Genomic DNA, 72,089 nt, shown 5'->3' with positions numbered 1-72,089 from the left:
GGTGAGTGGCATGGTTAGTAGTTATTACACCTTTAACACCTATAAGGAATGATCCCAGGATGATTTTGGAAAATAATTAACTTTCTTGCACTGAAATCAAAGGGTATTCAAATGTATCTCTGAGACTAGATTGTTCCACTTTCAGTTTTTTGTTTTTAATATAGGTTCTTAAATAACCTAACCTTGCTTTCTTTCACAAATATGTCAGCTATTTGCCGAATCCAATTTCTGAATTAAATGTCAACTGGCGTTGAAGATGTATTGTATTTCTAAGAGGGGTAGTTTTCACCAGATTGTGGGTTGTTTTGAAAAGTAAAACAGGAACATTACACTTCTCAGAGGTTTGTTACACCTTTGTCTTCCTTTTTCTGTCCTGGTCCTAGTCTCCTAATCATTTTTCTCATCTTCTTAGGACCTGTTTCAGGTTGTCTCTAGTCCATCTTCTGCTCTGAAATCTGGAATAGTATACTTCCCAAAGATTTGCATGATCTTAGAAATATAGAGCTGGAAGGGACCTTGCAGATTTTCTAGTCCAACCCCCTACCCAAGGAAGGATACCTTACTGTATATACCATCCAGGTCAAGTGATTGTTTAATATTTTCTTGAAAACTTCCAGCTATGGATAACCCACAACTCTGGGAGCAAGCTGTTCCATTGATCAATCACGTTCACAGTCAGGAAATTCTTCCTTATTTCCACCCATTGCTTCTTGTTCTGCCCTCAGATGCTATGGAGAATAAAATCAACAGCCTTTAAAGTATTGGAAGACTGCTATTAGGTCTCTTCTAATCCTTCTCTTCATTAGGCCAAACATACCTACTTCTCTTAGCTATTTATCATACAATTTAGCTTCCAGATCCCTTATCATCTTTGTTGCTGTTCTCTGCATTCTTTGTAGGTCCTCAGCATCTGGAACCTGTGTGCTTTTTATAAATCCTTTGACCTGGATATTTAACAGAGTAACAGAATAACAGAGTTGAAAGCAACCTTGGAGTTCTTCTAGTCCAACCCCCACTCAAGCAGGACACTCTATACCATTTCAGACAAATGGCTATCCAATCTCTTCTTAAAAACATCCAGTGTTGAAGCCCCCACAACCTCTGGAGGCAAGTTATTCCACTGATTAATTGTTCTGTCAGAAAATTTCTCCTTAGCTCTAGGTTGGTTCTCTCCTTGATTAGTTTCCATCCATTGCTTCTTGTCCTGCCTTCAGGTGCTTTGGAAATAGCTTGACTCCCTCTTCTTTGTGGCAAACCCCTGAGATATAGGAACACTGCTATCATGTCACCCCCCTAGTCCTTCTTTTCATTTAATTAAATGTATCCAATTCCTGCAAGTGTTCTTCATATGTTTTAGCCTTCAGTCTTTGTTGCTCTTCTCTGCACTCTTTCTAGAGTCTCAACATCATTTTTATATAGTGATGACCAAACTGAATGCAATAACACACACACACACACACACACACACTGTGTAATAAGATCTGCAGATAGATAAGAAGATATACAATTAGATAGATAGATAGATAGATAGATAGATAGATAGACAGACAGACAGACAGAAAGATAGGAATATAGATGTAGAGGTGTACACACACACACACACAATTAGATAGATAGATAGATAGATAGATAGATAGATAGATAGATAGATAGACAGGCAGACAGACAGAAAGATAGGAATATAGATGTAGAGGTGTACACACACACACACACACACACACACACATTCATTTGTCCAATCTCTTCTTAAAAACCTCCAGTGTTGGAGTACCCACAACTTCTGGAAGCAAGTTATTCTACTGATTAATTATTCTAACTATCAGGAAGTTTCTCCTTAGTTCTAGGTTGCTTTTCTCTTTCATTAGTTTCTATCCATTGCTTCTTGTTCTGCCTTCAGGTGCTTTAGAGAATAGGTTGACCCCCTCTTTTTGTGGCAACCCCTGAGATAGGGAAACACTGCTGTTGTGTGACCACTAATCCTTTTTTTCATCAGACTAGACATTCCCTCCAGTTTCCTAATCATCTTTGTTGCTCTTCTCTGCACTCTTTCTAGAGTCTCAATATCATTTTTATATTGTGGTGACCAAAACCGGATGCAATATTCCAAGTGTGGTCTTACCAAGGCATTACAAAATGGTACTGACACTTCTTGATACAATATCTTGATACAATATCTCTGTTAATGCAGCCTAGGACAGCATCGGCATTTTTGGCAGCTGCATAACACTGCTGGCTCATATTCAAGTGATTGTCCCCTAAGACTCCCAAATCCTTCTCACAGTTACTACTATTGAGCCAGGTACCACCTATTCTATAGCTGTGCATTTGTTTTTTCTTGCCCAAATGTAGAACCTTATATTTCTCACCACTGAATTTCATTTTGTTAGATAGGGCCCAGTGTTCCATTCTATTGAGGTCTTTCTGTAAGCTTGAGCCTACCTTTTGGAGTGTTGGCTTGGTGTTGTCTGCAATTCTGTTGGTGTTAGTTTATCTTTCACATGCCAGGGAATAATATTTTCAGAAGGAGTAGATAATGAAGTGATTTATGGTGAGTGGTTGAAAGGCTCTGAATGAAATGATTGAGTTGACCTTTCTGCTCTCTAATTCTAAAATGGTCAGGACTTTCATGAATATAGTTATCAGGAAAAAGGTTTTGAGGCAAAGTTAGATGGCCTGAATAAGAGAGTCTAATAAGAATATTAGAATAGAATAGAGCTGGAAGGGACCTTGGAAGTCTTCTAGTCACCCCCCTGCTCAAGCAGGAGGACCTAGACCATCTCAGATAGGTGATTGTCCAGTCTTTTTAAAAAAACTTTCATCGATGGAGTGCCCACGATTTCTGGGGGTAAACTGTTCCACTGGTTGATTGTCCTCACTGTCAGGAAATTTCTCCTTAGTTTAGGTTGCTTCTCTCTTTGATCAGTTTCCACCATTATTTCTTGTCTTGCCTTCTGGTGCTCTGGTGAACAACCTGACCCTTCTGCCTTGTAGAAGCCCCTCAGATACTGGAATACTGCTATCATGTCTCCTCTATTTCTTCTTTTCTTCAGACTGGCCAAACCCAAGTCCTGCAGCCGTTCTTCATACGTTTTGGTCTCCAGGCCTTTGACCATCTTCTCTGAATTTTTTCCAGAATCTTAACATATTTTTGTGATATGGTGACCAAAATTGGCTGCAGTATTCCAGATGTGGTCTTACTAGGGCTTTATAAAGTGGTACTAGTACTTTGCGTGATCTTGATTCTATGCCTCTGTGAATAAGAGAGTCTAATAACTTCATGAACATATCTGTGTAATTTTACTTGTTTATTTGCTTTATTGTTAATTTATATTATTAATATGCCCCTCAGTTCCCCAAAAGATCTGAGTAGGTGCCAATACAGCAACATTAAATTAGAAAAAAAATGATAAGTAGAAGGGGGAAGAAAACCTAGCTACCTAACCCAATGTCAACAATTTCCTATCCATGGACACACTGAAAGAACCATCAACTCCTACACTGAGGGGACATGTCATAACAACAGGTTTTTCAGGAATAGCCATATCTTGTTCTTGACAACAAAAAGGAATTGGGTTGCCAATTGCCTTCTTCCTGTCTTTGGTTTTGAAGGTTTTTGGACCTTGGTCCAGGCAAGAGCACTGATGATCTCCTATCCAATATAATAGCATTTGTGCCCTTGAACAGCTGCATGGAAGGAATTAATTTTATTAGTTTATTGAAAATAAGGATAGAGAAAGCTCAAACAGCATTCTTCAAAATGAAAAGGGTCTTCTGCAGTCATGACATAAGCCTAAGACTGAAAATCAGGCTTGTCAGATGCTATATTTTTTCTATCCTGCTCTATAGAGTAGAGAGTTGGTCTCTGACAGAAGGCCACCTGAAGAGACTAGAAGCATTTGAAAGGTGGATTTACAGGCGGCTGTTACGTATAAGCTGGATTGACAAGATCAGAAATGAGAAGGTGATCAGCCGCCTGGGAAAGCCAAGAGAAATCATCAAAACAATTAAAAAACGAAAATTAGAATATTTCGGACATGTGATGCGACACCCAGAAAAATACAGTATACTCCATTTAACCCTCCAGGGAAAGATTGAAGGCAAACGAGGTCCAGGGAGAAGAAGAACATCGTGGCTTCAAAATCTAAGGGACTGGTTTGGACAAAACTCAGCAGCACTTTTTTGCAACTGCTGATAAAAACAGGATCGCCAACATGATCGCCAATGTCCGATAACGGATATGGCACAACAAGAAGAAATTTATTGAAATACAAAATACAAAGGAAAATGAAAATAGTAGGAAAGCAGGGGAAGAAAGGGGAAGAGGAAAAAGTGTAGGGGAAAGGGGGAAAGAAAAAGAAAAGCATTGACTTCCGACTCTTTTTAGCACACTAGAAAATGGTACTAACATACGTCAACTTTTTACGTTTATATACTAGCCATTTCTAGAACAACAAACCAATCAGCAAAACCCAAAATCAAAGTTTCATTTTTTCCCACCTCAAGGACAAAGTTCAGAAGTGGTTTTCAAGTAGAAACAAAAGTAGTTCTATTCTTTTCCTTAATTAAAGCAATTTAGCCATCTCTGCTAACTCCATCAGCTTTTGCAGCCTGCCACCCATTGTGGGAATTAAAGTGTCTTCCCATTTTTATGCATAGAGCATTCTTACTACTGTCAGCATATATAACATTGACTTTGAGAGGTGTCGTTGAACAGCAGAAATTCTCCCACTTGGTGATCCCACTTGCATAAGCATTACTGAGAATTTTGAGAACTGAAAGGAGAAGCTAGCTGAAGTTTTTCTTAATACTTCAAGCTTCTAACTATACGTCATGAAGTTTCCACTGTGGGAACTCAAATATAACAAAACATAACCATCTCTGCTTCCTCTTCAATCCTTAGGAGCCATGATGACAGAGATGGCCTTGTTTCACCTGATGAGCCATCTTTGTTGAAACCCGTAGGACTTTTTTTTTTTTTCATTTTACAGAAAAGATGCTGAGCAATTTGGGGGCATTCAAGAGTCTACTTCCCAACTTCAGAAAAGTTTGAAAAAAGTAAAAACTCTAAGCGCAGACACACATCTGTATGTTTTCCACATGATCTCAGCACAGTGATCAAGCTTAAGAAAGATTAGGATAAAGGAAAAAGAATGCACATTGAACAGGTTTTAAGGTAGCTCACGAAACTGAATTGGGATCTGGAAATGAAGTAAAAAGCAAGCATGTACCTGTAATTAACTTTACTCATTATCTTTTATTAAGTAAGCAATGTTTGCAGCTTCACTCCCATTACAGGGTGGAACTACATTCCTGAAAGTGTGAAAGCAACATTTCCCCCAGAGAATAAACGCATTTGGCATGTGCAAGTTGCCAAGTGAAAACTAAATCTTGGCTGTGAAATTACTAGGCTTGTCATCAATAAAATGTATGGCTCTCAGGTTCAGCCAATTAATTGTCTTCCACTGTCTCATAGCCCTGAGGGATTTTACTGTGTTACAAGCTTTTTTGCACATCTTTTTCATCTGTATTAGTTATACAATAGATTGCTTTTCCATTAGCTTCAGGGCTACTGACGATCTGCAAATTCCTATCAGCATCTCGGAATCCTGTTTTTGAACATAGCATTTGTGTGAGAATGTAATCAGAATGCAAGGATCAAAACAGCAGGCCAGTATCCATCACAAGTTCCAGATGGAGTTCAACAGACTGGAACATTGGGCCCTATCTATCCAAATAAACTTCAATGGAGAGAAAAGTAAGGTTCTACATTTAGGCAAGAAAAACCAAATGTAAGGTACAGATTAGGTGAAAGGTGACTCAATAGCAGGAACTGTGAGTGGAAAACTTCTTCATCTGCACCTTCAGACCAGTGCACTTTTGAGATTTGAAAGAGCAGTTAAGGAGAGTTCATTATGAAAAAAAAATCTATATATGTAGTAGCTAGGGGTCGAAAATGATTTGATGGTACATAGTTAATCAAGCAATCAATTGACTCTACACTTCAGATGTAAATCCTTCCATAGGAGCTTTGGAATTATGTCAAAAGCAACACGCAGAAAAGGCAGAAAAGAATATATAAGAGAGCTATTGGGAAGTGATCTAGGGCAGAGGTCCACAACCTTTTGGGTATCAGGGACCGGTTCTGTGGAGACAGATTTTTCCGCGGACCAGAGAGTGCGTGGTTTTTGTGTGCTGCTGGCACATGGATGGGTCTTTGCTTGTTTGTGAGGACTGGTTGCTGGCATGCCGTGGCCTGGTACTGGTCCATGGACTAGGGGTTGGGGACCCCTGATCTAGGACACTTCTGTAATCTAATCACTTCCAATAGCATCATACATGAAAATGAGACTTAATATCCATGTATCTCTTTAAGACCTATGAACAAAACAAGACAATTTCTAAGGTGGGGAATAAAACCACTCCCACCAAGTTCAAATGCTTTTTTTTTGATTACCTGAATCACCATTGGCCATTACAGTTGAAACTTATGAGAGTTGGAGGTCAACACTTTGAGAGAATTCTAGCACGAGAAAGCGTGTTGAATTCCATTGCTCCCCAGTATCTGCTCAAATTCTGTATTAATATGGACATTAGATAAAGACTGAGATGTTCTTGTCTCTGCATCCAAGTACAAGGATAGTCTTAATAACATGGAAGGCAGGTGTATCAATGCATTACATTATTCTTGTGGAAAAATAGAGTACCATCTCTCATTCATCACCTGCCCCTCAGGAAATATAGTACAAAGGACTATTTGGTCTAATAGTTAAAGGTATTAGCCTAGAAACCAGGAGGCTGTGAATCTGAACTAGAATAGAACTAGCTGGAAGGGACCTTGGAGGTCTTCTAGTCCTATTCAAGCAGGAGAACCTATACCATCTCAGACAGGTGAATGTCTAGTCTCTTCTTAAAAATCTCCAGTGATGGTGTGCCCACGATTTCTGGAGGCAAGCTGTTCCACTGGTTGATTGTCCTCACTGTCAGGAAGTTTCTCCTTAATTCCAGGTTGCTTCTCTCTTTGATCAGTTTTTTCTGGATTCACATAATGCAGTGATTCATAAACTATGAGCTGAGTCCATACAATACTCTGTCCCACAAAACATTAGCAAATGTTTGGTTAATATGTTGTGTGAATATAATCAGGTTAAATGTGTGATGCAAATACTGATTTTATGTGAGGATATGCACACTGAAATATAGTGTTTTTCCTATACACTGAAACTAAGTGTCACTGTATTCAATGGAGCATTAATGATGCTTTTTATTCAAGAACAATTGTGCAAATAAATCAGACATTAGTGATTTTTTCCCCCAGGAACTCAAGGTAGCAGACTGAAAAAATGTTCACAATTTAGAATGTTACTGGCTAAGAATCCCTCTCAGAGTTTGTTTGTTTTTTTAAAAAAAGAATATCTCTCACATGAAAAAAACCCACCTTCGAAATAAAAGACTAGTTATATAATTCAATCTGAAACTCTGACTGGATGGAAATAAAGCTTTCATTTATTGCGTATTCAAGAAGCTTAGTATTTCCCTATCAAAATCATAATACATAAATTAAACACCATGAGAAAACAATAAAATAAGGTTTATCTATCTGTTTGCTATTAAGAACAGACACATATTTTAAAAAAAACTTACAGGTGTTCATATAACAATAAAGTTGGAAAGGAGGCATTTTGAAGAGAGAGAGGGAGGGAGGGATATATATCTTGCGGTACCTTAAGATTATTATTATTCTACAGTCTGTACTTTGAGCACAGATTTTATCTTTCTCATATGCAACATACTTTAAGGGTAGTATCCTTTCCAGAGATTTCTTTATTCCTAGGTTGAAACATTTTCAATTCCTTCCATCTGTTTTCATTGGATTTTGCTTCTAGTCTGCTGATCATTCTTATTTCCTAGAACCTGTTCTCATTTGTCTGAATTCTTCTTAAATTGGGATGTTCAGGACAGGACACTATAGGACCTTGGGGTGAATTTTGACAAATGCAATAGTCAGTGGAATTATAATGTCCCATGACCTGGAGATTATACCTTTATTGCAATGGTTCTCAACCTTTTTAATGCCGCAACCCCCAACTGGTCGTAAGTCAAGGACTACCCAACTGGTCAAAAGTCGAGGACTACCCAACCGATCGTAAGTTGAGGACTACCCAACTGGTCGTAAGTCGAGGACTTTCCCTGCCTGGGAGCGCCACGCATGCGTGGTGCTGTCCCCTGAGCTGGCCGAGGCGTAGCTGGCAAGCGGCAGAGACGGCGCAGGCCGACCACTGACTGGGCCACCAGTTGGCCCAGTCCAAGGGAGGTAAGGCACCTGCCGGGCTCCACTTGCATCAGCAACCCTCCTTCCCCCCGCCAGCCTCCCAACTCCCACCCCGGCCCTCTTTTACTTACATTTTTAGTAGTTGCTCAGCAGGGAGGGGTGGAAACTTCCAGACAGCTCGCCTTCGCTGCAGACAACTTGCAGCACCGTTTGCAGAATGGGACTTTTGGCGGGCTCAGCAGGGCAGAGACAGCCTGGAGAATTCCTATTGGCTTTTGAAAGCCAATAGAATTAGACTCTATTCAAGAGAGTCTATTCTATTGGCTTTCAAAAGCCAATAGAATAAAAGGGAGTAGCACAGCTAAGGAAAAGGGGGAAAAAATGGCGGACTGCGTTGTTTGGCGACCCCCGTGAAATGGTCATTCGACCCCAAATGGAGTCCCGACCCACAGGTTGAGAACCGCTGCTTTATTGGATACCGGCTAAAATTGCATATTTTGTTTCTCTTTCCTCAGTGAAGATTTTTGGATTTGCTCCTTATTAAATCTCACACTCTATTTTTAGCAGATTTCTCCTAACCTAGCAAAAATGTTTTGCAATTTACTTCTTTCTTCTGGGATATTAACTATCCCAGTGTTTCTCAACTTTAGCGACTTTAAGACAAGTGGACTTCAACTCCCAGAATTAAAGTTGCTGGCTGGGGAATTCTGGGAGCTGAAGTACCCTTGTTTTAAAGTTGCTAAGGCTGAGAAACACTGAACTACCCTATCCAATTCTGTGCCATTTCTTGATCGTTTAAACATTTCTTCTATCTCCCTACTCATTAGTACAAATATCCAGAGTCCAAGATTTGACTTTGCACCACCCCACTGCATATCTTTCTCCAACTAGATAAGGAAATAGTGTTCTTTGAGCAAATAAAGCATGTTATGTACCATTTAATTGTTAGGTCAACTACCCTATATTTAACAAGCTTACTAAATAGCATATGGCTTCAATCTTGACTTTTTAACCACAACCTGCTGACACCCATGAAGAAGATATTCCTGGTGGTGGTGGAGGAGAAAGAGATACCCTCCCTTGTGAGTAATGAGCCTGGCAAGATTGATGTCAGGTGCAAAACCAAAAATGACCCATGGTGCTTCTTCCAAGCTGAGCTCTTTATTATTTCACACCTATAGATCAAATCTTGCCAGTCTGAGCCCTCTGCTATCTGCATCTACAATACACTATTAGGGAGGTGCTGTTTTTATCCTCCTTCTCTCGCAGATAACATCCTCTTATTCTTATTCCCCTGGAATGTACCCCTTCCCTCCTTCCCTCCCACCTCCTTACCATATTCTATCTCAGATCTGGCAAAACTTGAACGATACTCTGCAAGATTAATGCGGTCATCTTGTGCAAGTTCTTGGGAAAAAAAATACTGAAATCTTATAAGATCTCATGATCTTATGAGACTTTGATTATATTTCTTTCAGGAGGAATACAGCCAATCTTACAAAATTTGGTGGTGATGTTGTGAGCCGGAAGTCTGCAAGCACCTTGTTTATGTATAACAAATTAATATTTAATGAGGTTTATAGCTGAGGCATGTTATTAATATTATAATGGATATTTATACCTAGGAAAGTATATAGAAAGTATATAGTATATAGTTATTACATTCCCTTCATCTGTCTTGAAAGGTTTGAGGCAGGAATAGACTTGCGAGTAAAGAGGGACATAGTTTAAATATCTGTAGGTGCACTTTGTTTAATAATAATAGATTAGGATGTTGGCTTCTATCCTTATCAGATCAGAGAGATAAATTCTCTTCTATTTGTTCCTTATGCTTTTCATTTAATTTGATGAAATAGAATTCCTTTAGAAATTCTTTCAAAAGAGAAGGAAAATCTGGAGAAAGTCTCATGGGTGGAGTATGGCTGATTTTGTACTTATGTAATGGCCAAAGAACTTATATGAAACCTGAGTTTTATCTAGAGCAGGGGAGTTCCAACTTTATCAATTTTAAGACAGCTGGTTGGGCAATTCTGGGAGTTGATGTCCACAAGTCTTAACATTACCAAGGTTGGACATCCTTGTTCTAAAGAATCACCTCTCCAGAGTCCTCAAGCTCCCTGGCTTATATTTCTGTTAAAAAACAAAAGAAGGACATTCATGGGTTACTGTTCCCCCAATAACATCTGCAACAAACTATGATGATGTCAAAGGGGAGTGTCCATAGGAGGAGGTCATAGTTTGTATAGCTATTTGCCTTGGCTGATCTGAGAATACCTGTCCTGGGCAGTGGGTTGGACTAGAACAGTGTTTCTCAAGCTTGGTCACTCTAAGATGTATGGACTTCAACTCCCACATCCTAGAGTTACCAAGGTTGAGAAACATTGGACTGGAAGAACATTAAGATTTCTTCCCATCTTATGATATAAGAAGTCAAATTGTCTTTGAATAGGTCAGTGGTTCTCAACCTGTGGGTCGGGACCCCATTTGGGGTCGAATGACCATTTCACAGGGGTCGCCAAACAACGCAATCCGCCATTTTCCCCCCCTTTTCCTTAGCTGTGCTACTCCCTTTTATTCTACTGGCTTTTGAAAGCCAATAGAATAGACTCTCTTGAATAGAGTCTAATTCTATTGGCTTTCAAAGCCAATAGGAATTGTCCAGGCTGTCTCTGCCCTGCTGAGCCCGCCAAAAGTCCCATTCTGCAAACAGTGCTGCAAGTTGTCTGCAGCGAAGGCGAGCTGTCTGGAAGTTTCCACCCCTCCCTGCTGAGCAACTACTAAAAATGTAAGTAAAAGAGGGCCAGGGGTGGAAGGTGGGAGGCCGGCGGGCAGAAGGAGGGTTGCTGGCGTGCGTGGGGCCCGGTGGGTGCCTTACCTCCCTTGGGCTGGGCCAGCTGGTGGCTCAGCCGGTGGTCGGCCTGCGCCGTCTCTGCCGCTTGCCAGCTACGCCTCGGCTGGTGCAGGGGGTGGCACCACGCATGTGCGGCACTCCCAGGCAGGGAAAGTCCTTGACTTACGACCGGTTGGGTAGTCCTCGACTTACGACCAGTTGGGTAGTCCTCGACTTACGACCGGTTGGGGGTTGCGGCATTAAAAAGGTTGAGAACCACTGGAATAGATAGTCATGGACACCAACTTGAATGTCTTGACTTCTCCCAGGTGAACAGTAAAATAATGACATGTGTAAGATGAGGTCATCATACAAATGTATTTATTTATTCATTTGCTACAGCTACCCATCTCAAGCAAGTGGTTCCATATGGCCTAGCATCCGTACGACTGATACAAGCAGAAAAGTTGCAGAGTTTGCCTCAATACAGCCATGCCCTTGTCATCACCTGACCCCTGTCTTCCATCTGAGACCAAATACAAACCAGTAGTTTAGATACAATGATGGATATAACATTAAAGAAGTGTAAGTCCCGAGCTGAAATAAAATATGTTTATTTTCACTACCAGAATTCATTCAGTGATAGAATTCAGTGGCTTTCTACCATTCTTTTTAATTCTTCCAGCTTTCCTTTGTTCTTTTTTTTATGACAAATGGGTACACTTCCAAATAAAGCAATGTTTTATGACAAATGGGTACACTTCCAAATAAAGCAATGTTAAAGCATTCTTGTTTCCTAAGAATGCCCATTGTGCAAGATATGTGGTGGCAATGGTATTCCTGGATTTAGCTAGTGCAGAACCTTCATGGGGAATTTTCTATGAGATATTAAATCCAGAGGGTCAACTGTTAATTCATTGTCTTGTTTGAAGTTCTAGATTTCATCTCAAGGAATTAGGACTGCATAGAAGTTGTCAATAAAACAGTTATGCAGTTATTGTTAAATGATAGAATTGGATTGTAAATGTTGGCACATTCTTCAAATGATTCTTTGTTAGCAAGTCTTAAAGATTTAATATTAAAGTCAAAAAAAATCCAATTATTTAATGAGAAAAGATTGTGTTTATGAGATCAGCCTTGATCTCCCCCCTTCTGTATTCACTGAGCATCTTAACATTTGTTCTCAATAATCCCACAGCACAGAATTTGGGATGAAAGGAGAGGCACACAAAGGATGTTTAAAAAGGAAGAACAAAATTTGAGTCCCATCACACACTTGAACATGTAATATTATTGAATAGACAGGTTTAGATATATTAAAGTGTATTGTAAAAGTTTTTGGACAGGTTCAGCATGACTTGTGTATCTCTGTGGAAAGATGTACTGTACTTTGGTTGATAACAGTATAGAACTGCTTTACACTGTCTTCTTCTGGGACCTCTTTTGACTTTCCACTCTAGGCTTCTGCCTTGGAATTCCCTCTTGGCCTTTCAACTAAGTTCTCACTAAGCCTGATCCTGCTTAGCTACTGGACCTAAACTGTTGCTACTGAAACATGCCTTTTCCATGCCAAGATGGGAAATCTACACATAACCCTTTGATCATCTTAGTTGCTCTTCTCTGAATTTTTTCCAAACTCTCAATATCTTTTTTGTGATATGGTGACCAAAACTGGCTGCAGTATTCCAAGTGTGGTCTTATTAGGGTTTTATAAAGTGGTACTAATACTTCGCATGATCTTGATTCTATGCCTCTGTTTATACCAGTGGTTCTCAACCTGTGGGTCGGGACCCCATTTGAGGTCGAACGACCATTTCATGGGGGTCGCCAAACAACGCAGTCCGCCATTTTTTCCCCTTTTCCTTAGCTGTGCTACTCCCTTTTATTCTATTGGCTTTTGAAAGCCAATAGAATAGACTCTCTGTCTCTGCCCTGCTGAGCCAGCCAAAAACCCCAGTCTGCAAACAGTGCTGCAAGTTGTCTGCAGCGAAGGCGAGCTGTCTGGAAGTTTCCACCCTTCCCTGCTGAGCAACTACTAAAAATGTAAATAAAAGAGGGCCAGGGGTGGGAGGTGGGAGGCCGGTGGGAGCAAGGAGGGTTGCTGGTGCAACCCTTGGGCTGGGCCAGCTGGTGGCGCAGCCAGTGGTTGCCCTGCGCCGTCTCTGCCGCTTGCCAGCTACGCCTCGGCCGGTGCAGGGGGCGGCACCACGCATGCACGGCACTCCCAGGCAGGGAAAGTCCTCAACTTACGACCGGTTGGGTAGTCCTCGACTTACGACCGGTTGGGGGTCGCGGCATTAAAAAGGTTGAGAACCACTGGTTTATACAACCCAGGATTGTATTAGCTTTTTTGGCTGCTGCTGCACACTGCTGGCTCATGGTCAAGTGATCGTCCACTAGGACTCCAAGGTCCCTCTCATAGTTGCTGTTTTTAAGCCAGGTCTTGCCCAATCTTTATTTGTGCCTTTGTTTTTTCCTGCCTAAATGTAAGACTTTGCTTTTCTCCACATTGAAATTCATTTTGTTGGATAGAATCCATGGTTCAAGTTTGTCAAGATCTTCTTGGATCCTGAGTTTGATATCATCATGATTGGTGGAGAGACATTACCTGCAGAAGATTTTTCTATCTCAAGTACATTTGGCTGCTCTGGATTCCCCAGGTTGATAATCTCTTGGCAGCAACGATGGGGGTTTCCTAAAACATATTTTACTCTATTAGGTTTTGTAATCCAAAGAACACTAAGGCTTAGCTAATTTTTTGTGGCTCACTTAGGAGTACACCTCTGTATTTTTTTGATCTCTACCATGACAGCTGTGTGATAGGACGCTTGCCTTGGGGTTTATCTCCTGCTTTATTTGGCAGCTTCCTTGAAGTTGAAGGTACATAAGCCTCTCCCGTTCCTTCTGAGAGCAGAATAAAATCTATTTTACTCCAAATGTTGTGATCTCCCTCTTGAAACCCAGACAAGACAGCAGTGCAAGTGGCTATGGCACACTGTCAGGGCAGGGAGATATTTTAGCCACCTTAGAATGGTTGTTGTCATCCAAGACACACTAAACCTTCAACTCACATTAACAAAACACCATTGGTGTGCTTGCCTCAATTGCTGTACCCAAACAAATAAACCGTGTCATTGGGTAATGGATGATGGCCTGATTCAAACAACATAGACAGTCACTGGCTTTAAATATTTACTGATCAAATGCTCGTATCTGGTGACCTGTAGCATAGTGGGAATTGAGCTCTCCCACAAAATGCAACATGCAGCATTTTTAACTGTCTATTTCCATTTTAGCCTAGTCTAGTGTTTTATTAACTTAAACCACATCAGTGTGAGGGTCCTTCTCTGAGGACACCTACAGTAATGTGTCTTAGATATCATGGTACACTGCTGTTTCTAAATGCTTGAGGCATTCTAATTTTTCTGTAGTTAGATCTATCCAGTGAAGGCCAACTACTAGGGACTAAGAGGAAAACGTCTGCATAGAATAAGATTGGTCTTTAAGAGAGAACTTAGGGGACATAGTAGATCAAGTTTAGTTTCCTGTCTTCTCTCTTGAGAAATTACACTAGCATCCTACCCCTACTACATGTCTTCTTTTTTAAACATAAAACTGCAGCATGCTGTTTGACAATTTGGGATGCTGCAATTCCACACCTGGAGGACAACGTTTTCGGGATGACTTGCCTTGCTAAATCAAGTCTAGTTGAAAATTATGACTTAACTAAATATTTCCAAGTTGTAAAATCTGGAGGTCGCAATATTAGCTATGATTCAGGAACAATTTCTAATTATGTCTAATTATGCCTAAATTATTATATACAGGGATTGATATTGGAGTCATGTAATCATACTGTTTCCCCCAAAATAAGACCCAACTGGAAAATAAGCCCTTGCATGATTTTTCAGGATGCTCGTAATATAAGCCCCACCCCAAAAATAAGCCCCAGTTAAGATTGTCAACCAGATGGACACACTTAGTACCATATTTCCCTGAATATAAGCCCTAACTGGAAAATAAGTCCTAATCTTTTGGAGCAAAAATTAATATAAGACCCAGTCTTATTTTCAGGGAAACACGGTTTAAGTGCATACACTCCGTTTCTTCTATTGTTCCTTGCACACATAATCTTTGCTTGAACTTGGAACTTGTTCTTGGTCTTCAAGAGGTGGAACAGGTACAGCATCACTCAAAGAAGATTATCAGGATCTTATCAATGTTCTGGGAGAGAGGCAGGATTTTGCTATCTCCTTTTTTGCCCAGCCTGGCTACTTTGACATCACATAAATTGGAGAATGGAGGAACAGTTTGGTATAATGGTTAATGTTGTGTCCTGAGCCTGGAAAAGCAGGCTCGGGACATTGCTATAGTCCCGGGGGTGCTGCAAGCTGCCCGGGGCCAGACTGAGCGGTGCCAGCCTTGCGCGCATGCGCGAGGCGTGAAAGCACACCATTATCTGTAATCATTTTGCCCGGGAATCCGGACACAAGATAAGAGGCCTGCAAGTCTCTGAGTTCGTTGTTGGAGTGAGCAGAAGAGAAATAAAGAACTGTTGATTACAGAATGCGTACTCTTCATTCGCCATTAAACCAAGGACTTAACAGTTAAGGTATCAGGCTAGAAACTAAGAGTCTGTGAGTTCTAGTCCTGCCTTAGACCAGCTGGGTGACCTTGAGCCGGTCACTTTCTCTCAGCCCTAGGAAGGAAGCAATGGCAAACTATGTCTGAAAAACTTTGCCAAGAAAACTGTGGGAGCTTGTCCAGACAATCTCTGAGAATCAGACACTACTCAATGGAAGAAAAAAAAATTGGACAGCACATGGCTAATCATGGAATCACCCTTTTCTACTTGTTGTTGCTTCTGGCTATGAGTCTATGACAGTGGAAGTCTTTTCCTATATTCATTAACTCCTCGGAAAGAGCTCCATGTATTGATTGCTGGAATGTCTGTGTTGACATGGTTTGATTAGGAAAGCTGGCACGGCTCATGCAATCAATGGACATGTAAGGTCACATGGCTTATAAAACAAATTAAAGCCTCCTTTGCTCTGAGCACAACTCTTATAATATAATGGTTATTATTCAGCAACAATATGGAAGTAGGTTACCATTTCCATCTAGTGTAGATTTATTGACTGCTTATAGTTTACAGCCTGGACTCAGAATAAAATGATATATGTTGAATAACTAAAGGTATCAGCAGGTGAATTCTTTTTGAATATTATCCATTGGTAAGTGGAGAATCTGTAACACAATTCACAAAATGTTAGTGAAAATTACTTGAATTTGATCAAATGGGGTAACACATTGAATTTTAATTGAATTTGGGGGATTTCTCAATTTGTGCACAAGGTATTATGTACTCTGATGAGCTCAAACATCTCTTTTTATATTTTAAAAAAATATGTAATGATATTTACTTATTAAGGTAAACTAAAAACCAGGTAATTTTGCCTCCCAAGAGATGTGAGAATAAGAAATTATCTTCATTTGCAGTACATATTTTCTACAAGATCTGTGGTTTTCCTTTTCCCATTCCACAATCACTTGCAACGATCACAATCTAGTTATCAATGCAACATTAATGTTTAAGAGATGCGGTTAAGGTAAGAGCAACTCTGGGTATATTGAAATGGATAACCTCTGGCACTAAAAGCTAATGATTTATAATCCATCTTTCATTTATGTGTTTTCTCCGTTGAACAGAAAGGCAGAAATAGCATTAGTGAAATAACTAGGAACATTAGAAAAATGTTTTACAAGTCTGGGATATGATATTATTAGAACTCCTCATGAAATTCCATGTGAGACCAGGAGATTTCACAACAACTGCAATATTATTTGGAATCACTCTAACTTATTTGTGGTATGTTTCATTTTTTTCCTATCTAAGGGTGACCTCTTGTGGTTATGTAGTTGTTTTAGTTTTCACTCACTGAGATAGAGGGTTCCCTCCCCCCAGTTCAATTGTGTGTGATCTCAAAGACACTCTGGACAAATCCCTGTAGTCATCTTCAGAAATGGTTTGCTTCCTAACTAAATCTGAGAGAAAGTGACTGTCCCAAGGTTACCAGCTTGGCTTTGTGGCTAAGGTGGGACTAGAATTCACAGTCTCCTGGTCTGTAGCCAATGGCTTAATCCAGGGGTCTTCAAACTTGGCCCTTTTATGACTTGTGGACTTCAACTCCCAGAATTCCTCAGCCAGCATGCCTGGCTGAGGAATTCTGGAAGTTGAAGTCCACAAGTCATAAAAGGGCCAAGTTTGAAGACCCCTGGATTAATCACTTAAAAAGTATTAAATAAAGCTGACCCCACATCTTTTGTCATTTGATCGGAAGGGCCAGTTTCTCCTTGCCTTCCTATTCCAGGAGCAGAATTTTATTGAGCAAGTTCTTAAAACTTCCTTGCGCAGCGAATAGGCAAATATCCTGAAATACGAGTTCTGCTCTTTTATATATAAGAGAATGGGCATGTGGTCTCTTCCAGTGCCCCAGTTACACTACCTTGCATTTGTTACTCAAAACAATCATCTCAGATTACCTAAAAAAATAATCTGGTCCTGATTTTAAGAGATTTTGATTTTTTTTCTTATTTTAGTTTAATCACCATTACTCCCAACATTGAACCAAAATGATTTCAGAAGACATTAAAACCACACAGACATTTAAAGGGCAGCACCATCAGCACCACAATAAAGTACAATTTCAAAAAGCTCTAGAGGAAACAAATTGCTATCATGCTGAGAAAACTTTCAGCATGGGGAGTTTTCAGATGCTAAAATTAATTCAGACACATTTTGAGCTTTAGTATTGGCAAAATCCCCGGAGAATACCAAAGACAGCCAGGAAAACAAATAAATCAACCCAAAGTTCTCACTAGAAGCACAAATGACCAGCTCAAATTATGCTTCTTTGCACACACTCTGCAAAATAGCAGCTCTCTGGAAAAGACTCTAATGCTGGGAAAAGTGGAAGGAAAGAGAAAGACAGGATGATCAAAAACAAGATGGATAGACTCAGTTACATGGTTGGAAGACAAGAAAAATTAAGTTAGATCATTCTTGAGAAAAATCTACCTATGTGGTCCCTAAAAACTCTCTTTTACACCCCTGTAATCCAGTGGTTCTCAACCTGTGGGTCGGGACCCCATTTGGGGTCGAACGACCATTTCACGGGGGTCACCAAACAATGCGGTCCACCATTTTTTCCCCTTTTCCTTAGCTGTGCTACTCCCTTTTATTCTATTGGCTTTTGAAAGCCAATAGAATAGACTCTCTTGAATAGAGTCTAATTCTACTGGCTTTCAAAAGCCAGCAGGAATTGTCCAGGCTGTCTCTGCCCTGCTGAGCCCGCCAAAAGTCCCATTCTGCAAACGGTGCTGCACCAGTTGAGTAGTCCTCGACTTACGATCGGTTGAGTAGTCCTTGACTTATGACCGGTTGGGCGTCGTGGCATTAAAAAGGTTGAGAACCACTGCTGTAATCCCTTAATTTAGGGTACAGTTGGGGCAAGCTGAGCATTTACTGTCAGATGCCCTTCCTGACACCACATGGAATTCACAGCAGATATTTCTTACACAGTGATGTGGTGGTGAAGACACTCGTCTCTCACTTGGAAGGTTGAGAGTTCAATCCTAGATAGCAGCAGATACTTCTCTCCTAGGGCACAAAGAAATCTATGTTGTTACTAAGAGATGGCAATAACTTGATGGCATATAATCAGTCAGCTCAATTCAAGCACACATATATTAGCTGTTGCATTTCTTTCTCAGAGATGATCTGAGGTGGATCTCTTGAGATGATTTATTTAGCATGTGGCAAAAATGTTAAAAAACGCATCACAACTACATTCTCAATGAGCAAATATGAAACTATTTACAAATTCAAAGATATACTATTTATATAGTCAGTGCAAGGTAGAGTTGCATACCGAAAGTCTCTGGAGTTTCCCTGATATGCACTTAGAGGACTCTGTGCCACAATATCTTGAGGGAAAGAATCTCACTAAGAGCAGCTCTTTGGCGTTGAATGGTGATTCTCCAAGCTTTTTGGACTGGTGGATATTTTGGTAATTCTAAGAGCCTATTCTAAGCCTTCTAACAAAATGGCTGCCATGGCCAGCATGGCAACCCCAAATAGGGATGATTGTTTATTTTATTATTTATTTAAGAAATATTTGCAGCTGTTCAGTTCAAGGTGTCCTTGGTGCTCTCAGAGTTTTGTTATTTTCTTGCAGATGTTTTATTACCCAAACTAGGTAGATGAGATCTAGAGCACTAGAGATCACTAGCACTGATAATGTTACCTAGTTTGGATAATGAAACGTCTGCAAGAAAACACCATTGAGATGCTTGGCAACTGGTTCATATTTATGACAGTTGCAGTGTCCAAGGATCACGCGATCACTTTTTGCAACCTTCTGACAAGCACGAAGGGCCCTCATTTCAACCCTGAACCACAAATATAGGAAGTCCTCAACTTACAACCACAACTGAGTCCAAAATTTCTGTTGCTAACAACTTAACAGTTGTTAAGTGAATTTTGCCCCATGTTACAACCTTCCTTGCCACAGTTGTTAAGTGAATCACTGCAGTGTTAAAGTAGTAACCTGGTTGTTAAGTGAATCTGGCTTCCCCATTGACTTTGCTTGTCAGAAGGTTGCAAAAAGTGATCGCGTGATCCTTGGACACTGCAAATGTCATAAATATGAACCAGTTGCCAAGCATCTCAATGTTGATCATGTGACCAAGGGGAGGCTGCAGCGGTCATAATTGTGAAAATGAGACTATAAGTCATTTTCAGTGCTGTTGAACAGTCACTAAATCAATGGTTCTCAACCTTTTTAATGCCGCGACCCCCAACCGGCCATAAGTCGAGGACTACTCAACCGGTCGTAAGTTGAGGACTGCTCAACTGGTGCAGCACCGTTTGCAGAATGGGACTTTTGGCGAGCTCAGCAGGGCAGAGACAGCCTGGACAATTCCTATTGGCTTTTGAAAGCCAATAGAATTAGACTCTATTCAAGAGAGTCTATTCTATTGGCTTTCAAAAGCCAATAGAATAAAAGGGAGTAGCACCGCTAAGGAAAAGGGGAAAAAAATGGCGGACTGCGTTGTTTGGCGACCCCCGTGAAATGGTCGTTCGACCCCAAATGGGGTCCCGACCCACAGGCTGAGAACCACTGCACTAAATGAACTAAAGGACTTCCTATATTTTTCTTTATTGGCCATCCAGTTTGAACCCTGCGACTCTGGGTGCTTACAAGAACCCAATAAACAAATAAACCCCCAAACAATTCTAGTTAAATGAAAACAGCCATTAATGGGTGATGAAGAACTCACAATTATTATCTTTCTTTGAATGAGGCTCCCTTCATTCTGTCTTCAATGCCTGAGGAAAATGTTAGAATACAACTGATAGATGAATGTTAACTATGATATTTTAACTTTCAATACTAATAGATTTTAAAAGGATATATACTTTTCTGAAGCAAGGCTCATAATCAAAATCTGCAACTGAATTTCTCCTGGACAGAACTATGTAGGACAGATAGTCAAACTGCTTTTATAACTCTTCAACAAAACTAATAAATTCAAAACATAAATCAGTAAAGCTGGCCATATGTCCCACAGCAATACACTCTGTTAAAAAGAAAGAAATGCAACTTTTAAAGGGTATTTGCTTCCACATTTCATGACATCAGCAGAAATAGAAGTTTTATGGGCTGAATGTAAAGACACATGAAATACAGATTAGTACTTAGTGTGTCCTTCATAATTTTGGGTACATTTTAATGGTTACTTATCAGACTAGAAGGAGTTTCAAGTTAAGTTTTACAAGTTTCTCCTTAAGCTGTCTATTTTTTATGTTTTACGAATGACCTAGATCAGGATTGAGGGATAAAACTGCAGTGGAGGATTCTTGCTTCTTTTAATTCCATATTTTTTTTCTGGTTTTGAGGAGTGTAGAGGATGTAGCCATGACACTATCATGTAAATGGAAGAGAGAGAGCAAAATTATCATCTTTTTGTCGGCCCATCCCATGTTCTCTCTGTCTCTTTGTGTGTTACAAACAAAAACAGTGGACTGAATTAATAAAGTCTTAACATACTAATTCAATTTATTTTTAAAGTAAAAAGCAAAAAATGGCACAATCACCATTTGATGACCCTTGATAAATTTCAATGATGAATTTTAGGTAAATGACCTAAAACTACGAGGGATGTTAACCATTCAGAAGGTATTAGATATAAATTTGATCAAATGGAGAACCAAAAACAACACAATGGAAATCAGCAGAGACAAATGTAATATTCTGCATTCAAGGAAAACTAAAAAAATAAAGTAAAAAAACATAAAATGGGGTTATATTAATAACTACCCTCTTGCAAGGCTCGACTAAATTTGATAGAACAAGATGAGAATGAGAATATAAGATTTGGTTGAACATTGGAAGAAACATTTTGATAATCAAAGTATTTTTTTTTTCTAGAGGAAGTAGACTTTTCAGCTATGTGTAGACATTTTGCAGCACAGAACTGTCATTACCATAGATGGACCAGCTTCAGTTTTTCATTTGCTTATTTAACAGATCTGTAGCCCATCCTAAGCCCTAAGGATTCAGAAGAGTGTACAAGAGTGCAAAAATAGAACACACACAAAAAAAACAGAAGCAAAAGCAATGAAGCATATATCCATACAATCTTACGATCTCTGCATAAAAAAGACCTTTCTTAACTTGGTTGTTCTGAAATACAATAAATTGCAGGTCCCACCATTTATTTAATTGTCTTTCTGAATGTTAGTGGGTTTATTCTCCAACATATTTGAAAAATGCTGGAGGGGGTGGAGGGATAAGCTTTATAAAAGTATGTGGTTGTCAAGAGTTTGTAGAGAAAAGCAACAAAGATGATTAGGGGATTGGAGGATAAAACATATAAAGAATTATTGCAATAATTGGGTATGTCTAGTTTAATGAAAAGAAGGACTAGGGGTGATACAATAGCAGTGTTCCAATATCTAAGGGGCTGCCACAAAGAAGAGAGGGTCATCCTATTATCCAAAGTAGGACAAGAAGCAATGGATGGAAACTAATCAAGGAGAAATTTAATCCAGAACTAAGAAGTTTCCTAATAGTGAGAACAATTAATCAGTGGAACGAATTGCCTCCAGAAGTTGTGGATACTCCAACACTGGAGAATTTTAACAAGAGATTGGACAACAATTTGACTGAAATGGTATACAATCTCCTGTTTGAGCAAGGTGCTTGACTAGAAGACCTTCAAGGTCCCTTCCAACTCTGTTAATCTGTTATTCTGCATAGAATTATAGAATGTAAGATCACCTAGTTTAACTCTTTGCAATGTGCAGAAAAATCACTTTAACCATTCCCAAGATATGGACTGTCTTTCTTCTTTTAAACACTTTAATAGCATTATTATTTGTTTGCACTCTACTGTAATGAGGATGCTATTGTTATTGTTACTACCATTTTGGCAATCTTTCCTCTAGGCATTTTCCCCTTTTCAAATGAAAAAAAAGGAAATCAAGCAGCATGGAAGATTGGTTAGTGATCACATAAAGCTTGCTGAATCACCCAGATGAGAGGCTTTAAAATTTTGCTGATTCATAGAAAACAGCCAACTCGAGATGATTCATTCCTTGCTTTGATTTGCAAGGAAACTGATGTCAGTTACAAACATGCTTTTCAATGTCTTTCATCTGTTTTCAAAGCACATTGTTCATACTTTGTGAAAGTGGTATTTGAACATCCATGCATTCTGCTCTACTGCTGTATTCAGGTCACTGAAAAACAAAGATTTTGGGTAGATGGGTGTGGTATTTTACACCAGCTATCCTGTATCACAGGAAAATGCATCCTGTAGCCCTCCAAACATTATTAAATTGCAACCTTTGGGCAGGATGGCCAATGGTTAGAGATGCTGGAAGTTTTAGTTCAGCAACATCTGGAAAGTTACAAATGTCTTCCCTCTGGGATAGCTCTGAGTGTGAATATTGAAGATTTAACCTTGAGGTAGAGCATGATAAAAACACATGCTAAGACCATAGCATTTGATTTCAGGGGCATCCAGGGGGAGGTGGGGATGGACATGTCAAAACCTGCAAGCTTATGGTTATGGTGTCATGATCAATGCCCTGCCCCAAATTTATGTACAAAAGGAGAAGGGCTTTAATTGTCTATGGAGATTCTCAATCATCCAGGTCATGATTGTCCCAAAAGTCATTTTTCTTTTTTTCCCCTTTTTTTTCAGTTATACTATTGTTTTATTTCATCAGTTATACTATTGTTTGTTACTTTAGGCTGAACCTTCTTTTTTTAGTTTTTATTTTTCCTTTTTTTCACTATACAACAAAAACTGAAAAAAAATACATTTTTCCCTTAGCAAAACTGTGTTATACATCTCATAAATATTATTTACAATTTATTTACATCAGTAATCATGTCTTTTTCTTTCTTTGTTCTAGTCAATCATAACATTTGTTCCATATTTCATAAAATTCTGTTGACTCCTTGTCTTTTAATTCTAGCGTAAGTTTATTCATTTCCACGCATTCAAGAATTTTTTATATAATCATATCGTTTGCAGGTATGTTTTCACCCTTCCAACACTGAGCATATATGGGCTGCTGTCAATATATGTATAATGATGTTCTGGAGTTGCTCCAAAAGTCATTTTTCAAAAGTCATTTTTCAAAAGGCAAACTGGACTTTCTTTGTTTCGCTTCTCATCCAAGAAGCTTCTACTGAAAAAACTACTGAAGGATAATCAGAACTGAAGAAGCTTCTTGGATGAGCAGTGAAACGCCTTCAAGGAAAAACAAAGACAGTCCAGTTACCTCTTGAAAAAGTATTTTTGGGACAAGGGCTTTAATTCCATCACCATACGTCATCTTGCAGATTTTTGACATACATGCCCCACATATTCCCATGTTTGAATCTACCCCTACTTATAACTGCTCCTGGATATTACTTTAACTAAACTGATTGGACTGGGGGAGGAAATTAATTTTTCATAAGCTGTATGGCTTTATGAAGCAAGCCTCAGAACTAGTGGTATTATAAATTCTCTTAATAAATAATAAAGGTAAAGATTTCTCTGTCAGTTGGGTCCAACTCTAGGGCACGGTGCTCCTCTCTGATTCTTGGGCAAGGTAATCAGTGTTGTCAGAAGACAATTTTTGTGGTCATGGGGCCAGCATGAATATATGCCAAAGGTGCTTGGAATAATTACCTTTCCACCAAAGTGGTACCTATTTATCTACTTGCATTTGCATGCTTTCAAATTGCTAGGTCAGTGGTTCTCAACCTGTGGGTCGGGACCCCATCTGGGGTCGCCAAACAATGCAGTCCGCCATTTTTTCCCCCCTTTTCCTTAGCTGTGCTACTCCCTTTTATTCTATTGGCTTTTGAAAGCCAATAGAATAGACTCTCTTGAATAGAGTCTAATTCTATTGGCTTTCAAAAGCCAATAGGAATTGTCCAGGCTGTCTCTGCCCTGCTGAGCCCGCCAAAAGTCCCATTCTGCAAACGGTGCTGCACCAGTTGAGTAGTCCTCGACTTACGACCGGTTGGGGGGTCGCAGCATTAAAAAGGTTGAGAACCACTGTGCTAGGTGGATAGGAGCTGTGGCAAGTAATGGGAGCTCACCCTGTCGCACAGAACCTGGGCCTGGAAACCAGGCTGTCAGCTCTCCAGCTGACAAGCTCAGCACTGAGCCATCATGCCCCCTTAATAAATAATAAAATTTGTTAATTCTGGTCATCTCAAGAGGGCTTCCTGAGACCCCATCCTTGTGAGATTCTGGCAGTATACTGTGTCTGTGGTGGCTCCCATACTGGAACTTACTTCCTTGGAAAGTTTGCATAGTGTCCTTCCCACATTGCAGATTATTATTTTTTTTTATTTTTTTAAAAACTCTATTTGATTGGACTCTTGTATATGTCTTTCTCTGCATGTTTTGTGCTAGATTATGTTGGGAGTTTGGGGACATTATTTTTTGTGTTGTCATTTCACTTCTTTGTATAATCACTTCCCTATCAAATGATTGAACTGCTCAATACATATGATAAATAAGTAAAAGTAACAGTATAAAAGAGTTGGAAGAGTCCTTGGAGGTCTTCTAGTCCAGTGTTTCCCAAACTTGACAATTTTAAGGCATGAGGACTTCAACTCCCAGAATTCCAAAGCCAGCAATGCTGGCTGTGGAATTCTGGGAGTTGAAGTCCACATGCCTTAAAATTGTCAAGTTTGGGAAACACTGTAATCTAGTCCAACCTTCTGCTCAAGCAGGCAATCCTCTACCACTCCAAACAAATAGCTGTTCATTCTTTTCTTATAAACCTCCAGCAATGGAGCACCCACTGATTAATTGTTCTCACTGTAAGGAAATTTCTCCTTAGTTCTGTGTTGGATGTCTCTTTGATAGGTTTTCATCCATTATCCTTGTCCTGCCCTCAGGTGCTTTGGAGAATACACTTACCCCCCTCTTCTCTGTGACAGTCCCTAAAATATTGGACAATGCTATCATGTCATCCCTAGTCCTAGTGTTTATTAGACTAGACATACCCAGTTCCTGCAACTTCATCTCAAGCCAGCTTTCTTAAAGTTCATCATTCACACATTCAGCTATTGAGTTATTTCATGTTCTGTGATCAAGTCCTGACTAGACAGGTCCCTTCCATCTCTGTTTTCTCCGGCTTCCATCTTTTTGAAACAGAGCAGGACTTGACCAGACAATGAGCAAAAATGAGAAGGAAGTGGCAATTTTCATTTCACGCAAAATCCAAAGGAGACAGCAACACACAGGATGCAAGGAAGGAGCCATTTTGCCTATAACATCCCCCAAAGCATTGCATTTCTCCTATGTTTCTCCTTTCTTTCCTCTAGATTTAATGTTGAAGGCTATAATTGATTGTGTTATTGCTGCAGTGAGGGTGTGTGTGTATTTGTGTGTTGAGTTTTTATGTTGTGGATTTTAATGTTGTAAGCTGCCCCAGTTCAGCTGTTATTATTTGTTATTAAACAAAACAAATTTAAATTTCAAAAGAAAATCCATCAAAGGTGTAACTCTTTTTGTTTATTATTTGCACTATGTCATTCTGTCATACTAAACAATCTTTCAAGAGGATGCTAATGTATGTCAAATCAATGCAGCTCTTTCTCCTTATCCTGGTGCAGATCGAAAGAAAGGACTAAGCTTGAGTTTGGCGATCTTCAGAGATCTGGTAGTTCCAGGTGCCTTCAGCTATGGCTGCTCTCGTTGCTTATCAATGCCCAGGAATGATAGAAACTGTAATCTGATGCAATTAGAGATTGCCAGATATGGGAAGATTGGTTTTAGACAAAGAGTTTGAAATTAAGGTGCCCATCTTTTAGCTAACAGTAATATAAGCAGCTCAGCTTTTTATCCTGGTGTTTAAGAAGAGGCAGAAACACAAGGAGGCGTGTGCAGTGAGTGGAATGGCATGAAGCATTTAGGTGTGAGAGAGGGTGGGGCACAGCCGGTTCAAAGACATACTATACATCCAGTCCTTTTTTCCAGAGATGAAAAAAGGGCTGTTTAGGACAGCCTTCTCACCATCCTTCAACTTTCCTCCCTTCCTCCCTTTCCTTGTTTCCAGGAATGGTTAGTTCACACATCAGGAGGAATCTGGTGGTTGAGCCCATTTTCTGGGTTCCCATCAAGCCATAAAACTAACCCAAGCTATCTCACTGCAACAACCTTAACCAGGCTTAACCTAGTCGAATTTAGCAGGTTGGGCCAACTCATCCAACTGCTAGAGCTTCGCGGGACCTGATTCAAGGTGTTTGTGTATGTGAACTGTTTCCGCGCGTCTAGGAATGCCCTGCGGAGTCCTCCGAAGCGCCCGCCGCTCCGGGTCTGGCCTGCGGGAGAGCCATCGCTCTACGGGCCCTCCCTCCTTGCCGGGCAAATGAAGAGGTGGGAAGGATTTCCTTCACACACCCACACCCACACCCACACACGCAGACCCACACGCGCGCACACACAGACACACTCACACTCTGGCTCCCTCCCTCTCTCTCTCCCTCCTCCTCTTCTTTGTGCAGTGCAGGTAAGCTCCGGGTCCTCCTCTCCGTGATGTCACGCCTACTCTCGCAGGGCATGATGGGAGAATCCCACTGCTTCCCGAGAGATGCGCTAAGGAGAGCCAAAGACTAAGGCGATTCGGAGCCGCGGCAGAGCGCCTCACTGACCTATTCGGCTGTTTTTCTCCACCCCCCCACCTCCCCCAAGGCCCCCACCTTTCCGCTTGGCTGTCGTTCTCCTGACATGGGGGGGAGAAGGGAGCTCCGCGCCTAAGGGGGGAGGCTCTGCCCAGCCTCTTTCCCGCTCCCCCCCGCCTCCCTTCCCCTCACCTGCTTCTCACGAAGGACCTGACTTGCCTTAAACGGAGATGCCCGGGAAGAAACTTCTCCAACGCGCTGAGCAGCAATAAGGAGCCGGGCGGGTCCCGGGGCTGTAGCCCCCCACCCTCGCTTTGCTGGATGGTGCCAGCCGAGGGCCGGGCAGGGCGCCGGCAGGAGGGGCTACGCCAGGATGCTCCGCTTGCTGGGGCTCCCGGGCTGAAAACGGGCCCCCTCTGCACCACAGGCCCCCCTCCCTCCTGGTGACCTTGGATTTCATGAAGGCGCCCCCTCCCCCCGGCCTCTGAAGTCTGCTTGCCTCCCGCCCCCTTAACTTCCCCCTCTCCCCCCCCCATGGCTGCTTCGGAAGAAGGGACCGGCTGCTTGTTCCCCAGAGGCCGTTCCCAGAGCGACCCCAGCATCCTCGCTGACACCGCAGGCACTGGAGGTCAAGCGCGCCCAGGTAAAGCCGGGGATCCTTCCCCAGGACGCCCAGGAGGAGGGCGGGGGCCGCGGACGGGAGGGGGGGGCGGGCGAGGGGAGTGGTCGTGGGGGCTCCGGGAGATGGGGGGGCCGACGTGGGAGGGGGCCTTGCTCGCGCCCCGCCGATCCGGCAGCGGGAGCCGGTCGGCCAGGAAATTGGGAACGTATTTGCTGCTGCTGCTGCAGCTCCGGAGGTTAAAAAAAACCGAGATGCAGCGGCTGAACTGTAAATAATCTCGCATCGGAGGCAGGAGGCTCCCGAAGGCGGAAAGGTGGCCGGAAGCCCTTGGGCGCCCCGGTGGAGGACCAGAAAGGAGGAAAGCCCTCCAGAATCGCCTGGGGATTTCAGCCCTCCTCCACTGGGCCAAACGCGCCGTTATCTTGGCCTTGCTTGTCCTCAGGACCCCCTCTTGGGCAGGCTTGGTTCTGGAACTGGGAGGAAGGGACATGCCCAAGGAAACCCAAGGGAGCGTTGACAGCTGGCCATATTTCAGCCTCTTGCTGAACTGAATCAATAACAGGATCCTTCCTTCCTTGTTCTTTCTTCCTCCCTCCCTCCCTCTCCCCCCTTCCCTTCCCTTCCCTTCCCTTCCCTCCCCTCTTTCTTTCTTTCTTTCTTTCTTTCTTTCTTTCTTTCTTTCTTTCTTTCTTTCTTTCTGTCTTTCTTTCTTTCTTTCTTTCTTTCTTTCTTTTTTCTTCCTTCCTTCCTTTATCTCATTCCTTCCCTCCTTCCTTCCTCTCCTCCCTCCCCTCCTCTTTCTTTCTATCTCTTTCTTTCTTTCACCCTCTTTCTTTCTTTCTTTCTTTCTTTCTTTCTTTCTTTCTTTCTTTCTTTCTTTCTTTCTCCATGCTGCTAATTCACAAGAGGTGATTTTAGGTGGCGAGATCTCTGCAGATCTAGCTGCTTTTAGAAAATGCCAGTCAACTGTACAATATTTGTTCAGCCTATAGCCCCATTTCTTGCCCATTCCAACCTTGCCCAAGGATGTTCAGGGAAAATGATAAGAGCTGCTTCCTTAGGAAAAGTGGGCTTGCTCCTCCAGTCTGCTCTGTGGCCTTCAGAACCAAGGCCTGATCACTGTCTTTAAAAATAGGCGAGCCTGAATAGGATTCCTGAATACTAAGAAAAAGGGGCCGCAGCTGGGAAGATAGGCAGACATGGCTGGCTGGCTTAAATCTCCTAGCTGAATATCATATATTGCTACTTACCTAGGCAAATAATGAATGCCTCAATTTAAGCCAGGGCATTCTTGATTTACGGTGCAGCAAAAAGGGAAAGAGAGAAGAGGTCAAATAAAGCAGAAGGGGATAAGCTTTTGGCATGAAGTTTCCATGGAGACAAAGGAAGCAGAATCATAATTAAGCCACAATTTCCACTCAATCATCCACTCCAGTGTGTGTGTGGGGAAACTACCCTACATAACAAGAAAATATAATCTGTAATAGAAGACTGTACCAGAGAATGGGCTTTACGAATCCAAACAATATTTTCTATTTGCAAGTTAGCAAGAATAATTATTTCACCCACTCCTGGCCTTTCCCCCCTTTTTTGAAGGATAAACCTGCTGCCTTTGAAAAAGAGCCAGTTTAGTATAGTGCAGGGGTAGGCAACCTTGGCTCTTTTATGACTCGTGGACTTCAACTCCCAGAATTCCTGAGCCAGCCACGCTGAGAGAAAAGGGAGAAGTTTCTAAGCTGAGCCATGCTGGCTCAGGAATTCTGGGAGTTGAAGTCCACGAGTCATAAAAGAGCCAAGGTTGCTACCCATGGTCTAGTGGTTAAGACACCAAGCTAGAAACTGGGAGACATGAGACGTGAGTTCTACTCCCACCTTAGGCGTTAAAGCCAGTTGGGTGACTTTGAGCCAGGCATTCTTTCTCAGCCCATCTCACAAGGATGTTGTGAGGAAACTAAGAGGAAGGCGTATTAGGTATATTGGCTGCCTTGACTTATTTATTACAACAATAATAAAGGCAGGATTTTAAAAAAATGCTTCAGGGATGACTCACCCACTTTAGCAAAGGAGCAGCGGTATTCCTGAATGGAAAGGGCAATAATGCTGGGTCTTTGCTATCCCAGCCGGTTCGGGTAAGAATACCGTTTATTATTTATTTGGGTGTGAAAATTGGCTTGTACAGCAGGAAACGGTGAGGGGCAATTTGCTAGAAGGAAAGGCTGGGATCCAACAATGTATCTTTTGCTCTTCTTGACCCAGGATCTTGGTTAAAGGTTAACAGAGGCAAAGGCTTGGTCAGTTTTAGAATCAATGGTACCAGGGGGAAACATTTGAGCCCAGGAAGTAGAAATAACCATCTGCATGTGTAAGATTTCCACTATCACCGCTCCATCAACAAACATATAATGCTCTGAACCCAAATGTCACAGCTGGATTATATTCTGCAAGTTGCACTCCTAACTCCTACCACATACTTTCAGTTTTGATTTTTGGAGTCTAATGGTTCTTTTTCTCTCTTATAGATGGTTAATATCAAATTCTGGCTGTTTAGATTGATTGCAAGATTTATTTATTGTTTATTTATAGAGGTATAGAATAGTGGCTTTATATAGAGGGGGAAAAATAAAAGAAAATTGCTTTACAAATACCTTTGTTGTTTTGTTTTATATTTTAAATAGCCTACACTGAATTTCCTTACGCATGTTCTCCCTTTGATTTCTAGCTCAGCATTTCAACTCCAATATGTGCCTCCTTTGCTGTATTGAAATCTGAGCCCAAAAACCTGTTTAATGTCTGATTAGAATCAGTGAAACACTAGTTCTCTTTTTATTCCTGACAATCTTCCTGTCAGGAGCTTTTTCATTATTATATTTTGGTCTTTTATTCTGTCCTTTTCATAGTGTGGCTTGCCAGAAGATGTAAACGTGTTAATAATGAATACTGACAGCTTTTAAGATTCATTTTCCACAATCAAATAATTTATGATCCTTGTTGCTATGGTTTTTTTTTTTTTAAAGGAAAGACTAATGAAAGCAGCATAAGAATCTTTATAGCCCAGCCATGCTGGTATACTGAGTCATGGAAACAAAGAATGTTAGTAATCAAATATATTACATTTTTGCTGTAAAGAGCAATAGGCTGTGAATAAGTGGAATCTTTGCACACTTAAGGTAGAAGAAATGCAGTCACCAAACTTCAGTTTCATTTACTTTCCTCCAGTTCGTAGGTTATGAAAAACAATGCTGGCGTTTTTGCAAACTGGCTATTATGATGTAGTGATAGTTGCAGGGAAATTGCACTGCTATTTCAGAAAACATGTTGCCCGTCAAGAGATAAACATGAAAACAAGGGTCACCTGGGATCAGTCCACCCCCTCATAAATGAATGCAGGAAATTCAGCCCTTTGAGGTGGCTTTGGCTTAATTGTTGTCTTTTCTCCTTGCCAGAAATTAAATAGTATGGATGTCTGTGAAGATTTCTCAGTCATCCAGGTCATAGTTGTCTCAAAGGTGTTTTTTCTAAAGGCTACTGGACTGTTTTTTTTCCTTGAGGAAGAAGGAGAAAACATTTTGCTTCTCATCCAAGAAGTTTCATCAGTTGTGATGGTGTGGGGATGGAAGGATAGGTACTCCACCATCCAATCTCAACTATCTCAACTATCAGTATCTATCCTTCCATCCCCCCAACATCACAACTAATGAAGCTTCTTCTTCTTCTTCTTCTTCTTCTTCTTCTTCTTCTTCTTCTTCTTCTTCTTCTTCTTCTTCTTCTTATTCTTCTTCTTCTTCTTCTTCTTCTTATTCTTCTTCTTCTTCTTCTTCTTCTTCTTCTTCTTCTTCTTCTTCTTCTTCTTCTTCTTCTTCTTCTTCTTCTTCTTCTTCTTCTTCTTCTTCTTCTTCTTCTTCTTCTTCTCCTCCTCCTCCTCCTCCTCCTCCTCCTCCTCCTCCTCCTCCTCCTCCTCCTCCTCCTCCTCCTCTTCCTTCTTCTTCGAAAAACAACAACCCAGTTGCCTTTGGGAAAAACACCTTTGAGTTAATAGTATGGATGTTTTATGGCTGAATATGTGAGAGGTGAAAAAGCATTTTCATTTTCTCCAAGAAAGGCTATATTTTGCACAAAACATTTACAATAGCTTGAGCTCTTTATCTTTTTTAAAAGGAATGAATTAGAGGTCCTTAATGGAGCAAATAAAGCAATAAATTATTTCATAGTATAGCTTCTCCAATATGTTTTCCAAAGTGCTTCACTTTCTCAAAGCTGCCAACAAACAACAGGGAATTATGGGGACTGATGTCCTGCATATCTACTAATGTGCCAGCCTCAGGAAAGTTACCATAAGTTACACGGAATGAAAAAAAATATATGAACCTACTGCAGAACTTGTATGTAATAAAAGATACATAAAATCAAATAGTTTAGTATACGGTAGTAATAAATGTTCATCTGTCCATCAATATCTATCATGTCATCCCCCCCCCCATGCAATGCAATGTCCTTTTTGTATTACAGGCTAAGAGTACCGTTTCCCGTAAAGATTCAGGCTTTATTCTATAGTGAATTGACAGTGTTTAGAAGCTTAAAGCAATGCTTGCATTCCCATTTATTCTAATATAATTTCAATAAAGTCCCATGGAAGGTATTAAGTGCGATCAATCAAATATTGGCATTGTAAAGGCTGAATTTGTTTTATTTGGAAGGATGCCCATAGTAACTTCTAATGCTATTTTGTCCACATCGACTCATTATGGATTGGTTACATATTTGAGACCTGTCATTGTTTTGATGCATTTTTGAAGCGTGGAACCATAACAGAATTGTTTTGCTTATGTTCATAGCTCTAAAGTTGGGAAGAGGGAAGGAAGTGTGGAACTATCTGGTAAAATAATAGAAGGAGTACAACATCTGTGTTTCTTTCATTTGGAAGATAACATAAGACAGTAGCAGTGGTAAAATAAAATTTTATACAATTATGCCTATGGAAACAATGATTTCTGTCTCCTCTCTCCCTCTAGAATTTAGGATGATTTGTTAATGGATAAACTAGCTTTAGGGCAGAAAAAAAATAGTTTACTGTCAGATTGCACAGTACCATTCAATTTGATCAAATGCTATTTCTTTTCAGCTATGCGTACATATATGGAGGTTTTAATAACTTAACGTAAGACAAGAAAATCCAACTAGCTATATATGAATAGATTAGACTGCAGAATTTACAATGAAAGACTAGGAAAAACAACTGTCATTGTATATAAGAATTAGGAAGACTAATGTGTGCTGAAATGATTAAGAACTAGAAATCATATAATGGCTTCTGTAAGACTACTTTACTGTGGCTCAGTTTGCATTGATGTTTTACGATGGAGTCATCTAAATGATTGCAATGAGATGTTCAAGTTTAAGTGTTACTAAATTCTTATTTCACATGATCAGTCTAAGTTTGCTTTAAATCAGTGTTTCTCAACCTTGACAATTTTAAGGCATGTGGACTTCAACTCCCAGAATTCCACAGCCAGCAATGCTGGCTGTGGAATTCTGGGAGTTGAAGTCCACATGCCTTAAAATTGTCAAGGTTGAGAAACACTGCTTTAAATGATCATGTTGTATGAATTATATAGCCTTAGGTCAAAAGACTGATTTTTTTTTTTTTTAGGGAAGATGCTGGAAAGGGAGGCTTCCTTTGGTCTTTTTCTAATCACCATCAAAGTGCAGTCAGTTCATGACCAGTATATGTATTAATTTTCTGATTAATACATAAAAAATAAAGAATTCTATATACGTTTAAGTGTTAGAAATCATAGCCATAACCCTAAAATGGCAAACTGGGAACAAAGAGCAGTCAGAAAAAAAGACAGTACCAAATGTATACCAAATCCACAGGGGGATTTATTATGCAGTTCTTAAGTGAATCAAGTGGTTCTCTTCTCACAATCCATGATTTTATCCTATTTTTGACTTTATTTTCCAAGCCATGCTCTTTTAGAAAAAAGAAAGAAGCCTTAATTGTCTTATTTATTTATCATCATCATTTTAGTCTATCCTCTCCAGGATAAAGGCCTCTTCCACATGTTTCCAACCAATATGGTCCTGAGCTTCCTTTTGCCAATTGGCTCTGCAATATTTTCTGATGTTGTCGATCCAACTTGTTTAAGTCTCTTTCATGGATGCTTTTTATCAAGTATAGTTGGCATCCTTCAGTCTTGAGAAACTATGGTATTGTGCTCTGGAAAGAGGTCCTAAGGCAGCATCTGGTGTGGCTAAAAAGGCCAATTCGAGAATGGCAGTCCCTTCCACACTGAGGGCAGATACAATCTGTCCTCTGTCCAGCCCCCGGATTTCGCTGGTTCCGGGACTGCCTCTTTGCCTCAGCCTGCCACACAAGAGTCTCTTCAAATTGGAGAAGGCCATACTGCGTCTTTAGCCTTCAGGCTGAATGATCAGAGGTCAAGGACTCCCAGCTGTTAATGTCCATTCCAAAGGCCTTTAGGACCCTCTTGCAGATAGCCTTATATCGCAGCTTAGGTCTCCCTCTGGGACGCTTTCCCTGCACTAGTTCTCCATACAGGAGATCTTTCGGAATCCGACCATCAGCCATTCTCATGACATGCCCAAGCCAGCGTAGACATCACTGTTTCAATAGTGTATATATGCTAGAGATTCCAGCACATTCCAGGACTGTGCTATTTGGAACTTTGTCATGCCAGGTGATGCCGAGAATACGTTGGAGACAGCGCATATGAAAGGTGTTCAGCTTTCTCTCCTGCCGTACATGAAGGGTCCAAGACTCACTGCAGTACAAGAGTGTGCTCAAGACGCAGGCTCTATAGACCTGAATCTTTGTATGTTCTGTCAACTTCTTATTAAGCCATACTCTCTTTGTAAGTCTGGAAAATGTGGTGGCCGCTTTACCAAGTGGGATCCGTTCTATGACCGCCTTGGTTCTTCTTGCTATGTGACCAGCCCATTTCCATTTCAATTCTTTTACTCTCTAGATGATATCACATACTTTCGTTGTTTTCTAATCCAGAGGTCCCCAACCTTTGGGGCACCAGGGATTGATTATGTGGAAAGAAGTTTTTCCACGAACTGGAGAGGACGTGGTATTTTGTGCTGCCTGCATCCCACAGATGGGGCTTTGCTTGTTTGTGCAGACCGGTTGCTGGCATGCTGCGGCCCAGTACTGGTCCACGGACCGGGGGTTGGGGACCCCTGTTCTGATCCATGTGCAGGTCTTTCTATCTTGTTTTGTAATGCTGAGCATGTATCTTTCCATGGCTCTTTGCGCCACTCATAACTTTTGTATTGATTGTGAGGTTAGTGTTCATGTATCACTGGCGTATGTTAGAGCATATAGCACACACTGATCGAAAACTTTTCCTTTCCAGCATAGAGGGAGGTTGTTCTTGAAAATTGTGCTTAGCGTGCCGAATGCCTGCCAACCACATTTAACATACCGTTCAATTTCTCTTATTGTATCACCTTCCGTTGTATCACCTCCCGTATATGTAGTCGTCTACTACGGGGCTTTTCAACCAGTGGTATGGGTACTACCTGTGGTACATTGGCACTTATTTATTTATTTATTTATTTACAAATATTTATATGCCGCCCAATCCCAAAGGACTCAGGGCGGCGTACAAAATTAAAAACAGTCGTAAAACAATAAAATAATCCAGTCATACCGCGAGTCCGATCATATCCCGCCCCCCCCCGGGGACATCAGCCCCAGGCCTGCTGGAACAGGTGAGTTTTAACGGCTTTCTTAAAGGCCGGCAGGGTGGGAGTAGTTCGCACCTCGGGGGGAAGTTGATTCCACCAGGTCGGAGCCACCACAGAAAAGGCCCTTCCCCGAGGGCCCGCCAGCCGACATTGTCTGGCCGACGGGACCTGAAGGAGGCCCAATCTATGGGACCTCACCAGTCTCTGGGAGCTGTGCGGCAGAATGCGGTCCTGTAGGTAACCTGGCCCTATGCCATGAAGGGCTTTAAAGGTGATAACCAACACCTTGAATTGCGTCCGGAGACCCACAGGAAGCCAGTGCAGCTCGCGGAGGATAGGTGACACGTGGGCGTACCTTGGCGCGCCCACAATTGCTCTCGCGGCTGCGTTCTGAACCAACTGCAGCCTCCGAACGATCTTCAAGGGTAGCCCCATGTAGAGCGCGTTACCGTAATCCAGTCTTGAGGTGACAAGGGCATGAGTGACTGTGAGTAAAGCCTCCCGGTCCAAATAAGGCCGCAACTGGTGCACTAGGCGAACCTGTGCAAAGGTCCCCCTGGCCACAGCCGAAAGATGTTGTTCCAAATTTAGCTTTGAGTCCAGGAGTACACCCAAGTTGCGTGCCTGCACTGAGGGAGGTAAATTTGCCCCCCCCCGGACTAATGATGGACCATCCAGTTGGCCTTTGGGAGGCAAGACCCAGAGCCACTCGGTCTTGTCAGGGTTGAGTCTAAGCCTGTTCACCCCCATCCAGACCCTCACATCTTCCAGGCACCGGCACATCACGTCGACTGCTTCACTGAAAGGACACGGGGTGGAGATATACAATTGGGTATCATCCGCATACTGATGATACCTCACCCCGTGTCGCCGAATGATCTCACCCAGCGGTTTCATGTAGATGTTAAAAAGGAGGGGGGACAGGACCGAGCCCTGAGGCACCCCATAATCGAGGCGCCTAGGGGTCGATCTCTGTCCGCCCGCCAACACCGACTGCGACCTGTCAGAGAGGTAGGAGGAGAACCACTGCAATACGGTGCCGCCCACCCCCACCTCTCCGAGACGACGCAGAAGGATACCATGGTCGATGGTATCGAAAGCCACTGAGAGGTCAAGAAGCACCAGGATAGAGGAATAACCCCTATCCCGGGCTCGCCAGAGGTCATCAGTCAGTGCGACCAAAGCAGTCTCAGTGCTGTAGCCGGGCCTGAAACCAGATTGAAAAGGGTCCAGATAATTAGTTTCATCCAAGGATCGCAAGAGTTGGGACGCCACCACCTTCTCTACAACCTTCCCCACAAAGGGGAGGTTGGAGACAGGACGAAAGTTCTTCAAAACAGCTGGGTCCAGGGAAGGCTTCTTGAGGAGGGGCCTCACCACCGCTTCCTTTAAAGGTTGCGGGAAAGACCCCTCCATCAAGGAGGCATTGATTATCGCCTGGAGCCAGCCTCGTGTCACCTCCCTACTGGCAGAAACCAGCCAGGAGGGGCACGGGTCCAATAAACAGGTGGCGGCATTCATTGCCCTCACGGCCTTGTCCACTTCATCAGGGGTCACAGGCTCAAACTCGCTCCAGATAACATGACTAAGACCAGCCCCTGGCAACTCGGCTGGCACTGCCCAGTCGGAGTCCAGGTCTCTCTGAATCTGAGCGATTTTGTCCGAAAGAAACTGAACAAACTCCTCAGCTCTCCCCTGCAAGGGTTCCTCCGCCTCCTCCACTTTAAGAAGGGAGCGGGTCACCCTAAACAAGGCGGCTGGGCGAGATTCTGCGGACGCAATAAGTGCGGAAAAGTGAACACGCTTTGCCGCCCTTATCGCCACTAAATAAGTCCTAAGATAGGCTCTTAATAGTGATCGGTCAGATTCAGAGTTACTGGCCCTCCAACGTCGCTCTAGACGTCTCTTGTGGCGCTTCATCTCCCGGAGCTCCTCAGTAAACCAAGGGGCCCTCCGGGGACCACCACCACAGAGAGGTGGTCTTGGCAGGTGGTACGCGACCATCCTAAAAAAGTGGTAGCGGAGGAGGGGAATGAGTTGAACTGGTGGCACAAGCCTGAGCGAGAGACAGCTGGAGCTGCAGGGCTGTCAGGGCTCAGCAGAAGCGCCAGGATCAATCAGTGCCGCTTTCCAACTGATCAGCGCTTCTTCGGGGCTGTCAGGGCTCCGTGGAAGCACCAAGATCAGCGCCAGGCTCCAGTTGGAGCTTGGCACTGATCCTGGTGCTTTTGCTGAGCCCTGAAGAAGCACCAATCAGCTGGAAAGCAGCACTGATCCTGGTGCTTCTGCTGAGCCCAGAAGAAGACTGATCAGCTGGAATGTTGCAGCATCTCCAGGGTGTTGTGATTTACATTCAGATGCTTGGCAACTGATTCATATTTATGATGGTCACAATGTCCCAGGGTCATGTGAAGTGACCAAAACCTGTTGCAACCACACAGCAGACGGGAATAAAAACCAAATACTTCCCACCCCACCCCCGCTGCCAATCCTCAACAGAAATGCTCACAACAATGAAACAGGAGGAAGAGCGCTGCCGGGTGGGCAGGCAGGTGTCTTGCTCGGCTGTGGCTTGGGGGGCACTTTTTGAAATGCCATTGTAACTTCGAACAGTCACTAAGCGAACTGTTGTAAGTTGAGGATTACCTGTACTTTATCACTTTTTTCCTTTTTTTTTTTTTGGTCATCAAGTTTTTGACACCTTGCTAGTACTTGTGGTACTCGGATGTTGCCATATCCTAAAAGTGGTACAATGGGTGAAAAGGTTGAAAAGCCCTGGTCTACTATATCTAGTTCTTCTCCAGATATAATTTTTGTTTCTTTCTTTGGTGACTTTATTAAACATAGCCTAGCTCTTTTTCAGGTTTATTTTTTTAAGACAAATGGTTCTCCTGCTTTGTCCAGCACTTGTATGTATCTTTGTAGCTCTTCTGGGTCTTTATTATTTTAATAAATAATTTAAAGTGGTGAACATATAACAGCTCTGTGAGATGGAGTGGCTGGCCCATAGTCACCCAGCTGGTTTAGGTGACATTTAGCTTTGACATTCACACCACTCTGTCTTTGCTTCACAGATTTTTTTTTTTTTTTGCAAAGTACTTTTGCAATTTATTATGGGCAAGTATTGGCAGCCTATTTCTTATTGTTGGTGTTAAAATTGAAGGTGCAACCCTTTGGTGAAAAGCATTAGGTCAGTGATGGAATTCATATATTCCATGTAAGAAGGTCTGGTTCAGTCTTTGTCTTCTCCAGTTGCTGGTGGGAACTTCCAAGCACCCTCAGAAGGGAATATTTGTAGCTCAGAATTAAACTGTGAAGTCTTTGGTGTTCTCTGAATTTGATTCTTTTCTTTCATTACCAAATTAGATAACACCATCAGTGCTAGCCTATTTCTGTGAGAAAACAACCAAACTCAGAGAGCACCAAATACCCCAAAGTACCAAGTATGGCACATGATACTAAGTATGCCAAGTGATTTGTCGGACCCAGAACCAAATATGACACATGGCAATTCTTCCAAACTGAGTTCTTTATTATATTATACCTATAGACAAAATCTAGCCAGATTGTGGACTCTATCTGTATTTACAATATACATTGTGAACTATTAGGGAGGGGCTGTCTTCACCCTCTTTCTCTCACACCATAACATCTGGACTGAGTTGCCTCTGGAATGCACCCCTCCCTCCTCACTACATTTTATCACATGATTATTCTTAAAACAAACAAACTGGTTTCAAGATGGGAACAGGAGATACATTTGCTCCGTGACAGACCTTCCATTCCTTTTAGGTAAATGGAAGGAAGATGGAATTATAGATGTGGACTTACAGAATCTCTTTGTCCTAATGGGGAGTCTTAGTAAAGAGAAGGGAGAGGAAAAAGTGTAAGTATTTTGGAAGCATCCATGTGTACAAAAGCTCCATACGTTGCTTATGTGGTGTTGTTCTTCCCAAATAAAAAACTGGGTAACAAGTTAAATTTTGTTTCTTCTATTAATACTAGTTATTTTGGAGATCAGATTTATCCTGGCTGCTTTCCACTATTATTTTATAGCATGGTATGGTTCATTAGGAATACCTCAAAGGCCTGAATGCATGAAATCAAGGCTTGGTAACTCCAATATTAATAGTGGTCTTGGTCAAGATTATCTCCCCTTTGATCAATGGTTAATTCTTCTTCTGATTGTGGATTTGAAGCTGGGAGAAGAGACATGAGTGGATTCTATTACAGTACAGGTAGTCCTGAACCTATGATCAGTTGCTTAGCCACCATTAAAGGTTAAGACGGACTTCCCCAGAGCTACTTATGACCCAGATTCTCAATTCCGACAGGTTTTCTCCCCATGATCATATGATTGGGCATTTGGCGACCACCCTGCACTTACAGTCATTTGTAGCGTCCCACAGTCACATGACCACAATTTATGAAGTTTTTGTACTGAAAACTAGCACTTGCTTCCAGTTTCCAGCAAAAAAAATGCCCATTGAGGACAATGGATTTGCTTAACCACTGCTGCAAAAAATGTCATAAAAGTAGGTGTAGTCACATGGCGACCTGCTTAATGACTGGTATGACTTAAGAGCATAATTAAAGGCTCAATTGCAGTTGTAAGTCAAGGGCTACCTGCACATCACAGTGGTACGTCAGTACACATTGTTAATTGGTTCCAGGAGGAGTGATAAGTATCAAAAGTGATGAGTACCACACAATTTTTCCCATCAAGTATAATGTAGTGAGTCACAAGGCAGCCGGCACTGACACATTCTAGCTTGTATGTTGAGTACCAAACGATGCATACTGGGTCAAAGTTTTTGCATCAAAATTGAGTACCAAATCTGATGAGTACCAAATCTGATGAGTTTAAAGCAGTTGAGTACCAAGATACCACTGTATTTATGTTGACTCCACTGTCCCCAAGGTTGAAGGAGAGAACAAACTACCATATAGTAATGGTAAGGAGGTATAGTAATCAGGATGTTGTTCTTGATGGAACAGAGGTTTCTGCAAATGCTCAGTGATGTCCAATTTTTGATTCAAGCTGCATAGTGGCAGCCTTATCTTGAGGTGGCAGTGTTATCTTGAGGCAGTGCAGAGGAATTACATTGAGGCAAATTACCACAAGATGACCTTTGTCTGACATTTTTCTAAGCAGTCACTCCATCTTAGATATAATGATAGTTGTAGTGAGTTGCATCACAAGTTCAGCAAATGTATCAGTCTATTAAGAGGTAAAAAGAAAAATCACCTGGTGGTAAGTTTGACCCACAAAGAAAAGAATGCAGGAAATTCAGCCTTTGAGGAAGCTTGGCTTCAAAGTTTTCCTTTCCCCTTATCAAAAAAAATAATGGTTTTTAATATCACCTGACTATCTATACAGTATAAAGGAAAAATTCTCTTTAGTGGCTAACACAAGAATTCTGCCACTAGGACAAAAAAAAAAAAAAAAAGATACCATTTCTCTAAGGATAAATGGTTCTTTATCACTTTTCCCCCAATCCTTTTGGCAAATTAGCCCTAACAACTTTATTTCTTAGCATCTGGCAGGCTCATTTTGTTCTTGGATCTGGCAGTCGGTTTGGTCAATGGCAGCCTTTTTCTTGTATTGAATTAATATTCTGCAGAAGTTCTTTGAAGAAAAAAACACCATTGTGAAGTAGGTGAACTTTCACAACTTTTGCTGTGTTTTACTAAAGGATTCCTTGGGTTTTCTTTAAATCATGCTAATTTTGTGCTGTTTTCTTTATCTTATGGTATGTTTGTGACTTAAATACTAATGCCCAGAATAATTTTGTGTGTGGAAGGTACCAGCAAAAGAGTATATTAGAACTAAGCCTTCCTAAATGGCTTCTCATAATGATCCTATTGACTAGATTCAGGCAACATGCTAATAACTAAACTCAGGTTAACAAAAGTGCAGTTATATGGACTGCAGCCAATATCTATTGGAGGCAGTTTGGTCTAGTGGTTAAGAAACCAGGCGACTGTTGCACGCTGGCTGAGGAATTCTGGGAGTTGAAATCCACAAGTCATAAAAGGGCCAAGTTTGAAGACCCCTGATCTAGATGATGACAGAGATATATGAAACCTCTGTGGCCAACTGGTAGTCATCTAATTCCTTGCAGCCCAGATCTGGTATGTGCAGAAAAACATAAAAAACCTAAAAAGAGTTATTGGAACATCAGACCAATGTGATGTTATTTAATACTAGCTACATGTCATTTGCTAGTTAAAATGAGCTGCATAGCATCTGCTTAAAATCAAGTGACATTGAAACAACGATGTCCCCAAGGCTTCCTTGATGCCCTGCATGGAGGAAACTGCAATGGGGAAACAATCTAAAACAGCAGAGAAGGAATTAAACATCCTCTTTCTGAATCCTTGTGTTTGCTCTTACTCAAGATTTAAAGGGTTAATTTTAAAGATTGGACTATAGGCACAATCATCTTGCCAACCTGGCTTTATAACTGTATTAGAGGAGAAAAAGTTGCAGCTTCTGGCTGTTCACCTATTCATCTAATCTTCCTATAAAACCTTGCATTTCTACAAAAATCTTGCATTTCACTCAGCTCAAGCTTTGACCTTGACACAAGCAGCAAAGCGCCCAAAGTCATATGCTGTGAGTCATTGGGGTCAGCTGGGCTAAGAGCCCAGAAACCTTCTGGTCTGATCACAAACTGCATGGAATGGGTGGGTGGGGGGACAAGAAAATTAGAAGTGGCAGCTTGGAGAGATTAAGCAGAAGCAATTCTTTGATCAGCAAAATAATTTGGAAAATCGAAATTGTATCCTGTGTGCTGCTTTTAGTCACAGAATAATTATCTGTAGACACACAATAAGAAAATATAACACAGGGCTTGTCTCTTGCCCTTTTAATACTGATATCTATCTATCTATCTATCTATCTATCTATCTATCTATCTGTCTATCCCTTTCCTTCTCCAAAATTTACAGTAGTGCTATTTTTAGAATCATACAGTGGGAAATCACTTAACAGATCATCAAATCCATCACTCTGCACGCTGCAGGATTCATTACACCATTCCTGATGGATGGCTGTCCAGCCTTTGTTTGAGAACCTCCAGTGAAGGGAAGAAACCACTCCATGGGTATACTATTCCATTGTTTGTCAGCTCTTACCCTAATGTGTCATTTCTCTCTACATCCTTTAAGTTTCAACCCTTTAGTCCTAGTATTACCCTCTGGAGCAAGTAAGAATAAATCTGAATCCTCTACAATATGACAGCCCTTCAGATATCTCAAAACAGCCATCATGTCTTCTTTCAACTGTCTCTTCTGCAAGTTAAACATACCTAGGATTTTAAACCATTCCTTGTGGGATTTTGATTTCCAGAATGTTGACCATCTTGGTAGCTCTGCTCTGGATGTGCTCCCTGTTAAAGTGGCCAGGCCTGACATCAAGAAATGATAAAAGTAGCAAGATTGCTGGAAGAGCTCTAAAATGTGGTCGTTTCTCAGAAATCTTCTGTCCAGACCTTTCCTCCAAGAAGTTCATAGTTGGAAAAAGAGGTTCTGAACTTTCCAGACTATTAAAATAAGGGGTCCTTGGTGCTCTCTGAACTTGGTTGCTTTCTTGCAAACATTTCATTACCCAAACTAGGTAACATTATCAATGCTAGTGACATTACTTAATTTGGGTAGCAACACATCTACACTAGCACTGATGATGTTACCTCATTTGGGTAAAGAAACATCTGCAGGAAAGCAACCAAGCTCAGAGAGTGCCAAGGACTCATTTGAACCCTGAGCTACAAATATTCTCCTTTATTGGTACAATCAAAACAATATATCTCAATCACGAATGCACTTTCCATAGGGAAGATAGTTCTTCTCTAAAGTATTGCCTTTCTCAAGATAGTTGGCATTCATTACCATGATGATGATTATTGTTCAGTTTGTGCCCAAGGGACATCATTTATCTGGAATGCCTGTCAGTAATTACTTCTTATAAAGTTCTAATGCTGCTGATAATATCTAGTTATCTATTGTTCTGTCAGCCTCCTTTTTGGATTGCCTCCTCTTTTTTTCTAAACATTGGGATCTTCTCAAGTAACTCTCATCTTTGCATTATATTTTCAAAGTATTTCAGCTTTAGCTTCATTATTCATGCTTCAAGTGAGCGGTCTGATGCCACAATTCAAAGAACACCATCTGGTTGCATGGATAAAAACATCATTTCATGCTGTTTCTGGATGAGTCCAAACTCAGCCTATATGACCTTCATCCATTTTTGTATCCTACTTCCCAAAGGATGTGAATTAGCCTCTGGGGACTTTAATGCTTAAGGTTTGTCAAAGTCAAAATGCTCCTGATTGCCCTTTGTGCAGGATTCCTGACTTCACAGAGTTCACAACCACCTTCAGCGAAATGGATTTACTGTTTTTCTTCAGGATTTTTCTGAACCTGGAGAGGAGAACAATTGAAGTACGCATCTCCTACTCACAATTTACAATTATAGCTAAGGGAAGGAATGAGCACACGGCGTCTATAATTCTAGGTTGCTTCTCTCCTTGATCAGTTTCCATCATTTCTTATCTTGCCTTCTGGTGCTTTGGAAGATAATGTGACTCCCTCTTCATTGTGGCAGCCCCTCAAATAGTGGAACACTGCTATCATGTCAGCCCTAGTCCTTCTTTTCTCTAGACTAGCCATATCCAATTCCTGCAACCGTTCTTCATATATTTTGGTCTACTAGCTTAGGGAAGGAGGTTTTATCCCAGAAATCTTACCTGATTTCACATCAATAGCATATTGTATAAAGCAGGTGACTTGTCAGTGCAACTTGGAATTAAGGAGAAACTTCCTAACAGTGAGAACAATTAATCAGTGGAACAACTTGCCTTCAGAAGTTGTGGGTGCTCCAACACTGGAGGTTTTTAAGAAGAGATTGGACAACCACTTGTCTGAAATGATACAGGGTCTCCTGCTTGAGCAGGGAGTTGAGCTAGAAGACCTCCAAGGTCTCTTCCAGCTCTATTCTGATTGATTGTATTTTTCATTTCTGTTGAGATTAAAACTTTGAGTTGAGGGAAAGCCTACAAGAGTCCACTCACATCTACAAGCCATGATTCAATATTAACAGTCATCATTGCAGACATCTTGGTTGTTTTTCCATTGCCTGAAGTTTCTCTTTGCTGTGGTTTCAGCTGTTTTTACATCTGATAATGTAGATCCCAACTGATTTTTTTTTTTTTTAAAAAAAATCCCTTTCTAGTGGTCAAAATAACTCAATGGTGGATTCAATTTTCACAATAAGTGATGGGCTCCCCCTTCTGTTCTCCATGGCTACAGTCAAGCAAGCATTGGACAACCATCTGTCAGAATGCTTTAAATTGAATTACTGCTCTAAACAGGGGGTTGGACTGAGGCCCTTAAATGGCCCCCACTCAGCTCATGTTTTAATGATTCTTAAGTCCAACATTCAACATCTGGATTCCAGACACATTCTTCTCCTAGTCTCACACATGTTGATCTTTCCACATAAGAAGGACTCCAGTAGCCAGACTGATTTAAAGCTGGCTTGGGAGGAGAATTTCCCTGGAAACTGCTTAATACAATTAAGTCAAAACTCCTTCTTCCCTAGAGGCACCAGAGAATCCATGTTATTCATCCTTTCTGTTTTAGAGAGGCTGGAAAGACATGTAATTAATTTCTCATACCCATGAGATTTTATAAAGGCAGTAATCTTAATGCTAATGTTCAATGTTCCGTATTAACAGGGCAATTGAACTAAATCATGAAATCACATGTAGAAAATTTCACTTCGGAGCAAATGTCTTTGAACTCCACGTTGTTACTGTGCTGGAAACTTTTAGTTTTTAAACTAATTGAAAGCAGAAATTTCCAAGAATATAGATTTTGAATCAAGATGTTGCTGCATGAATTCAACCTTCGAATAAATGCCTAATTTGGAAGAACACTTTTCTTATATAAGTAACAAATACAGGTAGTCTTTGACTTACAGCTACAGTTAAGCCCTGAATTTCTGTTGCTAAGTGAGCTTTGCCCTATTTCATAACCTTTCTTGACACAGTTGCTAAGTGAAGCACTGCAGTTGTTTAGTTAGTAACACAGCTGTTAAGTGACTCTGGCTTCCCATTGACTTTGCTTGTCAGAAGGACGCAAAAGGGATCACATGACCTCAAGACACTTCAACAGTCATAAATGTGAATCAGTTGCCAAGCGTCTGAATTTTGATCACGTGACCATGGGGATGCTGCAACGGTCGTAAGTGTGAAAAATGGTCATAATTCACTTTTCACTGTGCCGTTGTAACTTTGAATGGCCACTAAATGAGCTGTTGTAAGTTGGGGATTTACCTGTAGTGAATTTATCTTATAGGTTGCCTATATTGCTGGCAATCAATCAAATGATTAAAACTACTACCGGTCCTAATACAGTTTTACTAACTTTACTAATGTTATTCCTGTCCATCATTTATCTGCCTTTGTTTTTATCATTCTCTACCACTGTCGGCCCTTTTCATTACTTAAAATTTTATATTGGGGGAGAGAGAGCAAAGTATTACACTGAGGTAATTCTTTCTCTCCTGGCAGAATGAAAGGATAATTTTCAGTGCTTGCAAACAAAAAATATGTAAAGCAACTGGGGCTGGACTTCAACTGTACTTTAAAGAGTTAAAGGCCATGCTCCAAAAAGTATTGAGTGGATCATGGGGGGGAGGGGGGAAATACACTTAAATGTGATTGTTACATTCTATGTAAACTTAATTAAAGCCAAACACAATCCCCTTCCCATCATGTATTGAATCCTTTTCCTTTGTGACACTCTTTTGCCGCCATAAATTATGGACAGCAGCGACTCGAGGAGAGGGTGGCGTATAAAAGACAAGATGGCAGACTTGACCTCATGACTGAAGTCTTGTCCCTTATTTACATATGTTGCATATGATACACCGCAGGTTCTGAGATTTGGAAAAATGATCTTACAAATAAGGTAAAAGCAAAGATGATTTACTGAACAAGCCTGTTCGTGCTTCTCTCCTTAATTATTTTGATAAGTAACTCAAGGCCGCTCACATAATACTCCTTCCTCTTCCTATTTATCCCAAAACAATAATCCTGTGAGGTGAGTTGGGATGAGAGAGTTTATAATTAACTATGGAAGCATCTAAAATAATGTGATTAAGGAAAGCGATGCAGAACAAAGGATGGAATCTTATATCTCCTCAGCTATCAAATCCCTTCTCCTGCTCCGAGTAAAAATTTGGATAAAACCGCAAAGCTAGGTAGTATACAATACAAATAGTCCTAGATCATTTAGTGACCTTTCAAAGTTATAACGGCATTGAAAAAAGTGAGCACCATTTTTCACATTTACAACCTTTGTAGCTTCCTCATGATTGTGTGATCAAAATTCAGATGCTTGGCAGTTGCTTCATACTTATGACCATGGCCATGTCCCAAAGTCATGTGATCCCCCTTTGCAATCTTCTGAGAAGCAAAGTCAATGGGGAAGCCAGATTCACTTAACAACTAGGTTATTAACTTATCAACTGCAGTGATTCAACTTAACAACTCTGGCCAAAAAATGTCATAAAATGGGGTAAAACTCACTTAACAAATGTCTCCCTTAAGAACAGAAATTTTGGGGTCAATTGTGGTCATAAGTCGAGGACTACCTGTACTGTTTTAGGATCCTACCTGCACTGAAACGCCACTCTTGAGAAAGTTCCCAAATCTTTGGTTGCACTAGAAGCAAAATTCATGAACCCAATTAGCCCTTTCTTTTGCTTACATTCATTTATCATTCAGCAATCAGAATTCTCTCTCTTTCGTACAGCTTTACATGCTCACTTGGCTGATATTCCTCTGAGTCGCAGGCCTCAAGGCATGTCTTAAAAATAGTAAGTCTCAGAAACAGAAAGTACCTAACTGGCAAGCTTGCAAAAAGATGGAGAGCATACAGTTACTTTACCCAAATGTTTAAAAAACCTGTAATGCACAGGGAAAAATGGACACCCCTAAACCCAAAGATAAGGAATGGAGTTTCATCTCAGTTTATATTTTAGTGCATGGGTAGGCAACTTTGGCTCTTTTATGACTTGTGGACTTCAACTCCCAGAATTCCTGAGTTGGGTCAGTCTTTTTCTGAGTACATTTCCCCCTGTTTTTGTGAGGTGCAGCCCATCCCTTGCCAAGAATCCTCCATGAAGGAAATGCAGTCCATGATCCAGGAAACCAAAGTTTTCTTGGACCTTGATGTTTTTTTAAAAAAACAAATGGGCATCGGAATAAACCCGAGAATGGTGGTGGTGAACACTTCTCCTGGTCCTCCTTTTCTTACGATAATAGTTCTTTCATAGAACTGCATTCCATACTTCAGATTAAAGTGGCCTGTGATTCATGGAAGCTTCAGAAAGAATAAATTGATTTCTTATTTAAAGTGCCTCAAAATTCATTGCTTTTACTGCCATGGCCATCCCTACAGAGCAGTGTTTCTCAGACCTGGCAACTTTAAGATGTGTGGACTTCAACTTCCAGAATTCTCCTGGGGAAAAGTTGCCAAGTCTTTCCCCCTATTTACATAAGTTGCTGATACACCGCAGGTTCTGAGATTTGGAAAAATGATCTTACAAATAAGGTAAAAGCAAAGATGATTCACTGAACAAGCCTGTTCTAGTTGCTTGCCTTGAATGTAAACTGAGAACAAACCCCATTTCTTAGTAGCACTGATAATATTATCTAGTTTGGTAATGAAACACCTGCAAGAAAACCACCAAACTCAGACAGTACAAAGGACCACTCAGAACTTTCAAGTCCTGGATAATGGGTGATTCACTTTTTTCCTGCAGAATGGTCATAGCCAGTTATGGGATTTGTCCCAGAACCTAACTTAAAAATGTCTGCACTGAGGGAATTATGTTGGAAAAAATGATAGACATATTCCTTCTGATGGAGCTTTGACTGGATAAAAATGCACGTCGTTGGATTCAGTACAGAGCTTCTTTAATGCTACATCTGGTTTTGAGAAAGCTCTCAGATTCGCTTCCATGATAATCAATGGAAAAATCTTTTTTTTTTTGCATTCCAGCTGCAAGACATTTACTTGATAAAGTTCAGGATATAAAGTTTTCTGTTCATAAAACATGTTTAAGACTCTAACCTGGGGTGGGGAACCATGGCTCTTTTAAGACTTGTGGACTTCAACTCCCAGAATTCCTAAGCCAGCATGGTTGGCTCAGGAATTCTGGGAGTTGAAGTCCACAAGTCATAAAAGAGCTAAGGTTCCCCACCCCTGCTCTAACCCAATTAATTCCCCTCTCAATACTTGTAAGTTACTTTTAGCTCAGAATAAGCTCCAAATTTATCTGGGACTAAAGCTTCCTTCCTTCAGCTGTGTTGTATGAACTATTTACGCATGGTGGGATTCAAATATGTGAACAAGTAGTTCTCTGTGTGGATGCCGCTTTTGGAAGTCCATTCTGGGCCTGGGCAACAAAAATTAGCTACCGGTTCTGCTGAAGTGATGTGAACTGGCTGAATCCCACCACTGTATTTACGTTAGAGTTAACTGGGTTCTGAGGCAGAGAGGAAGTCCCATGGAGACTCCACAAGAACAGGGCTTTTCTCTGTAGAAAAGAATATTTGTAACTCAGGGTGAATTGTACGGTTCTTGGTGTTTTCTGAGCTTGGTGTTCCAAAGGTGCTTTTTCAAAAGGCAACTGGACTTTCTTGTTTTTCTTTGAAGATGTTTCATTTCTCATCCAAAAAGTTTCTTCAGCTCTGACTGAATGGTGGGGAATGGAAGGATTTATATTCCTTACAGACAGCTGGTCATTTGCATTCTTTTAGAGAGTCATTGAGGTCACTTGGAGGTTTATCTATGTCCACAGGGTCACCTGGGTAGTGCAAATGGATGTGGAGCCTTCTTGGAACTGCTGAAAGGGCATACATGCACACTTTAAATCCAAGAATACACTAAGGCAGAAGCTTGTCTACCCCAAGGATAAAACACCAAGAAAAAAATTGAGCAATATGGTATATGCAGTACAATGCAGTGAGACATGTGCAGATCTGTACGTTGGAGAAATGAAACAATAAGTTCATAAACGTATGGTACAACATAGGAGAACAAACCCATCAGCACAAGAGTCAGCAGTCCATCTGCATTTAAGACAAAGGTCACTCTTTTGAAAAGAGCAAAGTCCACATTTTGGACAGAGAGGACTGCTGGTTTAAAAGAGGGGTCAAAGAGGCCATCTATGTGAGAATTGAACAGCCCTCTCTCAACAGAGGGGGAGGGATACAACTTCATCTTTCTCCTGTTTACAACACAATCCTTTCATCAGTTCCAAGAAGGCTCCACACCCATTTGTACTACCCAAGTGATCCTGAGAACACAGATAAACCTCCAAGTGGCCTGAATGACTCTCTAAAAGAATGCAAATGACCAGTTGTCTGCAAAGAATATAAATCCTTCAATTCCCACCATCCAGTCAGAGCTGAAGAAACTTCTTGGATAAGAAGTGAAATGTCTTCAAAGAAAAGCAAGAAAGTCCAGTTGCTTATTGAAAATGCATCTTTGGGACAACTATGACCTGGATGACTGAGAATCTGCATAGCTATCTGAACCTGGTGGTTTTCTTGCCATCATTTCATTAACCTAAGAAGGTAACATCAACATCACTATATCTCTATCTCCTTTTCATTTTTGTTCCTTACACCCATTCAGGACTGGGAAAGGGGCAGAAAGAGATTGAAGATGGTTAAGGTCCCCCGATTCTCTATGTGAAGGTGCTGATCCAGATTATGCCCCTATGGATTTTTCATTTTTTCTCCTTTTTGCAAAAAACAAAATAGGAAATTACAGCTTCACAGAGAGAGTCGGGGGACCTTAACATCTAAGTCGTTTATGAAGATATTGAAGAGTACTGGGCCTAAGACGGAACCTTGTGGTACCCCACTGCTTACTTCTCTCCATGTGGATGTAGATCCTTTTCCTTGCTTACCAAGGAGTAGGTTGTGGTCCACTTTGTCAAATGCCTTACTGAAGTCTAAGTTTTTTTGCGTTCTTGAAGATGGGGGCCACATCAGCCCTTTTCCAATCCTCAGGTATTTCCCTGGTGCTCCAGGATTTTTGAAAGATATGATGCAATGGTTCTGAGATAATATCTGCCAGCTCCTTCAGAACTCTGGGATATAATCTGTCAGGTCCTGGTGATTTATATTCTTTAAGGTCGGATATGTGTTCTCTTACCATTTTCTTTCTTATTTTAATTTTTGTTCCTAGTTTGTCTTTTGCAGTATTTTTTTTAGTATGTTGTGCTATGATTTCTTTTTGTTTGAAGACTGATGCAAAGAATGAGTTAAACATCTCTGCTTTCTCCCTCTTACCTGTTATTTCCTTACCATCTTCTTTTGCCTAGAGTTCCCTTTACTTTTTTCTTGTTAATATATTGAATAAACTTTTTTTATTATCCTTGATTTCTGTTGCAAGTCTTTGTTCGGTCTGAGCCTTTGCTTCCTGACTTCATCTTTGTCTGCTGATAATTGGCCTTAGTTATGTGCCCCTCTTTCCATTTTTTGTATTTGTCCTTTTTGTCTTTCAGTTTGTTAGAGAGATCTTTGTGCAGCCATGCTGGTTTCTTCTTGAATTTCTTGTTTTTCTTTTTCAGTGGTATTGTGCTGGTCTGGGCTTTAATTATCACATTTTTCAGAGTTTCCCGCACTTCTTGGGTTGTTTTCCCCTTTAGGATTTTCATCCATGGGATCTTTCCTAGGTTCTCTCTGAGTTTGTTAAAGTCAGCTCTTTTGAAGTTTAAAACCCTGGTTGGATTGTTTTCTGTTGCTAGTGTTTGCATTATATTAAATTCCAGTATGACGTAGTCACTTTCACCCAAGGTTCTGGTAACTTCAACTCTCTCTTTCACTTCTTCTCTATTAGTAAGAATTAAGTCGAGTATGGCTTTAAGTCTAGTTCCCTTCTTCACCTTTTGAATGACAAAGTTGTTGGCTAGGTTGATTAGGAATCTGTTTGATCTCTCGCTTGCTGTAGAGTTTGTCTCCCAGTTGATATCTGGATAGTTGAAGTCTCCCATTACTATTGTGGTATGCTTCCTATATACATTTGTTAACTGGTTCGCAAAGAGTTCATCTATTTCTTCTGATTGGTTGGGTGGTCTGTAATATACACCTATGATAATGTCACTTTTTTTTCTCTTTTATATTGACCCATATGCATTCTGGAGAGATTTTATATTTGATCATATGCATTTTTGTAGATATGTAGTGTTCTCTTACATATAGTGCAACTCCACCTCCTCTTTTTGTAGACCTGTTTCTTCTGAACAATTTGTATCCATCCATCAGTTCATTCCATTCATAGGTTTCGTCCCACCAGGTTTCTGTAATACCAACTATGTCATATCCTCCCTCGTGTACTGTTGCTTCTAGTTCTCCCTGTAAACATTTAAGACTTTTATGCCTGTCCATGGATATGTTTCCTGCATCTCCAGAATGTTGTTTGAGTTTTTCTTTTTTCTCATCTCTGCCCACCTCATTGTTTGATTTGTTTTCTTGGGATTTATGATTGGTTTTGGGTTCTAGAGATTCTCAAGATTGGTTACCCTCCCCCCTCAATTTTAGTTCAAAGCCCTCCTGATGAGTTGGGCCAGTCTTTTTCTGAGTACATTTCCCCCTGTTTTTGTGAGGTGCAGCCTATCCTTTGCCAAGAGTCCTTCATGAAGGAAATGCAGTCCATGAACCAGGAAACCAAAGTTTTCTTGGTTCTTGATTTTTTAAAAAACAAAAACAAATGGACATCGGAATAAACCTGAGAATGGTGGTGGTGATCACTTCTCCAGGTCTAGTTCTTTCATAGAACTGCATTCCATACTTCAGATTAAAGTGGCCTGTGATTCATGGAAGCTTCAGAAAGAATAAATTGATTTCTTATTTAAAGTGCATCAACATTCATTGCTTTTACTGCCATGGCCATCCCTACAGAGCAGTGTTTCTCAGACTTGGCCACTTTAAGATGTGTGGACTTCAACTCCCAGAATTGCCCTGGGGAAAAGTTGCCAAGTTTGAGAAATTCTGCTGTAGAAATATGAGGCAAGACAGTTGTGATTTGTGCAGAGTGCAGTTTTAAAAACATTGGTGGTAGTATCTGTGGGCGGTTTCTGCTTTGGCTCTAAAAAAATTATGATATGAAAATAAATAGGATCCTTGATGCAAAAGCTTTTTCCTTGGAGACGTATGGGAGAGAGCTTTTAAAATGCATATGGTGTCCGATGAATGAAATAGTTTGATTTCATGCACCAATTGCACCAACAGTATTTAAAAAGCCAATTGGCAAAACGGAGGGCTAAGCATTTTGTTTACTGCTCTCTTTAAGGAGCTGTAAACTGTTTATGTTAATAATTAGTTAAGTAAATAGCACATTACTTTATCCCTGCCTGTAGTTCTGAAAGGAGATACATTGGAGAGTTCTTGAATGTTGTGGCAGCTGCCGATGGATTTCTAAGTTTATTCATCTGCAACAGTTGTTGCATTGTTTCTGACCAAATTGACAGTTTTGCAGCATGCAATTAATATCTCAAATTAATGACCCTAGACCCATGCAAAATGCCGGTTTCGTACAGCTAAAACAGAGCGCATCAAATTACATGTTGCCTCACTCAAGTTTAATAGGATGATCTTCAGTGCCCATTAAGTTCACCGATGGTTGATATTGCCTTTCATTCTTTCTTTGGCTGCTTGCAATTCAAGTTGATTTATTGCACTTAATGCCTGTCCAGTCTGTATGAGCCCTTGGGATCCCTTCATTTAACTACATGAAAGAAGTCAATAAGTCAAGTGGTTGAGATAACATAAATATTTAAGAGGGATGGTCTCGATCATGCCTTTGGAATACAAGCAGCTCCCATTGGACAGGCAGTTGAAACCATTGTGCTCAGCATGACTATCCCAGGCAAGCTTACATTGGGCTGCAATCAGATCCAGGAACAGATAAAGTGGAAATCTATGGAAGTTTCCCAATGGTGTTATTGTGAAACCTTTGTTATTCAGGACTCAATCATGTCTTTCTAAAGTGTTTCGTAAAGTACAACTCCTTGCAAGTCTAATTTTCATTCTATTCAGATTTTAATCTTGGTCAAATACAATTGGTCCTCAATTTACAACTATTCGTTTAGTGACCATTTTAAGGTACAGCGGCAATGAAAAAAGGGACTTATGACTGGTTTTCACACTGATGATTGTTGCAGATCCCCATGGTCACATGACCCAAATTCAGGTGCTTGGCAACTGGCATGCATTTATGACAGTTGCACTGTCCCAGGGTCATGTGATCCACCACTTGTAACCTTTCCAGCAGGCTTCAAGGAAGCACAGTCAATGGAGGGAGTCAGGTTTGCTTAACGGCCACACGATTCATTTAACTGCAGTGATTGTTTAGCAATTGTGGCAAAAAAGGTCATTAAAATGGGTCACAACTGACTTAAGAGCCGTGGTGGCACAGTGGTTAGAATGCAGCAGTTCAATGCCAGCAGTTCGATTCTCACTGGCTCAAGGTTGACTCAGCCTTCCATCCTTATTTCAGTAAAATGAGGACCCAAATTGTTGGGGGCCATATGCTGACTCTGTAAACTGCTTAGAGAAGGTTCTAAAGCAGTGTTTCTCAATCTTGACAATTTTAAGGCATGTGGACTTCAATTCCCAGAATTCCACAGCCAGCATTGCTGGCTGTGGAATTCTGGGAGTTGAAGTCCACATGCCTTAAAATTGTCAAGGTTGAGAAACACTGTTCTAAAGCACTATGAAGCATTATACAAGTCTAAGTGCTATTGCTATCAGTTGTCGCCATAATTTGATGACTGCTTGTATGTCAATTTATTCTCCTTCTCTGTTCATCGTCTCCCAGGTCCACCCAGAACTACAGCATTCTTTTTCTTACTGCTGTTCTCATGCCTTAGAATTTTCCTTCCTTCACTTCTATAGTATCTTTAATTTTTAGATTCTAGAAGTGCTTAGAAATGTCCAGAAGCTTCCTGCCTGCCATAGCTCTCGGAGAACTTGCATTTCAGGTAGCTATTGCCATACCAGAATAACAGGCAGAGAAACCCTAAGATTGTCTGCAGGAGGGGTCAGAAAAATCAAGATAGCATCTATGACCATGCAATCAAAGCCCTGCCCCTTTCCCACAATGCATCACATTCATAATGGACCTAAGCAAGGGGGCAGTTTTGATTGCAAGGTGTAGTTACCATCCTGATTTTTTTGATTCCTCTGGCACACCCCCTTGATTCTGAAACTTGCCCTCTAACCTCTGACTCCATGGTTGAATGGGGGGTGACAATCACTCCAAAACAACCAGTTCTTGTGGCAAAAAGCCAAGTGAGGTTTTAGGGAAAGGTGGCAGGACATGTCTATTCCTAGCCTACACAGAAGCAAAAACCTTACTTGTCATCTTATCCTTCTTCCTCCTCTTTTTTCCTCTTCTTCCTCACATACCAGGAAGTAGAGACCCTAGAAAGCACTTGCAGATAACCAGGCTTTATCAGTAACAACCAGCCTCTAGAACTGCACTCTGACACATCCATGGAAGCAGGCTCCAGTGCGGCTGTTCAACCTTTTCACAGATTGTACCACTTTTTGGGCATGGCAATATTCGAGTGCCACCAGTGATTAGCAAGGGGTCAAAAACTTGATGACTACGGAAAAAAAAGGGAGGGGGATTTGGGGTTTTACTGATTAGATTGATTTGTTGTTACAGAAATGGCTAGTTTATACTATTATGGAAAAGTAAAAAGTTGAGGTTTGATGTTAGTGCTTCATTCTACTGCAGCAGAGGAAGTTGGAAGTCAATGCCTTTTCTTTTCTTTTTCCCTTCTCCCCCTCACTTTTCTTTCCCTTTTTCCTCTCCACTGTCCTACTATTCTGGAACAACCTGCCTCCAGAAGTGGTGAATGTTCCAACACTGGAAGTTTTTAAGAAGAGACTGGACAGCCATTTGTCCGAAATGGTATAGGGTTTCCTGCCTGAGCAGGGGGTTGGACTTGATGACCGCCAAGGTCCCTTCCAACTTTACTATTATTATTATTTGCTTTTGTATTTTATTCTATAATCTAATAAAATGTTATGAACTGTAAAAAAAAGGAAAAAAGTACCAGTTTTACTCCTCCTTTTATATCCTCTCCTCTCTCTCCCTCTGAACAGAAGAATGGCTAAATTTATTGGATGCTAAATTAGAGGTTATTGAAAAATGAGATTTTCCTCTCTCTTTTGTTTTTTTGTAATACCAAAATCCCTCTAAATTTCTGGTCACATGATCCTAAAAATAAACATAGGCATTTTGTCTTCTCCTTGTGCTCAGAAGTATTCATGGCTGTCCATTTTGGAACCACAGCTGAAAGTTATTTTGATCTGAGTCACAATGAAATTGCCCAATGTTTATATCTAGCACGGTGTGACTTTTCTAAATAAATGTTACTGCTTTAAAACAATTTCAACTTTCTGTATAATTGAATGGTTGCCATAGTATCTTAAAAAGTCTTTGTAGACATTTTTGAGGCTGATGCGCTGGTCTGTATTTGTCATCATCCCAACCATCAAGTCCATGAGTGATACTGGCAGGGGACAACAAGGGATCTAATCTAGAAATTATCTGGCACCATAAGATTGTTTACAGGCTCCTTGTATGAACTTTAGCATAGGTTATGGCCTCAAGTCCCTGTTCCCATTGTGTTTTAGTGCATAATGGGCACAGGGACTTGAGGCCATAACCTATGCTAGAGTTATCATGCCAATTATGCAGTGCTTTCCGTGGAGTTCTTGAGTTACTATTGGATTCTTTACAGCAAATGTCTGAGATTTACTGTTCTTTATGGCACCTACAATAGAGGAAAGTTGAAGAATATGTAAGTTGGAGTCTTTGGCCCTGAACTAAGATACATCAGGACTGGAGTTTTACAGCTCTAGAAGGACTTATTGATGACCATCATTGGGGTTGACAGACACCATGTAGAATAGAATAGAATAGAATAGAATAGAATAGAATAGAATAGAATAGAAGGGACCTTGAAGGTCTTGTAGTCCAGCCCCCTGCTCAAGCAAGAGATACTATACCATTTCAAACAAGTGGCTGTCCAGTCTTCTTTAAAACCTTCAGTGTTGAAGCACCCACAACTTCTGAAGGCAAGCTGTTCCACTGGTTAATTGTTGTCATTGTTAGGAAGTTTCTCCTTAATTCCAGGTTGCTTCTCTCCTTGATTAGTTTCCATCCATTGTTTCTTGATCTGCCCTCTGGTGCTTTGGAGAATAACATGACCCCCTCTTTTTTGTGGCAGCCCCTCAAATACTGGAATACTGCTATCGTGTCCCCCCTAGTCCTTCTTTTCTCTAAACTAGCCAAACCCAAATTCTGCAACCGTTCTTTGTTTGTTTTAGTCCCCAGGCCTTTGATCATCTTAATTGCTCTTCTTTGTGTCAAGGTTCCAATAGACAAGACCAAATAAATCAGAACTTTGAGGCTTGAGATTTTCTCAAAGAACATATTTATTGGTTACATGGTCAAAAGTGAAACCAAGTCTGAAGGTCCTTTCAAAGAGAAACAATATTACAAAGTTGAACTTCCCACCCCAATGCTATGCAATCAGCTACGTTCCCCAATAGAAGAGTTAGGCAAACTTTCTAACCAAATGCTCATGCTCCCATCTAACTGACAGAAATGACCTTGGTTTCCCATGGGATAGTAAAATGTTTAGATTAGTAGAAATCTCCACACCCATCCCATTCTTGTGGCAACCTAGAACGAGCAAAAATGGTTGCAGCCAGGTTCATTGTAGCATTGACACTCTGTACTTTTTCCAAAGTCTCAAACATTTCTTTTGTAGTGCGGTGACCAAAACTGGATGCAGTATTCCAGGTGTGGCCTTACTAAGGATTTAGAAAGCGGTATTAATACTTCACGTGATTTGGGTTCTATGCCTCTATTTATACAACCAAGGATTGTATTAGCTTTTTTGGCTTCTGCCTCACACTGCTGGCTCATATTTAAGTGATCATCCAAGTTCTCTCTCACAGTTACTGTTTTCGAGCCCGGTCTCGCCTAACAAACCTAGCAGACAACTTTGTCTGAAAAAAAGTAGATGTTATGTCCCGAGCCTTTGCAAACGGCTCGGGCGTTTGCAGGCAGTCCCGGGCAGGTGCAAAGCTGCCCGGGACCAGACAGGCTGTCGCCAGCGCCGTGCGCATGCGCGGGTGCTGGCGCGGGAAAAGTAACCCATTTACCCGGGAGTTGCCTATATAAGAGGCTGCGAGGCGTTTGGGCGAGGCTGAAGCCATCTTCCTGTAAGCTGAACGCTGAATAAAAGAAACTGAGAACTCCAGCTGCTTCTCGTGTCTGTTTTCCCGCCACGGACGCAACACTGGCGACGAAGGTGGGATGCCTTGCACTACCTGGAAAGGAAGAAGTGTAAGCTTACCCGAGGAGTCCTGAGCGGCGGAAGAGGAACGGCGTCGACTCGGCAGCTACCCGCCAATCCGGTGCGCATTCGGGGGTAGGCTGGCTGATAGACCCGTCTCCTGAAGATCCGAAGATGGCGAAAATCGGAAGGCTTTCGGAATTCGACGTCTCACATCCAGAGCGGTGGGAGTCCTACGTATCCAGAATGGAGAACTACTTCAAGGCAAACCAAGTGAGGGAAGATAGCTTGAAGGCCGCCACCCTGCTTTGCGTTTGCGGCCAAGACGCCTTCGAAATCGCAGAAAATCTTGTAGCACCTGTTCCAGTAGAGTCTGTAAGCTACGCAGACCTGAAGAAGCTGCTGAAAGAGCACTTCCACCCCAAGGTGTCCGTTATCTCATGGCGCCACACCTTCGAGCAGAGGGATCAACGGTCCGGTGAAACAGCCAAGGAATACATCGCCGCGCTACGGAAGGCCGCCAAGCCCTGCGAGTTCAAGGACCTCGAGGAACGACTGAGGGACCGATTCGTGTGCGGGCTAAGGCATCGAGAGCTACAACAGAGACTTTTTGCCAAGGAAGAATTATCCTTCCAAGACGCCTTAAGAGAAGTCACCGCAGAAGAAGCAGCAGGCGGCGCCATCAAAAACATGCGGCCGATCAGAAACAGTGCAGAGGGTGCGTCCGTGCACCAGGAGGACGTCCGACGAAACTCCGAGGAGGATCCGGACGAGGAAGTCGACCGTCTACACCCCGCGAAGGAAGAGAACCAGAAGGGAAGCTCTTCGGCTCTGCTCAAGTGCATCGGCTGTGGAGGTCGCCACAGGAGAACCGACTGCAAGTTCCGCTCCGCTACCTGCCGGGCATGCGGCAAACAAGGGCATATTGCAGCTGTGTGTCTGAGCCGACGAAAGGCACAACCCCAAGAAGAACGCCTGAAAGGTACCAGATTCCCCAGCCAGAATAGGGTAGGGTTTTGCGCTTCGCGAAGAAGCATCTGTAGAACAGGCACACACAAGCCCATGAAGAAAAAGCTGTCACTCAACGTGAAGCTACAAGGGGTTCCATTATCTATGGAACTAGACACAGGGTCTGCCCTGTCCATCATTTCATTGCATACATTTAGGAAGATTTGTTCCAGTAGTGGGTCTAAGGCCAAGTTAAGGCCTTCTGATATTGTATTAACAGATTTTCAGAACTCAAGAGTGTGTGTTAAGGGGGAGGCCACCCTTAACGTGCAATACAAGAGTTTTGAAGGTCCACTAGACTTATTAGTAGTAGGGGGTGAACGAACGAGTCTCATAGGACTCGATTGGTTTGAGGCCCTGGGGATACACGTCACAGGACTCAACAGCTTACAAACACTCGACCTACAGGAAGTCTGCAAAGAATTTGCAGATGTTTTCAGCCCCCAGCTGGGCACATTCAAAGGACCACCTGTGTCCTTAAAGCTAGACCCCACTGTCACTCCCATTAGGATTAAAGCAAGAAGGGTCCCTTTTGCTTTAAAAAGTAAGATTGACACTGAACTAGACAAACTAATCCAACAGGGAATCCTAGAACCTGTTGATTCCAGCCCATGGGAGACCCCCATTGTCACGCCTCTAAAGGCAAATGGGGACATTCGCATTTGTGCTGATTACAAATGCACACTCAATAAGGCATTGCAGCAACATGCCTATCCTGTTCCTGTGGTCAGTCACATCCTGGCCTCTCTCAAGGGGGGGCGTGTTTTTGCAAAGCTTGACCTAGCTCAAGCATATCAACAGCTGCCTGTTGATGATGATGCTGCCATAGCTCAGACCATTGTGACCCACAGGGGAGCCTTTAAAGTAAAAAGGCTACAGTTTGGAGTAAATGTCGCTCCTGGGATTTTCCAAAGCGTAATGGAAAACACACTACGAGGTATACCAGGGGTCTGCCCCTACTTTGACGATGTCTTGATTGCAGGAGACTCCACACACATTCTAGCTGAAAGACTTAGGGCTGTCCTGTTAAGATTCAGGGAATCAGGCCTCAAGCTCAGAAAAGACAAATGCAAGATCGGGGTGCCTTCTACTGAATTTCTGGGATTCAAAATTGATGCTGCTGGGATTCATCCTGCTGAATCCAAACTAACTGCTATTTTACAAGCACCCAGGCCAAAGTCTAAGGCCGAACTTCAGGCCTTCCTAGGCCTCCTGAATTTCTACAATTCTTTTCTTCCACATAAAGCTAGTGTAGCTGAGCCTCTTCACAGGCTACTAGACAAACAAGCTGTGTGGCTGTGGTCACAAGCACATGAGGCTTGCTTTAAAGAAGTCAAGGCCTTGCTCACTTCTAACAGTGTTCTTGCACATTTCAACGAGTCTCTCCCTGTGTGCATCGCTTGTGATGCGTCCCCCTACGGGGTTGGAGCTGTCCTGAGTCACCTCAGGTCTGATGGAACTCAGGTTCCTATTGCATACTACTCCAGAACACTGTCTTCTGCCGAGCGCAACTACGCTCAGATAGACAGGGAGGCTCTGGCTGTTGTTGCTGGAATTAAAAAATTCCACGATTTTCTATATGGCAGGCATTTCACGGTCTTCACTGACCATAAGCCTCTGCTGGGACTGTTTACCACACGTAAGCAGACTCCCCACATCATTTCCCCTAGAATGCTTAGGTGGTCTATTTTCTTGTCTGCATATGATTTTTCATTACTCCACAAGCCTGGGAAAGAAATGGGCCATGCTGATGGCCTCAGTAGATTGCCTCTGCCAGTAGTAGAAGCTGACCCCGCGCCAGCTGTCAACATTCTATCAATCCAAGCCTTGCCCGAGCTCCCTCTTAGTGCCAGGGATGTTACCGCTGAAACAGGTACAGATCACACACTTTCACGTGTCCGCTCCTGGGTCCTGTCCGGGTGGCCTGAGCACTGCCCTAGTCCTGAGTTTCAGAGTTTCTGGTCCAAAAGGAACGAACTGTCCCTTTCTCAGGGTTGTCTGCTTTGGGGAAACAGAGTTGTCATTCCCACCTCAATGAGGACTAGGGTCTTAGAATCCCTCCACGAGGGTCATCCTGGCATTGTTCGTATGAAGGCTCTTGCACGAAGCCACTTGTGGTGGCCTGGTTTAGATAAAGATATTGAAGCTAAGGTACACGCATGCCACCTGTGCCAACGATCTCGCCCAGAGATGCCCCAAGCTCCTGTGCATAGATGGGAGGAAACACAGTCCCCATGGTCTAGGGTGCACATTGACTACGCTGGGCCCTTTCAGGGCCAGTTCTTCTTGGTCCTTGTTGACAGCCATTCAAAATGGCTTGAGGTTGTGCCTGTCTCATCCACCACCACTGCAAAGACTATTCAGGTACTGAGGGGGATTTTTGCTGCACACGGGCTGCCAGATGTCATTGTGTCCGACAACGGCCCTCAATTCACCTCCTCCGAATTCCAAGCTTTCTTACAGGCAAACCTGATTCGTCATGCCACGTCTGCGCCTTTTCACCCGTCCACCAACGGTATGGCTGAACGCATGGTGCGCATCGCAAAGGACGCCTTGAAGAGACTCACCTACGGGGACTGGCATCACAGGTTGGCTGACTTTCTCCTTTCTTATCGCACCACACCGTCCACTTCTACAGGGAGAAGTCCAGCTGAACTTCGTTGGGGGCGCCAACTTACTACTAGACTTGACCGGTTGCATCCGGACAGACTGCCTTCATCTACCTCACATCCTAGGGCACCTAGACAACTACTTGTGGGTGCCCCGGTTTGGGCTCGCAATTACGGGCCTGGTCATACATGGGTCCCCGCTTCTGTGTCCAGGATCACAGGTCCTCTCTCCTACGAGGTTGCCCTGGACAACGGTCGTGTCCTGCGTCGGCACATCGACCAACTTCGCTCTAGGCGAGACTTTTCTGCTGAGACTCCTGGGTCTTTTCCAGGGGGGGAGGGGGACCCTTTGGAGCAAAGGGAAGGGCACGAGCTGCTGCCCATCTCCACTGAGGGAGCCACAAACGGCCCATCCCAGGGTTCCGCGAGAGCTCCGAACAGGAATTCCATGAGCTTACCTAACTACCAGGCATCCACGCCTACTCCAGCCAGGGAGTCACCCCGGGGGCATACTCACTTTCCACACACATCACACAGCACTCCAGCAACGGAGGATACCCGGGGGCATCCCAACAAATCATTCCCCGCAAGAGAACTGGCACACAATCCCAAGGTTGGCCTGACCTTACCCCAAATCCTACAGGGGGTCAAACATACACAGAGTTAGTCGAGGAACCAAGTCCCGACTACAACAACCCTAGCACAAATCAGGGAACACCTGAGTTTTGGGAAAGTACAGAAACCCACACGAGCCCGAACACAGAATGGGGTTCAGGGAATGGACAGCCTCCTGACAGGTCTTGGACTGACCTAGGAGGTTCTACAGAGACGCCCAGCAGCGGCTATCACTTCAAGGGGCCTGAGGGTCTACAGCTAGGTAGGTCAACCAGGTCACAAAGTAACAGAAGCCCTGGCCTGACGAGCCCGGTGGGCAAGCAAGCAGGCCAGGCATCGGGGCACAGTCCTTGGAAGACACCAGGACACAATAGAGAGAACAGGCTCACGCCTCCCTCCAGTCAGGGGACTTATGCCAGTAATCCACAGCTAAGAAGGTCACAGAGAGCAAAGAAATCTCCCAAGTACCTAGAAGACTACATAACATTGCTGGCAAGGCAAAGGCCAGTAAACAGTGGGAGCACTGGGGAGCAAAATGTCATATAAAATAAATGTTGTATGTTGGTAGTAGTTTTAGCCCGGGGGAAAGGGGTGTTATGTCCCGAGCCTTTGCAAACGGCTCGGGCGTTTGCAGGCAGTCCCGGGCAGGTGCAAAGCTGCCCGGGACCAGACAGGCTGTCGCCAGCGCCGTGCGCATGCGCGGGTGCTGGCGCGGGAAAAGTAACCCATTTACCCGGGAGTTGCCTATATAAGAGGCTGCGAGGCGTTTGGGCGAGGCTGAAGCCATCTTCCTGTAAGCTGAACGCTGAATAAAAGAAACTGAGAACTCCAGCTGCTTCTCGTGTCTGTTTTCCCGCCAAGGACGCAACAGTAGAGAAGGGAACTAGGGGATCAGCCATATTGGACCTAATTCTCATTAAGAGAGATGAAATGATAGAAGGTGTTGAAGCCACAGGAACCTTGGGGGGGAGTGACCATGCAATTTTGGAATTCAACATTATGCAAGCACAAGCAATAGAACAGAGTCAAACCAGAGTCTTGGACTTTAAGAGAGCTAATTTCAATAAATTTAGAGAGAGCTTGGGAAGGATTCCATGGATGACAATCCTCAAGAGGAAAACAACTCAAGAAGCATGGGAAATTTTGAAAAGTGAGATTATAAAAGCCCAGTCTAGCACAATACCAACGAAGAAGAAAAATAACAGCTCTCAAAAGAAACCAGCATGGCTGCACAAAGAACTCTCTGGTAAATTGAAAGACAAAAAGGACAAGTATAAAAAGTGGGAAGAGGGGCACATAACTAAGCAGAATATCAGCAAATAGCCCAAGCCTGCAAAGATGAAGTGAGGAAAGCTAAGGCTCAAAATGAACTAAGGCTTGTACAAAAGTCAAAAATAACAAAAAAGCTTCTTTCAACATGTAAAAAACAAGAAAAAGGTTAAGGAAATGATTGGTCCATTAATGGAAGAAAATGGCAAGAATATAAAAGCAACAGGGAGAAAGCAGAATTATTTAACTCATTTTTTGACTCTGTCTTTACACAAAGGGAAAAAACAGTCCGACCTATCAAAAACAGTACCGTAAAAAACAGATTAGAAACAGAAGTTAAGATAGGCAAGAAATGGTAAGTGAGCACCTGTCCACCCTAGACAAGTTCAAATCACCAAGACCAGATGGATTACACCCCAAGGTTCTCAAGGAACTGGCAGATGTGATCTCAGAACCACTGAACTATATCTTTCAAAGCACTGAGGAACTACCAGAGGACTGGAAAAGAGCTTATGTAGTTCAGTGGTGGGATTCAAATATGTGAAAAACCAGTTCTCTATGTGGATGCTGCTTCCGGAAGTCCATTCTGGGCCTGGGCAACAAAAACTAAGCTACCAGTTCTGCCAAAGTGGTGCAAACTGACCGAATCCCACCACTGATGTAGTTCCCATCTTCAAAAAAGGAAAAAAATGGATCCAGGAAACTACAGATCTATCAGCCTGACCTCAATACCTGGGAAGATTCTGTAAAAAAAGATAATCAAGCAACGAATCAGCAAACACCTAGAGGCAAACAAAGTCATAACCAAAAGCCAACATGGATTTGTCAAAAACAGATCATGCCAGACAAATCTTATTGCATTCTTTGACCAAGTGACAAAATTAGTGGACCAGAGGAATGCTGTGGATATAATTTACTTGGACTTCAGTAAAGCATTTGATAAAGGAGACCACAACCTACTACTTGATAAGATAGAAAAATGTGGGTTAGACAGCATCACCACCAGATGGATTCGTAGCTGGCTGACCGGCCGTATTATTATTATTTTGTACTTGTTCTGCTTGATGTTGGGTGTTGCATGCCTGCAGCAGGACTGGAATGAATCTGAGCTGAATTCCAAGCCTACTTATCTGCACTTTGCAAATGCATCTTTCTTAACCAAGCCTGGCCATTAACTGGTCATCCAGAGAGATGGCATCTCTCTGAGTAATCTCAACGTGTAGAATTGAGTTTGTGAAGGCTAAATGAGTCTTGGGAGAGCGAAAGAGATTACTTAAGCAATGTTTTTAGCATAGCTGTTACTTTTTATTGTGTTCTTTTGGAACAACTTAATTAAGGGACCGAAGGCCTTCAGAAGCCCATAACTTGTAAAAACTGTAAAATCTGTTCCTAGCTGCTTATTTTGAATAGATATCCTGAGGCAGCTGTTCCCAAGGTAGAATTTTAGTACTGCACATAAGTAGTCTTATAACCACAATAAAGCCCACAATTTCTATTGCTAAGCCAGGCAGCTGTTAAGTGAGTTTTGCTTCATTTTACAACCTTTTGCCATAGTAGTTAAGCGAATCACTGCAGTTGTTAAATCTGCCTCCCTTATTGACTTTGCTTGTGGGAAACTGGCTCGGAAGGTTACAAACAGTGATCACCTGTTCCCAGGAGAGTGGAACTGTCATAAATACATGCCAGTTGCCAAACACCCAAATTTTGATCATGTGACTATTGGGATGCTGCAAGAATCATAACAACCTGCCTCCAGAAGTGGTGAATGCTCCAACACTGGAAGTTTTTAAGAAGAGACTGGACAGCCATTTGTCTGAAATGGTATAGGGTTTCCTGCCTGAGCAGGGGGTTGGACTAGATGACCTCCAAGGTCCCTTCCAACATTATTATTATTATTATTATTATTATTATTATTATTATTAGTCTGAAACTCAGTCATAAGACATATGTCAATGAAGACTCAATCATCTAGGCCAAAAGTATCCAAAAAAGTTAAATCATGGCAACTGGATCAAAGTTTGTTAATCTTTTTTAAAATATAACTTTTATTGTTTTATCAATGTATAAAATACAAAGAAAAATAAAAATAGGAAATTGAGGGAAATAAAAAAGGGGGAAAAATTTGAGGTACAAGGGAAGAAAGGAAAAGAAAAAGAAACATCCGACTCTTTTTAGCACAATATAAGATAACAACATTGCAACCTCAACTTTTTTACTTTTATACATTCGTATATGACTAGCCATTTCTATAACAATAAATCTATCTAATCAGCAAAACCAAAGTCAAAATATCATTTTTTTTCATCACAAGCACAAAATTCAGCAGTGATATCCAACTAAAAAACATATGTTCTCCTCTTTGAATAGAACAACCAATTTAACCATTACTGCTTTATCTTCCTTGCTGTGGAAATATGTATTTCTATTTGCACTTAATAATCTTTATAAACTATCACCATTTATAGTAACAAAATTCACTAATTTCTTTCAGATTCTTTAACCTTAAAGGGAAAAATATTTTTTCATCCATTTTAAAACACTAAGTTTTTCTTTAAAAACGTTTCTAAAATTAAAACATTCTCATACATCTTTTTTAAACTTCCTCTTAGCATACATACTTTAAAGTTCACTTTCAGACCAATAAAATTCCAACTAACTCCAATTAACTCATTAAATTTAGATCACTTCCACCAGTTACCCTCATAGATAATTTTTTTCTTCATATATATATCCTTTTTAAAGGTCTAGATTTTTCTTTAAACTAACACATTTTTTTCTTTAACTTTCTCTTAACATATTTTCAAATATACTTTCAATAATATTTCACAAACTTCAGAAATTACTTAAGTATTATATATATATAAGAAAAAATACATTTTCAAACTTTAGATTAAGACTTTCTTTCAATTACAAATATCAAACCGATGAAAATCCATCCTAATTCCAATTGACTCATAAGTGTCTTCATGGAATATTTTTTTTTTTTACTTCTCTGGGATGTTTGTCAAGTAGTTAATAAACTTCTCTTTTTCTTAAGGATTTCTCAACCTTGTTAATATCCATGAGGAAAAAGTCTCCAACTTGTCCTTTTAAATGTTTCAAATTTTCTTGGAGCCATTCTTTTAATTGTGTTGGGGGGCTTCTATTTAAACCATCATAATCAAAATTGGTGTCAGGTTTATATTCCGAAATTACAGTTGAGCCTCTGCATTGTCAGCTACTTGTGAAATTGCCTCAATGGTTTGGTAACTTTCTACACATATTCTGCACCTCATCATGTCAAAATAAAAAACTAAGTAGGAAGAGAGAGTCATTGGAATGTACTTACTCTTGCCACACCAACTGCAGGGGTTTCTCCCCAAAATGTATTTCAATGTGACTGAAATTGAAACCAATGAAGTTACTGAAGTTCTCAGATTAACAGACTTTGGTCCAGTTGCCATGATTTAATCTTTTTAGATCTAGTCATAAGACATTTTTATTTTATTTTATTTTTAAAATTTATAAACCGCCCCACTCCCGTAGGACTCTGGGCGGCTAACAATAAAAACAACATAAAACATGACAACAAAACAGTACAGTTACAGTCATCCAGGCCTGCCGGAAAAGCCAGGTCTTAAGCAGCTTACGGAAAACCAACAGGGTGGGAGCGGTCCTAATCTCTGGGAGGAGCTGGTTCCAAGACGTGGGCGCCATCACAGAGAAAGCCCTCCTCCGCGGCCCCACCAGATGGCACTGCTTGGCCGATGGGACCTGAAGGAGGCCCAGCCTGTGGGATCTAACCGGCTGAAGGGAACTATGAGGTAGTAGGCGGTCTCACAAATAGCCTGGCCCTGAGCCATATAGGGCTTTAAAGGTAATAACCAACACCTTGAATTGGACCCGGAGACCAATAGGCAACCAGTGCAGCTCACGGAGGATAGGTGTAACGTGGGTGTATCGAGGAGCACCCACTATCACTCGCGCGGCTGCATTCTGGACCAACTGTAGTCTCCGAATACTTTTCAAGGGTAGCCCCATGTAGAGCGCGTTGCAGTAGTCCAAACGTGAGGTGACAAGGGCATGAGTGACTGTAAGGAGAGCCTCCCGGTCAAGGTAGGGTCGCAACTGGTGCAACAGACGAACTTGTGCGAACTTTTGTCAATGTCATTGTAACTTTGAAGGTTATTAAACAAATAGTGGCAAGCCAAAGACTATTTGTAAAACAGGGTTCTGTTTAAAATCAGGCTACTCTGTTGGTCAGATGATAGACTGTGTAAAAAATCTCCTAAAATAATTCTTGTAGCTGGGAATATATTTTTTTCTTCCCTGTTCAATGGTGGTTTCCAAGCTGGATTTAAATCAGTCTCTTTCACAGGAATCTGTGATATGCTGAGATTGCCAAGTGCTCCACAAAAGAGGCCTGAAGAATGTGGAACACTGCTAGTGGCTTGACAGAGCCAGTCAGAAACATGAGTAAAACTACCTGCAGGATGCACAGAAAGGAGCTACTTCTAAACATTTTTCCAGAGTGCAAATAGTCCAGGAAATTTTTCTTGCTGGAGAATAGCTTCCAACTGGACAAGAATGTGCTGTAGACTAGCCAAGGCTAATTTTCCCAGAGTTATGCAAACAGTCAGTTTAAAAGGAGGGGTGCTCAATAATGTTGCTGTTCCCTTGCAACAGTTTGGGATGTCAGTCACCCTAACATAAGGCCGGTGCGCTCAGCATACCAAGAAGTTGAGGACCTGTAAAAGCTGAACTTGCCTCGCTGACAAGCATCTCCAATCGGGTGCCATGGGAGAACTGCTCCCACGCTGTTCTGCAACAGAACAAGAACATTATTATTAATAGAGTGCCAAAAGAGTCCTCAGCTCTTTGGAAAGGTAGTGCAGCCAAAAAAAAAAAAACAAACAATTCCCAGCTGAGTGAGTTTACAGCTGAAATTTTGACAGGGGTGTAAGAATTAAGAAAGGATGTATTGCAGAGAGAATAAAGGGATAGGCAGAAACAAATGTAAGCCAATGCAGTTCCAGGGCATTATTCTTTTTTTTTAAAGTTGTTTTTTGTTTCACCTTCTGCTGTACCTGATGCCATTCCTTTTAAAGATCAGATTAAAAACACCCTTTCCCTTTCCCCAAGGGATTGTCCTTCTCAAATGCAACAGGACCTGTGCCTCCCCATCCTCTTTTAATCTCTGTATGCCCTCCAGGTGTGTTAGTAGGATGTGGTGATGTATAGATCATTTTGGCAGAAATGTTTCAGTCAAAATTCAGTAAGATCCCTCAGTGCTTTGCAGTTATTGCTTCTTTGCAGATTTTCCAGTTTCTTCCTGTAATACAAGGGTTAAAGAATTTCTTAATATTTAATGCAAGGACCAAAAATTAAGCTCTGATTGAACTACCTTCTCCTTGAGGGAATCAGGATGGTATAGTTACATGTTCCACAAAGTACACAGTATTTAGCACTGGACCAGCTCCTGGTCAGGGTACAGGAGCTGGTCCATCCTCAGCTTACAGCCATTCATTTAGTGACTATTTGAAGTTACAATCGCACGGAAAAATGACTTACAAGCGATCCTTGGACTTACAACCATCGCAGCAGCCCCACAGTCATGTGATCAAAGTTTGGGTCTTGGAAAACAGCATGTTTCTATGATGGTTGCAGTATCCTGGAGTTGGGATTGCCATTTGCAAATGTCCCAGCTGGCTTTCAACAGGCAAAGTCAATAGGGAAGCTGGATTCACCTAACGCTTGGATCATCCACTTAACGACTACACTTATTTGCAAAAACAATGATGGTAAAAAGGTGGCAAAATCAGATATGACTCACTGAACAACTGCTTTACTTAGCAGTGGAAATTCTGGTCCCCATTGTGGTCATAAGCTGAGGACTACCTGTAGAGATTAAGAGTACTTTGGTCTTTTGTTTTCTCCAGCAGCTCCTTTGCTCCTTAAAAATATTCCTCCCCAAATGGAAGGATCTGCTGAATAGGCTGAGGCAGAAGGAGCAACAGAGAACAGCTAAAATTTAGCAGAATTAAATTCTGCAAGCTGAGTTCTGCTGCCCCAAATTCTGCAAGTATTTCTTCTTTCCCTCTGGTTCTTTCTGTTACACCCCCAGAATCAGGCTCCTTCTGTTTGCAGAGAAGCTGTATGGGAGGGCTAGAAATAGAGATGAGATAATCAATCCCTTCTAATTGCATGCACATTGATTTGAATCAATTTCCCGCTTTTTCCCAATACTGTTCTTCTTCATTAAAAACATTCTTCTATTAGAAAGATGTGAATTTAGCTGTACGTGACACCTGCATCTTTCTCCTCTGTTCTTGAAATTAAAAACAAAACCAGGGCACTGAGATCATTATGCAACTGCAGTTGGATTTCATGTCATCAATCAATCAAGTTGTTAAGTGAATCATTGCAGTTGTTAGTAACATAATTGTTAGGTGAATCTGGCTTCCCCATTGACTTTGGTTGTCAGAAAGTCACAAAAGGTGATCACATGACCCTGGGACACCGCAACAGTTATAAATACATGCCAGTTGCCAAGCGATCAAATTTTCATCATGTGACTATGATTCTTGCGTCAGTCATGCAACAATCATCAGAAATGGTCATAAGCCACTTTTTTCAGTGCCATTGTAATTTGGAACGGTCACTAAACAAACTGTTGCAAGTTGAGGACTATCTGTATGACAACCATACATTTAAAAGCTGAAGAACAATGTAATTCATGAACTCTAATGATGTATTGGTAGTTTACCGATCCCTGCGGTCTTCAGAGAGTCACGACTTGGGGAAGTGACAGTATGGCATATTGAAAAAGTGAAAGGTTCTAACAATAGCACAAAAGCCTCAATTACCTGGCAGTAGACAAATAGCTTATTCATTCTGTTTCACTCTCTTGTTATTAATTAGCTCTCCTCTAACCAGTGCATACAATCAATTAAGCCTCTATGCAGATGTTCACCTTTGTCTTCACATTCCATTAGCTGACAGTAAGTTTTCTTATTCTAATTAAGCAGAGGAGCTGGGCTCTTTGCAGTTAAATGTGCTAAACCGACCCTGTTGAGTTTGCTTTGCCATTGTGTGATTCATTTATTTATTTAAAAGATTTATGTGCCTACCCATATTATAAAGTATAACTCTGGATGACTGACATACAATAAAACAACTCAACAAAAAATAAAATAATTGCCAGCAGCCAAGGTGTCGTGATACTCCCATCCAAATACACACACTTCCTTACCCTATATACATATACATACACATGTACATTTCTATATGTCTATATGTTTAGTATATACGTATAATATTCATACACTCCCACATGAATACATTGCTGAACTCAACTCTCATCTTGTTCTGGTGATGGGATTATAAACTTTCTTTGCAAAACATGAGAAGCCATATTCCATTCCTTGGTTCACAGCAGGGTTTTTGTAGAGCTCTCCTTCCAGTTCTAAAAAAAAAATAGACCATTATGGCTGTGTTTATACAATATTCATAAATATTGTGTAAACAATATAAATAAAAACTTAGCAGATGTATTTGCAAAACTAACTAAGCTTGGTTATGGTTTTAATGATTCCAGACCATTTGGGTATTTCAGTGAGTTGTGGAAAAAAAAGGATTGATTCAGTAAGTAGATTAAGCATGACGGGCCAGAGAATTGTTTAGGCAAGCATAGAATTTCCCATTTCTCCTCTCCCCAAATCCTGTGGCAATCGAAAACAAGATGGCTTCAGTTATGTTTGTTATAGGTTTGACATTAAGTTCATTGTGAATTGCTGATACTTCTAAGTTGTCTGTGATAATATTATGGACCAAATATGTTTCTGTGTAAAAAATGGTGTAACCCTGAAAACATTCTGAGGGAGCTCCATGTGTTGGTTCAGCAACTTGTCCCTTATAGGAGAACAAATTAAAGTTGACCTGGCTAGCAAAAGGAAGGGTGAGAAAAATGGAGGAGCTATCTATGGTACTGAACTTCTAGTGTAGAGGTGAGAGACAGGCAAAGGTCATGCGCAGAATACTGCCCCCCCAATGCTTGTGTCTCTTCTCTGTATCTATCTCCCCCCTGCTCACATCACCATAGTGATGTGAAAGTATGCAGGTCTGTGTGACCTTGCCAGTTTGATAAGGCTGGCTGGTGAACAACAAATTTCCCTGTTTATGGCCTCTAGCTTTTTACTCTTGAGGATTGGTAAAGGATTTTAGCCAATGAAATGCTATTGCCATGCAGTAACTTTTCCTATTTGTAAAACTCTATATAAACAAATAAAGGCTCCTTGCGGGCGGCCATTTCTTTGCACCCTTCAATGACTAAGGACTGATTACTACATTCTAGCTTCCGGCCACTGATTTTCCACACAACTTTAGACTCAAAAGAATCAGTAGACACAAAGTCCCTTTGTATGCACACCTTCACATCTCCACTGACTTTCTATTGTCATTTGGACATACTACAAATACTTATCTCATTAACTGATATAAGACGTATTATAAATGTCTGAGGAAGAAATTACATTAGAAATTGTCTCTCATGTGCTCACT

This window comes from Crotalus tigris, unplaced genomic scaffold, assembly GCF_016545835.1.
Source record: "Crotalus tigris isolate CLP2741 ecotype Arizona unplaced genomic scaffold, ASM1654583v1 scf7180000018079.1514062397:295518, whole genome shotgun sequence".
Taxonomy (NCBI): Eukaryota; Metazoa; Chordata; class Lepidosauria; order Squamata; family Viperidae; genus Crotalus; species Crotalus tigris.
Note: the sequence above shows the minus strand (reverse complement) of the source record.